This window comes from Oncorhynchus nerka, linkage group LG11 (genome assembly GCF_034236695.1).
Source record: "Oncorhynchus nerka isolate Pitt River linkage group LG11, Oner_Uvic_2.0, whole genome shotgun sequence".
NCBI classification, from domain to species: Eukaryota; Metazoa; Chordata; class Actinopteri; order Salmoniformes; family Salmonidae; genus Oncorhynchus; species Oncorhynchus nerka.
In genome coordinates, this window is record NC_088406.1 from 57,347,753 (window position 1) to 57,419,841 (window position 72,089).

Consider the following 72,089-nt stretch of genomic DNA (forward strand, 5'->3'; position numbering starts at 1 on the left):
GGTTCTGTATCCAAGGGACCTGAAAACATTCCATCCCATGGGAGACATAGACGTAGCGCTCAGAGAATGTAGTTGACATAAACACTAACCTGTTGGGTGTGCCAGTGGGGGTTCCTCATGAGTTTCAGGCCTTGGGTAGGAATGATGGACTCTGGCACTTACTACCTACTATGGGTCCAGCCATGGTGGATGCTAGACAGACTGCATGGATTAATTATATCTACTATAATCAACAGCGGTTTGTGAATTACTCCGTGATGCACTCACTGGTATGTCTGAACAGCTTGAGGCCACATTTGGGGTTTCCAGACAGAATAGACTTGCCTTGGATATGCTTCTTGCCAGTCAGGGGACGTTTGCAAGATGTTCGGTAAACAATGTTGCACGTATATTCCTAATAATACCAGTCCAGATGATATCTAGGGCGGGCTTGATGCACTATCTGATAAGATGAGGTCCACGGGGGGGGGGGGGAGGAGTCTGTTCTCTTGGCCTGGTTTGGTAAGTACACTGATATGATGGTTACTGGATTTCTGACCCTAATTCTTGTATTATTTGTTATTGATGTGATGTGCTGCTTGCATCATACCGTGTTCTAAGAAATATGTTACAGATATGGCGAAGGCTTCAGGCATGTTGCCTTTGCTTGATGCTCCAGTTGGAGATGCCGATACGGAAGCATGCTTTCAGGAGAGGATGGGACTGACTGAGGATGACCCATGGTATGCTGTGGGTGAGGTAGTAGAATAATTTTACACCACCACAGTTCCTTGTTATAAAATTTTATGATAGGTTTTCTTTCCAGTATGTTTGTTCTCCCTGTTGTAAAGGTTTAGAGTCCCTGGGTGGCAAGGAGCCCACCTGATACAGGATAGAAGTAGCTGAGAGGACCAGATGGTTTCTAATAATTCTTTCCTCTGTTTTCCATGACCAAAGTTTTATCCTACATCTTACATGTCAATAACAATAAAGTTTTATCCTGTTTTTGATAAGTGACACCCTTGTGGGTGTCAAAAGGGGGAAACGCATATAACAATAGACATATATCACTTGTTATTAATAATAAACTTTTTATTATTTTCATGAAATGCTATGACTGCTGAAATAAAGGATAATGAGTGTCAAAGGGGGACTTAAATTTCACACCTTTGGGGTTATTTTACATTATAGCCATTACCATATATATTATCTGCTGTTGCCTTGGGTGGATGTGTGTATGTGTTATGTTCTCTAGCTGATTTGAAACATTGTTGAAAGTATCAGGGCCATGGAACTTTCTCATGCTGGGAAAATACAGAAGGGAGGGCACATTCAGAGCGTGGGGTTGCGAGAACAAGCAGTCTTTTGTTAGATAACAGGAGCCAGGTGCGAGATAACGGTATGGAGCATGAGACCCATCTTTTAGTTTTTGCAGCCATTTTAGTGTTGTGCGGCTGCGGTTGCATTCCATGTATCCGGTTCCTTACTGCTAGAGTTATCTCCAGAGCTATTGACCCTTCTTCCCTTCCCAGATGTATCCTCTGCTTGCTAATGACCTGCCAGAGTTTGAGGATGAGGTGGAGAATACCCTTTAGAGAGTGTCACATCTCTTTGGAGATGTGAAGAGAGGGTATCACAACTTTTTCCTGCTGGAAAAGGTTGGCTTATGTGGACAAACATTTTACTTATAGCTTAGAGCTGTTGTTCTCCGCAATTGTTAAATGAGGGTTGTAAGTTCCTAGGTGGCTGGTAGCCAACTTAGTACATAGTGGGATTGAGTGGAGAACTTGGTGGTAATACATATACATCCATTTCTTTTTAATGTTGTGCCTTTTTATAGCCCCTTTGGGAAAAGTTTTCTTTTGTATCAGAATCTAGTTAGGTTGTGTCATGTCTCTGGGGAGACGTGAAGAGAGGGATTTGTAGAGGACTGCTAATTCCTATGTAGGTGACATTACATTACTGCTAATTCCTATGTAGGTGACATTACACTACTATAGCTGAGACACATAGTAAAACAGGTTGGGCCCCATACAGGATATCTCTCACACACACACACTCACTGTAATCATCCAGAACACTGTCACAACAGGATACTCCTAGCCACAGGTGCTAGCCGGCAGTTCGGCCACAACTCCCCTGAAGATAGGGACGCATACGCTCTTACACACTGACCCCAGAAGACAGGGACGACGCACATACAGTACACACATAGCTGCCGAGGACACCCAGATAAGACACCCACAGATTGGCAGAAAGCCTAGACTTAGAGACAAACTAACACACACACATAATCTCCCTCCCAGCCGAACATTGTGTGACTGAAGATAGCGCACACACCAGATCTCCTTTTCAGCTGAACGGGGTGTGACGACCAAGAACAGGCATGGCAGGATTCTACGATGACGGACAGACAACAGAGCCAATGCCGGATGACTTACACCCCAGCCTGATCCAATCCGAAGATCCGATCTCCTAGATATCAACCCACTTTCTGTTCTGTATATGAAGCTTGTACCCATTGTTAGCTAGTGTCTTTTTTGCTAGTCTCTGATGAGCTAACAGAGGGGCCCGTATATACGCTGTACCAGATATCTCCACTTTGAAATAAACCTGTCGCTTGTCGTACAATCTACCACCTTGTCTGCATCGATCCTTGACCGACTCACCCTTTATCATATCCCATTATCAACACACGTCAATCTGATTCAAAATCCACGTTGTTGCGCCTCGAATGGTACCCCGCTTTCGTCTCATTCTTTCTGCTTCATACCGACGTTCCTCCTCAGCCATTTCAGCCACTTCTTCGTCGCAGCTCATATCCCGGGTTTCGGCACCAAATTTTAGATTTGATAACTTCTTAGTAATGACTCGGGACGTCGGTTTTGATACGAAAGCTTATTTTAGTAAGAATACTTGTTTACGTTACATTTAACAACAATTGTTTTGGTACAGAGCAATGCAGGTAAGATGCTGTCGGAAAGTCAGCTACAATCACTAGCACCTGCACATAATTGGCGAGTTATCACTCATACCTCTTGCAAGGCATTCTGGGACTTGCAGTCAAAAAGCGTAATTCAACACAACTCAATACAATTACATATGCAAATAAATCTAAAGAAATATCTTTATAGATACAGCTCAAAGAATAAACTTAAACATTAACTCAAACACATTAAAGTTACAACAAAAAGAAGCTTAAGATTTCACGACTCATTGATGATGAGCACTGTAGGACAGAAAAATAGTGACCAAAGTGATGGTGAGAGCTTCCAAAGAGCTATCTTTTATCAGGTGCTTGACAGTCTCACAGCTGAGCTGCAAAGGCATTTTTTTCAAAGAATAATTGCGGGGTCCAGTCTCTCAACACAAAGAGTACAACATTCTTGAATGAAGCGCCTCTGTTTGCCTTTGCCCAGACCTTCGAGTCAGATTTAGAGGACCTCAAATATGAGGTTCATCAAACCAAGCAGCTTCTTGATAGGAGAGAGATAAGTGGAAGGGACAGACCGTCTACTCTCCCTGACTTTGTTGTGTTTCTAGAACCTTGTAAAGAGGACTTCCATGAGCTATTTCGACTTTGTAAGATTTCTGTTGTTTACACCAGTCAGCAATGCTTCTTGCGAGAGAAAGTTCTCAGCTCTAAAACTGATTAAAACCCACCTTAGGACAACGATGGTTGATGACAGGTTAAGTCACCAGGGAATCCTCAGTGTTGAGTCAAGGAGGGCACGCTCCCTCAACATGGAGGAGTTTGTGAAACATTTTGCGAGTTCTCACTAGAACCACAGAATTATGCTGTTTTAAATCTACCTAGGATAATTTGGCACTTAGGCGGTCCCTCTGGTCATGATTAAAACCTGCACTGTGTACTAACTAGTACACTGACATTCTAAAATGATAAATCCACAGATTTAATTTGGTCTTGATTAGGCCAATTCCAAAACTTTTCTTTGTTATTAGTTAACATAATATATATGAGCGTAAATATGATACAGTAAGTTTGTAATAGTAATTTTCAAGCCCATTTCTGCTTCATGCCTGGTATGTCAAATTGCAGTGTGTTTTTTTGTCAATATAATTTTTTGTAAATAAACTATGCAATTTATGTAACACACAAATGCTATCTTATCTACTTGGTGCTTGAGCTTTATTTTCTGGATGTTCAACACTTAGAAGACCCAGATTATATATTCATGAAAACAGAGTGACCCTGTGTGTGTGTGTGTGTGTGTGTGTGTGTGTGTGTGTGTGTGTGTGTGTGTGTGTGTGTGTGTGTGTGTGTGTGTGTGTGTGTGTGCGAGAGAGAAAGAAATTGAGCTGCAGTTCCGAGCTAGAGACACTGACTATTCATAGTATGATTAGGAATTCTAGTGAAGTAACCCTTTTGGACCACACTATCTGCCACATTGAAAAACTCTGGATTAAGTGAATGATCAATTCTATCTCTAATCACCAATCATAGGATTCATTCATGCTCCTTAGATGCCAGGTTAGAGTTGCATACATTTTCTGTCATGGTCTATGTCTAACAGATGTAAATCATACTCTCCTTGCGTTGTGTTTTGTCCAAATAAATCACCCCAGCCAGTGGTCCCAGTTAAGCATTATTTATTTATGTTGTTAAATATGAAACAGCACGTTAGTTGTGCAGGGCTTAACAATGTTGATGGCTGTCGATGGTAAAAGCCCTTGCATCACATTTTCATACTGGGGAGACTGACGTTCGCGATCTCCCCCTATCTGCATGCGGGGCCAATCACAACACGCCTTATTGTCATCATTTATACCTCGATCTCGCAGCTAGCTAGCTGCTATCCGTGTAACTATCGGCTTACGTCGATCCCGTAGCAAACATAAATTATTCCGGAGCTAGCCAGTTGAAGAGTTCCATTAGCCACTCCTGGGCTACAATCACCTATCCAGACCCGTTTTACTGCCAACGCGGAGCCCCACCGGGCCTTCACAACTGGACTACCAACGTTATCTGCCCGAGGGAGTTATCCAGCTGGCTCCTTCGTCGCGACGTTACCTGAACGCTCATCTGCGGCCCGCTAATCGTTAGCTGTCTTATCGGCTGCTATCTGAATAGATCTATAGGACAATTTTTTTCTTTTTTCTTGGGCCTCTATAACTATATCCATTTTTTTTGCGAATTGCATTGATCCCCTCTACCACACGGAACCCCAATAATTCTACTGACAGAAACGCACGAGGTGGCTAAAAACAGACCCCCATCCTATGCTAGCTTGCTACCGATGGCCCGGCTAGCTGTCTGAATCGCTGTGACCCCAACCAACCTCACTACTCACAGGACACTTTTGATCACTCGACTAAGCATGCCTCTCCTTAATAATGTCAATATGCCTTGTCCATTGCTGTTCTGGTTAGTGTTTATTGGCTTATTTCACTGTAGAGCCTCTAGTCCTGCTCACTATACCTTATCCAACCTATTAGTTCCACCACCCACACATGCGATGACATCTTCTGGTTTCAATTATGTTTCTAGAGACAATATCTCTTTCATCATCACTCAATACCTAGGTTTACCTCCACTGTATTCACATCCTACCATACCTTTGTCTGTACATTATACCTTGAAGCTATTTCATCACCCCCAGAAACCTCCTTTTACTCTCTGTTCCAGACGTTCTAGACGACACATTTTTCATTGCTTTTAGCAGTACCCTTATCCTACTCCTCCTCTTTTCCTCTGGTGATGTAGAGGTGAATCCAGGCCCTGCAGTGCCTAGCTCCACTCCTATTCCCCAGGCGCTCTCTTTTGATGACTTCTGTAACCGTAATAGCCTTGGTATCATGCATGTTAACCTCTCTGAACCATCCATCCCAGATCCGGTGTAATTGTCATCAGCAACGCGGAATAGCATAGCGCCACTGTCAAATAATATTACTAGAAAATATTAATATTCATGAAATCACAAGTGCAATATTGAAAAACACATCTTAGTCTTTTGTTAATCCACCTGTCGTCTCAGATTTTAAATGATGCTTTACAGCGAAAGCAATACAAGCATTTCTGTAAGTTTATCGATCGCTTGACAAAACAATAAGTACACTTTAGCATCAGGTAACTTGGTCACGAAAATCAGAAAAGCAATCAAATTAATCGTTTACCTTTGATGATCTTCGGATGTTTTCAATCACGAGACTCCCAGTTAGACAACAAATGTTCCTTTTGTCCCATAAAGATATTTTTTATATCCAAATACCTCAGTTAGTTTGGTGAGTTATGCCAAGGAATCCACCGGAAAGAGCGGTCACGACAACACAGACAAAAATTCCAAATAATATCCATAATGTCCACAGAAACATGTCAAACGTTTTTTATAATCAATCCTCAGGGTGTTTTTCAAATATCTATTCGATAATATATCAACCAGGACAGTTGGCTTTTCACTAGGACCGGAAGTAACAATGGCGCACAACTCCCTCTGAGAGTGATCACCATAGCATCACCCACCTGTAGCACGCGCTCCAGCAGGTATATCTCTCTGGTCACCCCCAAAACCAATTCTTTCTTTGGCCGCCTCTCCTTCCAGTTCTCTGCTGCCAATGACTGGAACGAACTACAAAAATCTCTGAAACTGGAAACACTTATCTCCCTCACTAGCTTTAAGCACCAGCTGTCAGAGCAGCTCACAGATTACTGCACCTGTACATAGCCCATCTATAATTTAGCCCAAACAACTACCTCTTTCCCTACTGTATTTATTTTATTTATTTATTTATTTTGCTCCTTTGCACCCCATTATTTTTATTTCTACTTTGCACATTCTTCCAAATCAACCATTCCAGTGTTTTACTTGCTATATTGTATTTACTTTGCCACAATGGCCTTTTTTTGCCTTTACCTCCCTTATCTCACCTCATTTGCTCACATCGTATATAGACTTTTTTCTACTGTATTATTGACTGTATGTTTGGTTTACTCCATGTGTAACTCTGTGTTGTTGTATGTGTCGAACTGCTTTGCTTTATCTTGGCCCGATCGCAATTGTAAATGAGAACTTGTTCTCAACTTGCCTACCTGGTTAAATAAAGGTGAAATAAATAAAATCAGAGTTGAACCAACCAATAAGAATGCTTTAAATATACCTTTCTTTAGAGGCAAGTGGAAACATAACCAACATTTGGACCACCAAAGTAGCCTTGGACACCCCCTGGCCACCCCATGTATAAAACTCTAGTTCCGCCACTATTAAGTAGTACTTGAAATTATTTTTACTTGAGTACTTTACACAACTGTTTGTATGAAGGTTCCCCAACCACCACAAATATTTTCAGTTTTTGGGATATTTTTATTTTCAACATGCGCAGTAGGTGGCGGCATGCACATTCGAACGCCATTATTATACCAGAGAAGAAGAAGGAAACGACTGGTGTGTGGACTTCAATACCGGACGTGTCGTATCTTAAACAATCGGAAGTGCCGCTAGTTAACACAACCAAGCGCGATTTTTTAATTATTGTTTTTTAAATCAGGCCCCGGGAGTTTTATTATTTTTTTTCCCTGTTAGCTAACGTTAGTACTGTACCAAAGAGCATCAATATACTGACTAGATGTTGATAGCCTCCTGGTAACGTTAGCTAGAAGCTACCACTGAAGGATAGCTTGGCACAGTAGTTAGCTATCCACTACCTTTTCGCGCCCGGGAGTTTTCCAATTGTAGCGGGTACGTACACAGCCACTCTCAACCGATAGGTAGGGTGGGATTGTGTGTTTGTTAGCCTAACCAGAGTCATACTAAACTAATGTCGCTTGTTAGCTAGCTGAGTTTGTTTTACCGTTATGCGTCACTATAATCTACATATAATCTTGATTTGAAAATGTCTCACTTGTTGGTCTCCCATATATTGCTAGCTGTGGTCATAACTTTATACAGCCAAATCTTAGGGTTTGTCACTTTCCTGTTGCTGGACTACCGACGTTGCCACAACAAATAAACGGCATCAGAATTGCCTAGTTAACGTTAGTTGACTAACATTACCTCTGTGTTATTTGCTCACTAAGTTGGTTAATGTTTTGGTTTATTTTGTTGCTAATTAACTAGGGAATTAAATATGAACTTTTTTTAGAACAATCAAATGTACTGCAACAGTTAACGTTGGTAAGTTTGCTAGCTAAGTAACGTTAGCTGACGAACGAGTACACTGCGAAAGTTATTATTTGTGAACATAAGTAACTAGCTCAACTGTAACTAGCTCATGTGGTTGGTGATTGTACAGAAACTCTGACTGATTCAGTATTTTCTACACTGACTGTGTTTACTCTGTTCAGGGATGGCATCAACCAGGTGTGAAGAACTACTAAGTGACAAAGAACCTTTGCATATATCAGCCCCCACCTCTCCTCCCCCCATTTCTATCCTCACTGCTTCCCTTTCTAAACAAGCCTCCCCCTCTCTGATCTGCTCCTGGCCTTCCTCGCACCGTTCCCCGTGGGATGAGTCTTGTGAGGTCACAGCCCACCTCTACTCCTCGCTGCAACTCACCCGAGATCTCCAGGCCAAAGGTCAACCATCACCAGGCCACACTCACAGGTAACCCTGGCCCTGTCCAGAAACAATCCCTATGCTCCCAGAAACAACCTCACCCCCCTCTTGCCCAGAAATAAGACTGGGTTTTCAACATGCAAATAGACAGACTGGTTGATGGACAGTGTCATGTCTCACTCTAACTATCTCTGTGTGTCTCCAGACAGGTGTCATTTCAGTTTTCTTCTCCTCAGCTGGGGGGGGAGGAAGGGGGTATGGCTAGATCCCCCCTGAACCTTCACACCCCCTCCCCCGGGGGGAGACAGGAGGAGGAGGGAGAGGAAGAAAGGGTGTTGGTAGAGGAGATGGGTGATAATCTCAACACCAGTGTGGACTACAGCAGCAGACACACTGTAACTAACCCCTTACATCCGACACGTGTTTGTTGTATGTGTGCGATTGTGTGTGTGACTTCATGTTGGTGTGTTGGTTGCAGAATGGCAGGAGACATATCCAGGACATGGAGAATGTCAGAGCTCACCTTCAAACCATGCTGAGAAGCACACCCACATTGGAGACAGAGGGTGAGACCCTGGAGACTCTCCTTCTATCCCAAACCAACCCATAGCCTGTACCCCCCCCACACCCATAGGCACAGATCATAGAGGAATGGATGGATGTCCACAATATGTAAAAATATATTTTAAAAAATCCACCTGACTTGTCAGAGGGCATGATGGAGGTGAAACTAGGGTGGGGCGATATTATGATGGAATTATCTATTGACGATGATTGACAGCCATCGTCTATGGCGACGACATGTGATCGACGATGGTTTAGCGTATTTGAACTTGACTGGTGCCGTGGAGTAAAAAGTATCGCAGGACAAGTGACATTCTAATTTGCCTATTCCTATTTGCTATAGCCCAGTGGTCACTAACTTTTTCAAGCCTAAGATCACATGCCAAGTCCAAATGTAAACCAAGATCTACCTCTTGCAAAAAAAATTACGGAAAACAAGGCCACAGTGGAGTTCCACTTTGACGTTCTTTATTTTGTTACCTGTCAGTCACAAGCAAAGTATTCATTTAATTATGTAAATAGTATAATCAGAAGTGCAACTGTCATTGATAAGTCATAATACATTTTTCAATATTTCCACAGGCCTATTACTCATTAACCATTCATATACAGTTGAAGTCGGAAGTTTACATGCATTTGGTTATTAAAACTTGTTTTTCAACCACTCCACAAATTTTTTGTTAAACTATAGTTTTGGCAAGTCGGTTGGGACATCTGCTTTGTGCATGACACAAGTAATTTTTCCATCTTTACAGAAAGATTATTTCACTTATAATTCACTGTATCACAATTCCAGTGGGTCAGAATTTATATACACTAAGTTGACTGTGCCTTCAAACAGCTTGTAAAATTCCAGAAAATTATTTCATGGCTTTAGAAGCTTCTGATAGGCTAAAACACACACATTGAACAGAATTTATCTATTTGAAAAAAAAAAAGGTAATTCCGAGTGAAAAAACTATGAATGATCTGATCAGACATTTAAAACTCAGATGTTCAGTTAAATTCAATTGCAATCTTAAATTTGACTTCAATAAACAAGTCAAGATAGAGCAGAGAAACATCTTGATTCAAAGCAACAATGTCAGTGTCTTGGTCTCAGTGTGAAGGAAGAAGACTCCCAGCCAGGCCTCTGGACTAAAGTAGGCCTACCAAAGTTCTGTGACTTTGACAACCTTGGCTAGCTTTCTATTTGACTAGAAAGCTAGAAACCTATAACTGAACCACTGTATCAGCAAAACATTTACATAATGTACTGACAAATCATATAAAAAAATAGATTGCGCTGCTGTGATCATCTGCCTGTATTCTTCCTCTGATCGCAGGCCTCCTGGTTGTCTGACCCACCTTTTGGATTATTGCCTAGGGAATGTATCTATTTTGGATGTCCCTCGCCATATCTCCCTCTGGAATACCTACCGGGTTTCCCTCTGACTCTCCTGCGGCCCGGAGTAGCTCCTGCCGCTACCTGTTTTTTCTCTGGCTAGGGCCTCTCCACCGAAGCTCTTCCCGACCTAGCCTCCACTCTTTTGCCATCGCATGGACCCCTGCCGTCAATCTCATTAGGTTTCCGCTCTCTTTCTTTTGCTCTGCTGGCGAGGATTGTATTTCACGTGTTTTTGACTGTGGGTTCTAGTGCTAGCTGGTTTAGAGTAGGCTAGTTGGGCTCTGGCTTGCTGCTTTGCTAACCGTGGGGGTTTCTGTGTGGATTCATCTGTAATTTTATTTGATCTAAATTGCTGTCATGCACCTGCCCACGGGCTCCTCTCTGTTCCTCCTGTTTGCTCTCTGCCCTGGAATAGTATGGATTCCCACTCCCTGTTTTAATCCCGACCAAATACTACCCCCCCCTGATTTTCGTCACATGAATAATAACTATCGGCTCCGGCTCTCCTATGATGTCCTTATCCCGCCCACTCATCGGGCATCCTACGTAGACGCTGCTACCTGCATCATAGCTCACGTCGCAACTGGTCTGTCAACTATACTACTGGTAGCAACATTAACTCTATCTCGTCTCACTCACGCCCTACTTCCAATCCATCTTGTACAGTAAACCATGACTGCCTACGTCCCCTTCAATCTACTGTAGCACTATCCATAAACTCACCTCTGTTTCACAATTCTAACTTTGCTCGCCTCAACACTCGATCAATGAACAAAGCCCCCTTGCTCCATGAACTAATATCTGACAACAAGCTAGACTTCCTCCTCCTAACTGAAACTTGGCAACAACCCAGTGATTTATTTTCTCTTAACCATGCTACTCCTGATGGTTATGGCTACCTGTGTCACCCCCACTCCACCAGCCGTGGTGGCGCCCTTGCTCTACTGTATACTGTAACTGTAAATTCACTCCCTCCTCTCTACATTTTCCTCTTCTGTCTCTGCTGCTAAAGCCACTTTCTACCACTCTAAAGTCCAAGCATCTGCCTCTAACCCTAGGAAGCTCTTTGCCACCTTCTCCTCCCTCCTGAATCCTCCTCCCCCTCCTCCCTCTCTGCAGATGACTTCGTCAACCATTTTGAAAAGAAGGTCGACGACATCCGATCCTCGTTTGCTAAGTCAAACGACACCGCTGGTTCTGCTCACACTGCCCTACCCTGTGCTCTGACCTCTTTCTCCCCTCTCTCTCCAGATGAAATCTCGCGTCTTGTGACGGCCGGCCGCCCAACAACCTGCCTGCTTGACCCTATTCCCTCCTCTCTTCTCCAGACCATTTCCGGAGACCTTCTCCCTTACCTCACCTCGCTCATCAACTCATCCCTGACCGCTGGCTACGTCCCTTCTGTCTTCAAGAGAGCGAGAGTTGCACCCCTTCTGAAAAAACCTACACTCGATCCCTCCGATGTCAACAACTACAGACCAGTATCCCTTCTTTCTTTTCTCTCCAAAACTCTTGAACGTGCCGTCCTTGGCCAGCTCTCCCGCTATCTCTCTCAGAATGACCTTCTTGATCCAAATCAGTCAGGTTTCAAGACTAGTCATTCAACTGAGACTGCTCTTCTCTGTATCACGGAGGCCCTCCGCACTGCTAAAGCTAACTCTCTCTCCTCTGCTCTCATCCTTCTAGACCTATCGGCTGCCTTCGATACTGTGAACCATCAGATCCTCCTCTCCACCCTCTCCGAGTTGGGCATCTCCGGCGCGGCCCACGCTTGGATTGCGTCCTACCTGACAGGTCGCTCCTACCAGGTGGCGTGGCGAGAATCTGTCTCCTCACCACGCGCTCTCACCACTGGCGTCCCCCAGGGCTCTGTTCTAGGCCCTCTCCTATTCTCGCTATACACCAAGTCACTTGGCTCTGTCATAACCTCACATGGTCTCTCCTATCATTGCTATGCAGACGACACACAATTAATCTTCTCCTTTCCCCCTTCTGATGACCAGGTGGCGAATCGCATCTCTGCATGTCTGGCAGACATATCAGTGTGGATGACGGATCACCACCTCAAGCTGAACCTCGGCAAGACGGAGCTGCTCTTCCTCCCGGGAAGGACTGCCCATTCCATGATCTCGCCATCACGGTTGACAACTCCATTGTGTCCTCCTCCCAGAGCGCTAAGAACCTTGGCGTGATCCTGGACAACACCCTGTCGTTCTCAACTAACATCAAGGCGGTGGCCCGTTCTTGTAGGTTCATGCTCTACAACATCCGCAGAGTACGACCCTGCCTCACACAGGAAGCAGCGCAGGTCCTAATCCAGGCACTTGTCATCTCCCGTCTGGATTACTGCAACTCGCTGTTGGCTGGGCTCCCTGCCTGTGCCATTAAACCCCTACAACTCATCCAGAACGCCGCAGCCCGTCTGGTGTTCAACCTTCCCAAGTTCTCTCACGTCACCCCGCTCCTCCGCTCTCTCCACTGGCTTCCAGTTGAAGCTCGCATCCGCTACAAGACCATGGTGCTTGCCTACGGAGCTGTGAGGGGAACGGCACCTCAGTACCTCCAGGCTCTGATCAGGCCCTACACCCAAACAAGGGCACTGCGTTCATCCACCTCTGGCCTGCTCGCCTCCCTACCACTGAGGAAGTACAGTTCCCGCGCAGCCCAGTCAAAACTGTTCGCTGCTCTGGCCCCCCAATGGTGGAACAAACTCCCTCACGACGCCAGGACAGCGGAGTCAATCACCACCTTCCGGAGACACCTGAAACCCCACCTCTTTCAGGAATACCTAGGATAGGATAAAGTAATCCTTCTCACCCCCTTAAAAGATTTAGATGCACTATTGTAAAGTGGCTGTTCCACTGGATGTCTTAAGGTGAACGCACCAATTTGTAAGTCGCTCTGGATAAGAGCGTCTGCTAAATGACTTAAATGTAAAAATGTAAATGTAAATCAAAATAGCTGAACTCTGTCCCTACTATCTCATTTGAATACATTGCTTACAAATCATCCTGCTCTATTACCACTATCCTTGTGTACTGTCTTCCTAAAGCTAATGAATCATTCCTTTCTGGACTACTCACAATTACTGTCCCACTCTTCCCCTGCTTGGAGATGATGAATATTGACATGGACTCATCAAACTCAAAACCTGCCTCTTTCATTGCTGTTCTGGACTGTTAATATTACCCAACTTGTCAGTTTTCCCACTCACATCAAGGGACATATACCAGATCTCATCTGCTCTGTTGGCCTCAACTTAACTAATATTTCCCTTTCTCTGTTCCCACTATCTGACCACAAGATACTTAATTTCTCCCCTCATACTCACCCCACAACACTGACAAATGCCTTATCTCCTTCCATAACATCAAAGCTGTTGGCCTCCTCCAACTCTGATGCCAATTGCGCTGCCCTGCCCCTTGACCACACCCCCCAACACACCTGGTGAACTAGCTGCTCAATTCAAACACTGCTCTGTCTCCCTCAACTCTCTGGACCCAATCCAAACTAAACCTGTTTCCTTCTCCTCCCCCTGGTTTACCCCTGAGCTCTGCGCCCTGAAGCAAGCTGGCTGCCAACTGGAGCGCCTGAGCTGGAAGTCTGGGCTCACTGCCCACGCTGAGGCCTACAAACTACCTCTCCACCAACAGATGCTGCCAGGTCTGCCTACTTCTCAAACATCATTCAATAAGAACTCCCAGACTGTTCTCGACTGTCAGCAAACCACTTCAGCCCATGATGACACCTTCTCTACTTCCTCCACTGAACTCTGCAACTCCTTCCTTCAGTTTTTCAAGGACAAGTTCACCCAAATAAACTCATCACTGACTGATAATTCTCCCTCAGCCGCACCTTCCCCTGTTAACCTCCCAACCGTCACCCCTGAAACCCGTCTCAGAATTCGCCCCATCTCAAAACTCATGTCATCCAAGACTACAACTTGCTCCCTGGATCCTCTCCACTTTTCTCATCAAAGTCTGCTCGCTGTCCATATATCGTACACATCTCTAATCTCTCCCTTGCCCACGGAACTGTCCCCTCCAACTGCAAAACAGCTGCTATCACCACCATCTTAAAAATGCCAGGGCTAGACCCTACCTTCCTCAATAACTTCCACCCCATTACCAACCTTCCCTTCCTTGCCAAGACTCTGGAACGGACTGTTGCCTCTTAATTACAAACTCACCTGCTAATCATCAACCTATTCCGAGCCCTCCCATTCTGGTTTCCACTCCCTCCACAGTACTGAAACTACAATCCTCAAAGTTGTCAATGACCACCTCTGCTGATGCCCTCAACATCGACCTGAGTGCGGTTTTTGACACAATGAGCCATCAAATCCTCCTCACTGGGCTTGAGTTGCATTTTATTTTGCGCTATAGCACAACTGTAGTTTTAGCACACTTTTTAGGGGGTGATCGCATCGTATATAACAATGTTTTATGGGAAAATAATCACACGATAGGACAGAGGTTGACATCACCCAACCCTAGGTGGAACCACCACCATATTGCTTACACCTATCCAATCCTCTTAGATCTGTGCCTAGGGGGTAGGGGGCTGGGATTCAGGGAATGGATTACACACACTGAAGAAAAAGGAGACAGACAGACACGCCACTCTCACAAACACACACAAACTTTGCCAATATGGTATTTCCTCTATTGTCCTGCAGGAGGCAGCAGTGTTACAGAGAGTCCCAACCAGTCATTTAACAGTGACAGCACCTCACAGCTACTCGGGTAACACTATACACCTTCTCTATTTTAGTTTTTTGATATATTTTTGTGTTCTCTATAATAGCTATGTAGTCGGTACGTATTTGACTAAATGTAAAACAAATTGCACTTTTCTTATTCTCTTCTCCAGTGGTGGGGTAGGAGGTTTAGAGGAGTTGTTCCCGCGTTATTCTTCTCGTCTGCGCTCTGATGGTGTCTTCTCCTCCCCGGAAGCCACTCTCCTTAGGGAGAGCCTAGACAGGGAGAGGACCAGCCGCAAGGTAAACACACGAACACTGATCCTGATATGATCTTTGGCCCCAATACCTTCCAATTCCTGAGGATCAGCCCTGCTTTAGCCTGCTACAGCCTGGTCAGTGTCTAACCCCTCTCTATGTGCCAGTATGAGTGGCAGATGTGTGTGTGTGAGGGGCAGGTGCTGCCTGGTGTGTAACTGCGTCTGTAGTAGGGTTGTCACGGTACCACTATCCCAATATTGGTTTCGGGACAACCCTAGTCAGGAGCAGTGTGACGTGCAGGGGCTGCAGGTTTGTGACGTTAAGTGTGTCTCTAGCAGTGTGAGCGGCACGTCCTGGTTTTGCAGAGTAAGGCTCTGGAGCTTCAGCAAAGATTGGCTCTCGCTTTGTCAGCTGACCGGAAGAAGGACGTCATGATCGAGCAGCTGGATAAGGTGTGGACACACCTTACACTCATATACACTCTTGCTCTCTCTCTGTTTCTCTCTCTCTAGCTCTCTCCCACACACATGCACATCTTTAGGATCTACAGTACCTGTCAAAAGTTTGGACACACGTACTCTTTCAAGAATTTTTCTTTATTTTTCTTTATTTGTACTATTTGTGCTACTGTACTACTGTACTACTGTGAAATAACACATGGAATCATGTAGTAACCAAAATAGTGTTAAACAAATCAAAATATATTTGAGATTTTCGGTTCTTCAAAATACCCACCCTTTGCCTTGATGACAACTTTGCACACTCTTGGCATTCTCTCAACCAGCTTCAACTGAAATGTTTTTCCAACAGTCTTGAAGGAGTTCCCACATATGCTGAGCACTTGTTGGCTGCTTTTCCTTCACTCTGCGCTCCAACTCATCCCAAATAATTTCAATTGGGTTGAGGTCGGGTGATTGTGAAGGCCAGGTCGTCTGATGCAGCACTCCATCACTCTCCTTCTTGGTCAAATAGCGCTTACAACAGCCTGGAGGTGTGTTTTGGGTCATTGTCCTGTTGACCAACAAATGGTAGTCCCACTAAGTGCACACCAGATGGGATGGTGTATCGCTGTGGTAGCCATGCTGGTTAAGTTTGCCTAAATAAATATAATAAATCACAGACAGTGTCACCAGAAAAGTACCATCACACCACCTCCATGCTTCACGTAAGAACCACACATGCAAAGATCATCTGTCCACTTACTCTGCATCTCACAAAGACATGGCAGTTGGAACCAGAAATCTACTAATTAGACTCATCAGACCAAAGGACAGATTTTCACCCGTTAAATATCCATTGATTCTCGCAGTCTTCTCTGAACAGTCGATGTTGAGATGTGTCTGTTACTTGAACTCTGTGACGGGCTGCAATCTGAGGTGCAGTTAACTCTAATGAACTTATCCTCTGCAGCAGAGGTAACTCTGGGTCTAACTCTGGGTCTTCCTTTCCTGTGGTGGTCTTCATGAGAGCCAGTTTAATCCTAGCGCTTGATGGTTTTTGCGTCTGCACTTGAATAAACTTTAAAAGTTACTGACATTTTCCGTTTTGACTGACCTTCATGTTTTAAAGTAATGATGGACTGTCGTTTCTCTTTGCTGATTTTAGCTGTTCTTGCCATAATATGGACTTGGTCTTTTACCAAATAGGGCTATCTTCTGTATACCACCCCTCCCTTGTCACAACACAACTGATGGCTCAAATGCATTAAGGAAAGAAATTCCACAAATGAACTTTTAACATATTTTGATTTGTTTAACACTTTTCTGGTTGCTACGTGATTCCATGTGTGTTATTTAATAATTTTGATGTCTTCACTATTCTTCAATGTAGAAAATAGTACAAATAAAGAAATACCCTTGAATGAGAGACATAGGTACAAAAACATGCTTACGCACACATTGATGTTGTATGGTGGTATTGAAAATGTTCTGTTGTGGATATGCTTGTTTTATCTTTAGCTCATTCAGTACAAACATAGTTCACTGTTTTATATTTTGCTTTATATGTAATGTGGGTGCTTTGGTGTGTTTGGACCTCAGGAAGAATAGGCAGCAGTTAATGGGGATCCCCAATAAATACGAATGAGTAGGTGTGTCCAAACTTTTCACTCATACTGTATATGGTGAAAATATCAGAGGCCAAGGTGGAGCTGTCACCATATATTACTAATAACCTGTGTGTGTCTATCTATCAGACCCTGGCTAAGGTGGTTGAAGGCTGGAGGAAACATGAGCAGGAGAAGAGTGAGGGAATGAAGAGACTACAGCAAGAGAAGGAGCTGGCGGAGAGACGACATACAAAGCAGCAAGAGGTAGCACACAAACAGTACAGTGCCTTGCGAAAGTATTTGGCCCCCTTGAACTTTACGACCTTTTGCCACATTTCAGTCTTCAAACATAAAGATATAAAACTGTATTTTTTTGTGAAGAATCAACAACAAGTGGGGCACAATCATGAAGTGGAACGACATTTATTGGATATTTCAAACTTTTTTAACAAATCAAAAACTGAAAAATTGGGCGTGCAAAATTATTCAGCCCCCTTAAGTTAATACTTTGTAGCGCCACCTTTTGCTGCGATTACAGCTGTAAGTCGCTTGGGGTATGTCTCTATCAGTTTTGCACATCGAGAGACTGACATTTTTTCCCATTCCTCCTTGCAAAACAGCTCGAGCTCAGTGAGGTTGGATGGAGAGCATTTGTGAACAGCAGTTTTCAGTTCTTTCCACAGATTCTCGATTGGATTCAGGTCTGGACTTTGACTTGGCCATTCTAACACCTGGATATGTTTATTTTTGAACCATTCCATTGTAGATTATGTTTTGGATCATTGTCTTGTTGGAAGATAAATCTCCGTCCCAGTCTCAGGTCTTTTGCAGACTCCATCAGGTTTTCTTCCAGAATGGTCCTGTATTTGGCTCCATCCATCTTCCCATCAATTTTAACCATCTTCCCTGTCCCTGCTGAAGAAAAGCAGGCCCAAACCATGATGCTGCCACCACCATGTTTGACAGTGGGGATGGTGTGTTCAGGGTGATGAGCTGTGTTGCTTTTACGGCATTGTTGCCAAAAAGTTCAATTTTGGTTTCATCTGACCAGAGCACCTTCTTCCACATGTTTGGTGTGTCTCCCAGATGGCTTGTGGCAAACTTTAAACGACACTTTTTATGGATATCTTTAAGAAATGGCTTTCTTCTTGCCACTCTTCCATAAAGGCCAGATTTGTGCAATATATGACTGATTGTTGTCCTATGGACAGAGTCTCCCACCTCAGCTGTAGATCTCTGCAGTTCATCCAGAGTGATCATGGGCCTCTTGGCTGCATCTCTGATCAGTCTTCTCCTTGTATGAGCTGAAAGTTTAGAGGGACGGCCAGGTCTTGGTAGATTTGCAGTGGTCTGATACTCCTTCCATTTCAATATTATCGCTTGCACAGTGCTCCTTGGGATGTTTAAAGCTTGGGAAATATTTTTTGTATCCAAATCCGGCTTTAAACTTCTTCACAACAGTATCTCGGACCTGCCTGGTGTGTTCCTTGTTCTTCATGATGCTCTCTGCGCTTTTAACGGACCTCTGAGACTATCACAGTGCAGGTGCATTTATACGGAGACTTGATTACACACAGGTGGATTGTATTTGTCATCATTAGTCATTTAGGTCAACATTGGATCATTCAGAGATCCTCACTGAACTTCTGGAGAGAGTTTGCTGCACTGAAAGTAAAGGGGCTGAATAATTTTGCACGCCCAATTTTTCTGTTTTTGATTTGTTAAAAAAGTTTGAAATATCCAATAAATGTCGTTCCACTTCATGATTGTGTCCCACTTGTTGTTGATTCTTCACAAAAAAATACAGTTTTATATCTTTATGTTTGAAGCCTGAAATGTGGAAAAAGGTCGCAAAGTTCAAGGGGGCCGAATACTTTCGCAAGGCACTGTATGTGCTTACAAAGATTTAACATGTTGCTGCCTTGCATCCATAGCTCTGTTTGAATTTGACAGTGGTTACATTTCCACACCACCATCCCACATCTTTATACCAAACCAAGTGGCGCGACTGTCATTGGCTGTTGTTATCACATATACATAGGATTCACAAATGTCACTACGAGTGTGTGCGTGCATGTGTGTTTTCCAGACCCTTGGTCAATTAGAGCAGTCTCTGGCTCAGGTTGCCGAGGCCCTGGAGCAAGAGCAGAAACACACTGAGGAACTACAGAGAACCAACAGACAGCTGGTGAGTAACTCACACACACAGTCACATTCTCTCGAACTATCATTTACACCTATGTGTGTGTGTGTGTGTGTGTAGGAGCTGCGGCTGGTGGAGTTGGAAGGGTCTCTGTGTGATTGTAGGCGTGAGTCTGAGCTCTTGTGTGTGGAGCGAGACGGGCTGCATCTACATGCCCAGGAAGCCCAGACTGCTCTGACCTGCCTCCAGGAGCAAACAGCCAATGAGAGAAGATCGCTGGAGGACCAGACAGTCCAGCTAGCCAATCAACTACAAGAGGAGAGGGTGGGTTTGTCTCTCCTGTCCAACATTTTGGAATGTCCGTTTAAATCATTCAACTGAAATTGTTACTAAGTAACATGTTTGCCGCAAACGGAAGCCTTGAAAGCAGCTCTTATTTAGCAACTAACAGCAGTCTCTAACTAGCATTTCCATTTATTAAGTGTTTTTTAAAATTGTGCATGAAGTGTACCTAATGGAATCAATGTCCTTTAAATAACTCAAAGCATCTTGAATTGGAGTTCATTCTAAATTGACACCATCCTGTGTGTGTATGTGCATGTGTTTGATTGTAGGAGTGCAAGCAGCGAGAGGAGCAGCATTTGTTGGAGATAAGACAGGTGTTGGAGGAGGTAAGGGGAGAGTTGGCCAAAGTGAGGGGGAGACTGATACAGCTGGAGGAGGAGAAACTGGAGGCGCGGAGAGAGTGGGACACGGAGCGCATGGACTGGGCTCTGGAACAGGTACATATCTATTTGTCTGTTTACAAGATCTTATGACTGGGGGCTGTTTACAAATTTGGGGGTCTGGGGGTTTGTTTACAAAATTTGTGTGTGTGTGTGTGTGTGTGTGTGTGTGTGTGTGTGTGTGTGTGTGTGTGTGTGTGTGTGTGTGTGTAGGCCCGATTTGAAGCCCAGCATTCTCAGTTGGAAGTAAAGCTGAAACAGGAGACTGAGAGACTGTCAGCTTCACAGCAGGAACACATTGCCCTGAAAGAACAGCACAGGTAAACACAAACGCCACTAGGGGGTGATAAAGTCCTAGACCACAGTTATTTTACCCACAAGCAAGCATACAAGGCCCTCTCTCGTCTGCCATTTGGCAAATCAGATCATGACTCTGTACTCTTGCTAACTGTTTACAAGCAGAAACTAAAACAGGAAGTACCCGTGACTTGCTCCATTGATAAATAGTCACCAGAAACAGAGATTAGGACTGCTTTGCTAACGCTGATTGGAATATGTTTTGAGACTGTGCCGATAACATTGACAAGCTAACCACCTCTGTTACAGGCTTTATTAGAAAATGCATCAGCGACGACGTCCCCACGGTGAGGGTTCGCTGCTTCCCCAATCAAAAACCTTGGATTAACACCAATGTTGGTGCTAAACTAAAGAACTGGGCTACCACACACAGCTATCATAGACGACCCTAAGGCTACGGCCATAGACAGGAATAAGTACAAGAAGTCCTGCTATGACCTCTGCAGAGTCATCAAACGAGCAGGACAATATAGGAACAAAGTGGAATCATATTACACAGCCTCCGACGTCCACCACATGTGGCAGGGGCTACAGTCCATTATGGATTACGAAGGAAGACCCAACCGTGATCTGCCCAACGATGCCTCTTTACCAGACTAACTCAATGCATTTTATGCATGCTTTGTGCTGGGTGTGAGGGCCTTCCCCGACCAAGAGGATTGGGTGATCTCGCTCTCCGAGGACCACATGAAAGGTCTTCAATCAGGGCAACACCCACAATTCCGTGGGGCCCGACGGTATTCCAGGGTGTGTTCTCAGAGCATGCGCAGGACAGTTGGCAGGCATTTTCACGGTCATTTTCAACCTCCTTGTCCCAGTCTGTAATCCCCACATGTTTTAATATGACCACCATCATGTAGCACTCACTTCTGTAATCATGAAGTGCTTTGAGAGGCTGGTTATGGCACACATTAACTCCACCATCCCAGACACCCTAGACCCACTCCAATTTGCATACCGCTCCAACAGATCCATAGATGACTCAATCACTCTACACACTGCCCTCACCCACCTAGATAAGTGGAATACCTATGTGAGAATGCTGTTCATTCTCACATAGGGCGACGCACAATTGGCCCGGCGTTGTACCAACGCCTGTGTAGGCCGTCATTGTAAATAAGCTCACCAAGCTTAGGACTCTGGGTCTGAACACCTCCCTCAGGAACTGGATCCTAGACTTCCTGACGGGCCAACCCGTGGTGGTGAGGGTAGGCTACATCACCTCCGCCATGCAGACACTCAAAAAAGAGCTCCCTCCTGTACTCCCACGCACGACTCTAACACCATCATCAACTTTGCTGACAACACGACGGTGGTAGACCTAATCACCGTCAACAACAAGTCAGCCTACAGGGAGGAGGTCAGTGACCTGGCAGTGTGGTGCCAGAGCAACAACCTCTCCCTTTAACGTCAGTAAGACCAAGGAGCTGATCGTGGACTACAGGAAACGTAGTAGTCCACATTGACAGTGGAGCAGGTCGAGAACTTCAAGTTCCTCGTTGTCCCCCTCAGGAGTTTGAAAGAGTTGTCATGGGCCCTCAAATCCTCAAAAAGTTCTATAGCTGTACCATTGAGAGCATCTTGACTGGCTGTATCACTGCTTGGTATGGCAACAGCACCGCCCTCGATCACGTGGCGCTACAGAGGGTTGTGCGAACAGCCCAGTACATCACTGGGGCCGAGCTCCCTGCCATCCAGGACATCTATATCAGTCAGTGTGGAAGGAAGGCCCGGAAAATTGCTAAAGACTCTGCTTCTGCATAGCTAGCTGTACCGGTGCAACAAGTCTGACACCAACAGATTCTTGAACAGCTTCTATCCCTAAGCAATAACACTTATAAATGGCTAACAAAATAGCTACATGGACTATGTGAATTAACTTTGTTTTTGCACTGTCTGTGCGCACTCACAGGGCCCTACATACTCACTCCATCATCTGTTCACTCACACATATAATGCACATACATTAATAGTGTCTACACACACGCACACCCACTCACATACAAGCTGCTGCTACTCTGTTGTCTTATATCCTGTTTCCTAGTCACCTTACCCCTATACATATCTACCTCCATCACTCCAATATCCCTGCACATTGTAAATATGCTTTTGGAACTGACCCTGTATATAGTACGCTTATTTACTTACTTATTGTGTTCTCCATACTTCTTCTTTCTCGTGTGTTGTTGATAGTATTTCATTGTTATTGATTGTTGGGTTTTGAGTTTGCAAGAAAGGCATTTCACTGTACTTGTGCATGTCACATTGAAACTTGAACCCACACACTTCCACAGTGTTTGACGTGTGTTTTCAGGAATCAGCTGCTGGATCTGAGTGCTCGCCATGAGAGTGAACTTTCCTCCCAGTTACAGCAACACCAGCAGCACACACTGGCACTCACCCAGGACTACCAGATCAGGTAACACACACACACACACACGGAAAGTTTATCACACCAGGTTGTTTTTTGCACTCGTAGTGGTTTCTGCCCATTTTGTGTGTGTGTGTGTCTCTCTCTCTCAGGCTGGCCCACTCCAAGCAGCAGTCTGTTTTGTTGGAGGAGAGCAGGAGGAGGCTCGAAGGGCAGAGAGAGGAGCTTGTGAGCAGACTGCAGAGTTTACTACGCTCCCATTGGACAGAAGCACTGAGACTGCTCAGCACACAGGTACGTATACTCACACTCAAACAGTGTTTCTATACTGATCATTTCTGTCACCTCCTGTTAACAGAGATACTGACTTGCACTTTTGCTTTCTGCCTCTGCAAATGTTGGTTCTGTGTAGCATGCCAAAAACTATACTTATGGGACTCTTGAATTAGGCTTGTGGTGTAGTTGATTTGCTATCATCCGTTTTTTCAATGGTCAAGGCCTTCTGAGCCAGCCAGCAGAGGTACCTGTGTGTGTTTGTTTTGCAGGCAGAAGGGTCTTCTCTTCCTTCGCTGTGGGACGAGCCCAAAGACTGGATGAACCAACATCTACTACAGGAACCATCATCTAGTTCACACAGTACAGTACAGTACAGAGCTGCAGCTGACACGCACATGGTGCAGAGAGAGCAGGAGGGGGAGGAAGTTGCTCGCTTGGCACAAAGTAATCAATAGGAACATTTTATGTTTTAAACCGCTCTGCTTAAACTCACTGATTAGACCTTATGTTTTAAACCACTCTGCTTAAACTCACTGATTGGACCACTCAATCCTGAAAGTGCTAGCTTCTCAAACCTTCAAACGGTGCCAGAGATCAAGCACTGATTCTCTATTCCCAAGAATGTCTATCTGAGACTATATTCAAATCAAACATTAACTTTCAAGGTAAATGGAGGCAAATCCACAAGCCCCCATTGCCATCTTTTTTGTCAGTCACTTTTATTTAGCCATTTCTAAGCTCCAAAATAATTTTGCAAATGTGCTCATGTAACATCAATATGGTTTGCACCGGCCCAAAAGTGTGTATAATGATTGCACTGTAGAGTCCTGCAGTGTCTTTGTTGAGAGAAGTGCTTTCTCTATTGTTATTGTTATTATATTTTTGTTAGTGTAGTTATTATATTTGTTTCACCAGACGCTCAAGCAGTGGTCCTCCAACTCTCCAGAGAGAGAGGTGAATTAAGTGGAGAGGGTGAAGCAAGAGCGATAAAAGAGGGAAGAGAGAGAAGTTGGGAGAGAGGGGCAGGAAGAGAAGAGAGTGGAAACCTCAGCGTGCTGAACCACACTCTCTCCTTCAACCTTCTGGAGCCACAACTAGACACCACCAACATGACAGGTACCCACACACGTCCAGCTAGAAACCACCAACATGACGGTAAGGGCTGGGAATTGCTAGGGACCTCACGATAGGATATGTGCTGTGATTTTTATTGCGATTCGTTGTTCCAATCTTATTGCTCATCATATGTCTGCTGCTCAGGGGCAAAAGAGAGAAAACAAGTTTTGATCAGTCATCGAAATAAAAGTGCTGAAAACAAATTGTCTCCCTATTTAAAAAGATGGAGAGCAGGCTATGAAGGAAAAATACTGGAGTTTTGGTGCAAGTACAGCCAACTAGCGCAAAAAATAATATTGCGATTTATAGTCCATACAATACGATATATTGTCAAAAATAGTATCCTTTTATTTTAACTATCACCCCCCCCCCGATCGGTTACACACATGTTCGCAGGCACAAACACACACTTGCACGTTTTGTTCTTCTATCCTCGGGACATAAAATGAATTTATATTCAAAATCCTATTTACCCTAACCTGTAACCCACACACTAAACCTCTTACCCCTAACCCTCATTGTAATCCTAACCCTAAACCTAACCACTGAGTTTAAAATAGCATTTGTCCTCATGGGGACGTGGGAAATGTCCCCACGAGGGAGAATTTTCCATGCAGGAACCTTTGGGTATTTTCGGTCCCTACACGGATATAAGAACCAACCACACACACACAGCCAGAAACGACCAACCTGACAAGAACTCAGGTGTGTATGTATATTGTGTCGGTATCACAGGAGGTTGGTGGCACCTTAATTGGGAAGGACGGGCTCGTGGTAATATATATAGGTATTATAGGTATTCAACACATTCAACACATCAAACACATTATTTCCACGTGTTTGATGCCATTCCATTTGCTCCGTTCCAGCCTTTATTATGAGCCGTCTTTCCCCTCAGCAGCCTCCACTGGTATGTGGTTGGTTCTTGCACTCACACATTCGGGTGTGTGTGACATGACTGTGCAGTAGCCTAATTGTCATATCACCTCTAATCTGTTAATGTCGGAATTGGATTTATGCAGTCTCCCTGAATCCTGCCACCAGAGCCCAAAATCTATACAGTAATGCCAACACACTCTTACACACACTAATACAAACTTAACACACACTATCACAATTTTGTCTGCCCACGTCCTTCTGCTACCAGAGCCAAATATACACTTACACACAATGACACACACTAACACAATTGTATCTTCTGCAACCTGAGCTAAATATACGATAATGCTGCCCTGGGTGTGACCAGGGTGAAATCAAATGTAATTAGCCACATGCTCCGAATACAAAAGGTGTAGACCTTACAGTGAAATGCTTACTTACGAGCCCCTAACAAACAATGCAGTTAAAAAAAATATGAATAAGAAAAAAAGTAACAAGTAATTAAAGAGCAGCAGTAAAATAACAATAGACTATACTAGACTATACAGGGGGGTACCGGTACAGAGTCAATGTGCGGGGGTACCGGTGTCGATGTAATTGAGGTAAAATGTACATGTAGGTAGAGTTATTATAGTGACTATGCATAGATAATAACAGAGAGAAGCAGCAGCGTTTCAGTGGGGGGGAGGCAATGCAAGTAGTCTGGGTAGCCATTTGATTAGGTGTTCAGGAGTCTTATGGCTTGGGGGTAGAAGCTGTTTAGAAGCCTCTTGGACCTAGACTTGGCACTCCGGTACCGCTTGCCATGCGGTAGCAGAGAGAACCGTGTAGGACTAGGGTGGCTGGAGTCATTGACAATTTTTAGGGCCTTCCTCTGACACCGGCTGGTGTAGAGGTCCTGGATGACAGGAAGCTTGTCTCCAGTGATGTACTGGGCCATTAGCACTACCCTCTGTAGTGCCTTGCGGTCGGAGGCCGAGCAGTTGCCATACCAGGCAGTGACGCAACCAGTCAGGATACTCTCGATGGTGCAGCTGTAGAACTCTTTGAGGATCTGAGGACCTATGCCAAATCTTTTCAGTCGCCTGAGGGTGAATAGGTTTTGTCGTGCCCTATTCATGACTGTCTTGGTGTTGTTGGACCATGTTAGCCTGGCTGTGCAGTCATGAGTGAACAGGGAGTACGGGAGGGGACTGAGCACGCACCCTGAGGGGCCCCTGTGTTGAGGATCTGCATGGCGGATTTGTTATTAACTACTCTTACCACCGTCAGGAAGTCCAGGATCCAGATGCAGAGGGAGGTGTTTAGTCTTAGGGTTCTTAGCTTATTGATGAGCTTTGAGGGCACCATGGTTTTGAACACTGAGCTGTAGTCAATGAATAGCATTGGGAATGGGCAGTGTGGAGTGCAATAGAGTGCATCTTTTGGGGTGGTATGGAAATTGGAGTGGGTCTAGGGGTTCTTGCATAATGATGTTGTTTTCGAAGCACTTCATGGCACATGAGTGCTACGGGTCGGTAGTCATTTAGGCAGGTTACCTTAGTGTTTTTGGGCACAGGCACTATGGTGGTCTGCTTAAACTTCTTAGAGCTACCCCCCTACTTTTTTCAATTTCTGCCTGAAGACATACCCAAATCTAACTGACTGTAGCTCAGGCACAGAACCAAGGATATGCATATTCTTGGTACCATTTGAAAGAAAACACTCTGAAGTTTGTAAATGTGAATTGAATGTAGGAGAATATAACACAATAGATCTTGTTTAGATAATTCATTGGGAAAAAACATACGTTTTTCTTTTTATTGTTGTATCATCTTTAATTGAATCCGTTAGCGGGATTAAATTCGACAACATACGGTGATCGCTACATAAATAGTAATATTAAACATTCATGAAAATACAAGTGTCTCACATGGTCGAAAGCCTAGAATCTTGCTAATCCAACTGCGTTGTCAGATTTAAAAAATGATTTATTGCGAAAGAATACGCTGCGATTATCTGAGCACAGACCCCCATATCAAACTACTTATTCAACCAGCACTTGCGTAACAAAATCGCATTGCATTGAAATAAATCGTTTACCTTTGAAGATCTTGCTCTGGTTGCAATCCCAAGGCTCGTTGTTACACAATGAATGGTCTTTTGTTCGGTTAAATCCATTTTTTATAGCCTAACACGAAACATTTTATGAACGCTTATCTCGTTGAATTTCGTGTCATTCAATTTTCTACGTAACATCCAACGTAAAATAGACTTTCCCTGACTTTATCCAGTCATGTTTGGTTTCCTTGCAATCAACTGTTTGTTTGTAACACAACCAAACTTGATGGGTCATTTTGCGGGACGTATTGACCCGGAAAAAACGATTGGAAGACAACAAGTGACGAGCCCATTGTACACCAATTATATGACCACTGTCTCGTTCATTGACTGTATTTTAACCCAATGACCACTGATCGTCTTGAAATCTAGCTGGGTAGATAGCCAATGAGCAGAGGTAAACGGCAATATCCCATGGTTCTTTGTTTTAAGACAAACCTTTCCATTGAACGCTGGCGTAAGGACCGTTCTTTCGCCATTGCCAATTCAACCGTGAAGGAGCGACGCTTATTACTCACAGCAGTATTTCGGTGACTTGCAGACTGACTGACTGCCATTAGGTACCGAGATAAGATCCTCAGACATTACATCAAAGTTGGATCAGCCTGTAGTGTGGTTTTCCACTTTAATTTTGAGTGTGACTCCAAATCCAGACCTCCATGGGTTGATAAATTTGATTTCCATTGATCATTTTTGTGTGATTTTGTTGTCAGCACATTCAACTATGTAATGAAAAAGGTATTCATTAAGAATATTTAATTCATTCAGATCTAGGATGTGTTATTTTAGTGTTCCCTTTATTTTTTTGAGCAGTGTATATACAGTGTATCACACAAAAATTATCAATGGAAATCAAATTTATCAACCCATGGAGGTCTGGATTTGGAGTCACACTCAAAATTAAAGTGGAAAACCACACTACAGGCTGATCCAACTTTGATATAATGTCCTTAAAACAAGTCCAAATGAGGCTCAGTAGTGTGTGTGGCCTCCACGTGCCTGTATGGCCTCCCTACAACGCCTGGGCATGCTCCTGATGAGGTGGCGGATGGTCTCCTGAGGGATCTCCTCCCAGACCTGGACTAAAGCATCCGCCAACTCCTGGACAGTCTGTGGTGCAACGTGGCATTGGTGGATGGAGCGAGACATGATGTCCCAGATGTGCTCAATTGGATTCAGGTCTGGGGAACGGGCGGGCCAGTCCATAGCATCAATGCCTTCCTCTTGCAGGAACTGCTGACACACTCCAGCCACATGAGGTCTAGCATTGTCTTGCATTAGGAGGAACCCATGGCCAACTGCACCAGCATATGGTCTCACAAGGGGTCTGAGGATCTCATCTCGGTACCTCATGGCAGTCAGGCTGCCTCTGGCGAGTACATGGAGGCCCCCCAAAGAAATGCCACCCCACTCCATGACTGACCCACCGCCAAACCGGTCATGCTGGAGGATGTTGCAGGCAGCAGAACGTTCTCCACGGCGTCTCCAGACTCTGTCACGTGCTCAGTGTGAACCTGCTTTCATCTGTGAAGAGCACAGGGCGCCAGTGGCGAATTTGCCAATCCTTGGTGTTCTCTGGCAAATGCCAAACGTCCTGCACGGTGTTGGGCTGTAAGCACAACCCCCACCTGTGGACGTCGGGCCCTCATACCACCCTCATGGAGTCTGTTTCTGACCGTTTGAGCAGACACATGCATATTTGTGGCCTGCTGGAGGTCATTTTGCAGGGCTCTGGCAGTGCTCCTCCTTGCACAAAGGCGGAGGTAGCGGTCCTGCTGCTGGGTTGTTGCCCTCTTACGGCCTCCTCCACGTCTCCTGATGTACTGGCCTGTCTCCTGGTAGCGCCTCCATGCTCTGGACACTACGCTGACAGACACAGCAAACCTTCTTGCCACAGCTCGCATTGATGTCCCATCCTGGATGAGCTGCACTACCTGAGCCACTTGTGTGGGTTGAAGACTCCGTCTCATGCTACCACTAGAGTGAAAGCACCGCCAGCATTCAAAAGTGACCAAAACATCAGTCAGGAAGCATAGGAACTGAGAAGTGATTTGCACAACAGCATGTGAAATTTATTGTCAATCAGTGTTGCTTCCTATGTGGACAGTTTGATTTCACAGAAGTGTGATTGACTTGGAGTTACATTGTGTTGTTTAAGTGTTCCCTTTATTTTTTTGAGCAGTGTATAAACCGCTGAATCTGTGCGTTTACCAAACAATGCTGTTCGTAATATGCGTAGCTCCTTCCGGTATAAAACTTCAATAGCGATTGACTCTCTTTACGCCGGAGTTTACTACATGGGTTGGTCTTCCAACACATGACCATTGCATATTGCCGTTTACCTCCGCTCATTGGCTATCTACCCAGCTAGATTTCAAGACGATCAGTGGTCATTGGGTTAAAATACAGTCAATCAACGAAACAGTGGTCATATCATTGGTGCACAGTGATGTCATTACTTGTTGTCTTCAAATCGGTTTCTTTCAGTCAATACGTCCCGCGAAATGGCCCATCAGGTTTGGTTGTGTTACAAACAAACTGTGGTTGTGTTACAAACAAACCAGTTGATTGCAATGAAACCAAACATGACTGGAAAAGTCACGTTTTGTGTGGGTATTTACCCTGGAATGTGTCGTCGAAAATGGAATGAGACTGAATTCACGACACAAGCGGTTCACAAAATGTTTCGTGTTAGGCTATAAAAACGGATTTTATCAAACAAAAGATCATTCATTGTGTAACAATGAGCATTGGGATTGCAAACAGACGAAGATCGTGAAAGGTAAACGATTAATTTTAATGCAGTTTGTGATTTTGTTACGCCTGTGCTGGTTGAAATATATTTTTTTTTATGGGGCTCTATCCTCAGATAATCGCATCGTATTCTTTCGCAGTAAATCCTTTTTTAAACCTGACAATGCAGTTGGATTAGCAAGATTCTAGGCTTTCGATACATGTGAGACACTTGTATTTTCATGAATGTTTAATATGACTATTTATGTAGCGATCACCGTATGTTGTGGAATTTCAGCCCGCTACCGGGTTCCGTGTGCAGGGAGGTTAAAACATGTTGGTATTAAAGACTTGGACAGGGAGTGGTTGTAAATGTCAGTGAAGACACTTGCCAGTTGGTCAGCGCATGCCTCCAGTACACGTACTGATAATCCGTCTGGCCCTGTGACCTTGTGAATGATGACCTGTTTAAAGGTCTTATATCGGCTGCAGAGAGCGTGATCACACAGTCTTCCGGAACAGCTGATGCTCTCATGCATGTGAGAGCATAGAAGTAGTTTATCTCGTCTGATAGGTTTGTGTCACTGAGCAACTCTTGGCTGTGCTTCCCTTTTGTAGTCTAATGCCACATCCGACGAGCGTCATAGCCGGTGTAGTATGATTCGATCTTAGTCTTGTATTGACGGTTCGTCGGAGGGCATAGCGGGATTCGTTATAAGCTTCCGGGTTAGAGTCCCGCGCCTTGAAAGCGGCAGCTCTAGCCTTTAGCTCTGTGGATGTTGCCTGTAATCCATGGCTTCTGGTTGGGGTATGTACAGTGGGGCAAAAAATGATTTAGTCAGCCACCAATTGTGCAAGTTCTCCCACTTAAAAAGATGAGAGAGGCCTGTAATTTTCATCATAGGTACACTTCAACTATTTTTTATGAATTTATTGGAGGCTGACAAAATACTTTTTTTGCCCCACTGTATGTACGGTCACTGTGGGGACGACGTCATCGATGCACTTATTGATGAAGCCAATGACTGATGTGGTTTACTCCTCAATGCCATCAGAGGAATCCTGGAACATATTCCAGTCTGTGCTAGCAAAACAGTCCTGTAGCTTAGCATCTGCCTCATCTGACCACTTTTTTATTGATCTAGTCATTGGTGCTTCCTGCTTTAATTTTTGCTTGTAAGCCGGAATCAGGAGGATTGAATTATGATCAGATTTGCCAAATGGTAGGAGAGCTTTGTATGCGTCTCTGTGTGGAGTAAAGGTTGTCCAGAGTTTTATTTTCCCCTCTGGTTGCACATTTAACATGCTGATATAAATTTGGTTAAACTGATTTAAGTTTCCCTGCATTAAAGTCCCCTGCTACTTGGAGCGCCACCTCTGGGTGAGCGTGTTTGCTTATGGCGGAATATAGCTCATTCAATGCTGTCTTGGTGCCAGCCTCTGACTGTGGTGGTATGTAAACAGCTATGAAAAATGCAGATAAAATCTCTAGGTAGGTAGTGTGGTCTACAGTTTATCATGAGAGATTCTACCTCAGGCGAGTAATAGCTCGAGACTTCCTTAGATATCGTGCACCAGTTGTTATTTACAAAAATTCATAGTCCGCCGCCCCTTGTCTTACCAGATGCCGCTGTTCTATCCTGCCGGTGCTGCGTATAACCTCCCAGCTGTATGTTGATAGTGTCTTCATTCAGCCACGTCGCTGTGAAGCATTAAGATATTACAGTTTTTAATGTCCCTTTGGTAGTTTAATCTTCCGCGTAGGTCATCTATTTTTATTGTCCAAAGATTGCAAGTTTGCTAGCAGAATGGAAGGAAGTGTTTTTTTTGTTGTTGATCACATACGAATTCTCAGAAGGCAGCCCGCACTCCGGCCCCTTTTTCTTACAAATGCAAATAAATGAACAAAAAAAGCACAATCGTACACATCCTAGGTTAATCTCTCTACACAACTAAATATACTCTACGCTTGTGTCTACATTGCCACTTTTCTGTGTGTTTGTGTCGCAGGACTTGAGGAGCTGTGTGACAGAGGGGGAGATCTGAGGGGATGTGTGGCGGAGGAAGAGGAGCATAAGGGAGAAAGACAGAGAGCTGAGAGTGGAGAGAGGCAACAGTGGGCGGAGAGGGGTCCCAGCCTCACCTCTGTCCCCAGCCCTAGCTTTGACCCCAGAAGGAGGAGTGAACTACAGTACTATGTCGCCATGGTGAGTACCTCTCTCTTGCTATCTGTGACACACACAAACTCACACACACTCTGTCTGTGTTCTCTTTACTTTCACTTACACACAGTTCTCTAAAACTATGAACTAGGTTTGAATATTTCCCTGTTATTTTACAAAAGTTCCATCCCGAGAATTAGTCACTTTTCTCCCTGTATTTTCTGCCAAAACTGTAAGTGTATTTCTAAAGCATATGCAGTGCATTCGGAAAGTATTCAGACCCCTTGACTTTTTCCACATTTTGTTACGTTACAGCCTTATTTTAAAGTTGATAAATAGTTTTTATCCCTCATCAATCTACACACAATCTACCCATAATGACAAAGAAAAAACAGGTTTACATTTTTTCTTGCAAATTTATACAAAAAAGCATAGGAAATATCACGTTTACATAAGTATTCAGACACATTACTCTGTACTTTGTTGAAGCACCTCTTGCAGCGATTACAAGCTTTGCACACCTGTATTTGGGGAGTTTCTCCCATTCTTCTCTGCAGATCTTCAAGTTCTGTCAGGTTGGATGGGGAGCGTTACTGCACAGCTATTTTCGGGTCTCTCCAGAGATATTCGATCGGGTTCAAGTCCGGGCTCTGGCTGGGCCACTCAAGGACATTCAGAGACTTATCCCGAAGCCACTCCTGCTTTATCTTGGCTGTGTGCTTATGGTCGTTGTCCTGTTGGAAGGGGAACCTTCGTCCCAGTGTGAGGTCCCGAGCACTCTGAAGCTGATTTTCATCAATGATATCTCTGTACTTTGCTCTGTTCATCTTTCACTTGATCCTGACTTAGTCTTCTGGTCCCTGCCACTAAAAAACATCCCCACAGCCTGATGCTGCCACCTTCTGGAAGGTTCTCCACAGATGAACTCTGTCAGAGTGACCATCAGGTTGTTGGTCACCTCCCTGTCCAAGGCCATTCTCCCCCAATTGCTCAGTTTGGCCAGGCAGCCAGCTTTAGGAAGAGTCTTGGTGGTGCCAAACTTCTTCTATTTAAGAATGATGGAGGCCACTGTGTTCTTGGGGACCTTCAATGCTGCAGAAATGTGGCTTGACCTCATGGCTTGGTTTTGGCTCTGAAATGCACTGTCAACTGTGGGACCTTACATGTACAAGTTTTACATAAACTGGTTTTACTGTTTAATTTTTTAAAATAAATTTGCAAATATTTCTAGACTTGTTTTCACTTTGTCAGTATGGGGTGTTTATTTGTTATTTAATCCATTTTAAAATAAGGCTGTAATGTAGCAAAATGTGGAAAAAGTCAAGGGGTTTGAATACTTAACGGATGGACTGTAAATGTCTGGATTTGATTAGCGCTTTGATTTAAGCCTGATGCTGATCCATACTTTAACCTGTTAAACTCTGGTGGAATTTTCTAAACAACGCCTAATATTGTATAAGACCCTCAAAGTACATTTTTGTTTTTAAAACTGTCTTACAAACCCATGCTTAGTACTGTTAGAAAGGTAATAACTGTGTTTCCGACACCTTTATCTGAATCCCAATGTGACGACGACAGAGCCCAAGATGCAGCAAAACAAATAAAAACATACATTTACAGTTTTTTTTTTGTAGGGGGTGCCAAAGAGATTTAAACGTCTAGGTTTGAGATATAATATGTCACCAACTACTGTTCCACAATATATATATTTTTATTTCTCTTTCTCAGATCTTAACTAATGGTGGCACTCTAAACATGCAAATTCCCATTGAGTAACAGCCGGGCTTGTGCAACATTCCATACCTTTTACAGGAATAAAATATACTGAACAACAATATAAATGCGACATGCAACAATTTAAAAAATGTACTGAGTTACAGTTCATATAAGGAAATCAGTCAATTGAAATACATTTTTCAGGCCCTAATCTATGGATTTCACATGACTGGGAATATAGATATGCATCTGTTGGTCACGGATGCGGCAGGGTAGCCTAGTGGTTGGGGCGGCAGGGTAGCCTAGTGGTTAGAACGTTGGACCCCCGAGCTGACAAGGTACAAATATGTCGTTCTGCCCCTGAACAGGCAGTTCTGTTCCTAGGCCGTCATTGAAAATAAGAATTTGTTCTTAACTGACTTGCCTAGTTAAATAAAGGTACAATAAAATACCTTTAAGCTCTCTAGGGTAGGGGGCAGCATTTGGAATTTTGGATGAAAAGCATGCCCAAATTAAACGGCCTGCTACTCGGGCCCAGAAGATATGATACGCATATAACTGGTATAACTGATTTGGATAGAAAACACTCTAAAGTTTCCAAAACTGTTAAAATAGTGTATGTGAGTATAATAGAACTGATTTAGCAGGCAAAAACCTGAGAAAAATCCATTCAGGAAGTAGTTTTGTCCGGTTGAAATATTATAGATCATTTAGGCTAAAAAACAACCTGACGATTGAATATAAACATTGTTTGACATGTTTCTATGAACTTCACGGATACAATTTGGATTTTTTGTCTGATTTGTTTTAACTGAGTTTGAGCCTGTGGATTACTGAAGAAAACGCGCTAACAAAATGGAGGTTTTTGGATATAGAGAGACTTCATCGAACAAAAGGAAGATAAGGGATTAATTGTATCTCTATTTCTGAGTTTTGTAACGCTTCTGCTTGGCTGGTTACTGTTTGTAATAATTTGTCAACTGGGCTATGTTCTGGGCTAGGTATGTTCTGGGCTAGGTATGCTTTCGCCAAAAAGCATTTTATAAATATGACACTGGTTGGTTTAACAAGAAGGTAATCTTTAAACCTATGTAAAATATGTTTTGTTTTCTGAATTTTTATAATGAGCATTTCTGTAATTGAATTTGGCGCTCTGCAACCTCACTGGATGTTGGCCAGATGGGACGCTAGCGTCCCACATACCCTAGAGAGGTTAAAAAAGGTCAATATCTGGTGTGACCACCATTTACCTCATGACACATCTCCTTCATGTAGAGTTGGTCAGGCTGTTGATTGTGGAATGTTGTCCCACTCCTCTTCAATGGCTTTGCTGGATATTGGCGGGAACTGGAACATGCTGTGTTACACGTCTATCTAGAGCATCCCGAACATACATGCTCAATGGGTGACATGTCTGGTGAGTATGCAGGCCATGGAAGAACTGGGACATTTTCGGCTTCCAGGAACAGAGCCTTGTGACATGGGGCCGTGCATTATCATGCTGAAATATGAGGCGATGGCTAAATGGTATGACAATGGACCTGAGGATCTCATCACGGTATCTCTATGCATTCAAATTGCCATCGATAAAATGCAGTTGCGTCCATTGTCCGTAGCTTATGCCTGCCCATACCAGAACCCACCACCACCCCACCATCTGTTCACAACATTGACATCAGCAAACCGCTTGCCCACACGATGCTGTCTGCCATCTGCCCGGTAAAGTTGAAACTGGGATTCATCTGTGAAGAGCATACATCTCGAATCAAATGTATTTATTAAGCCCTTTACATCAGCTGATATCGCAGTGCTGTACAGATACCCAGACTAAAACCACAAACAGCAAGTAATGCAGGTGTAGAAGCACGGTGGCTAGGAAAAACTCCCTAGAAAGGCCAGAACCTAGGAAGAAACCTAGAGAGAAACCAGGCTATGAGGGGTGGCCAGTCCTCTTCTGGCTGTGCTGGGTGGAGATTATAACAGAACATGGCCAAGATATTCAAATGTTCATAGATGACCAACAGGGTCAAATAATAATAATCACAGTGGTTGTCAAGGGTGCAACAGGTCAGCACCTCAGGAGTAAATGTCAGTTGGCTTTTCGTAGCCGATCACATTCAGAGTATCTCTACCGCTACTCTGCTGTCTCTAGAGAGTTGAAAACAGCAGGTCTGGGACAGGTAGCACATCCGGTGAACAGGTCAGGCAGGCAGGCGTGCTGTGGCCCCATCTGATGATAACCCCACCTGCTTTGCCAAAGCACAGCCCCCACACCACTAGAGGGATATCTTCAACCACCAACTTACCATCCTGAGACAAGTCCGAGTATAGCCCACAAAGATCTCGCCACGGCACGACCCAAGGGGGGGGCGCCAACCCAGACAGGAAGATCACGTTGATTTCTCACATGTGCCAAATACAACCTTACAGTGAAATGCTTACGTATAGGCTCTAACCAACAGTGTAATTTCAACCCCCCCCAAAAATGAGGTATTAGGTGAACAATAGGTAAGTAAAGGCTATAACAGTAGGGAGGCACCGGTTAGTCGGGCTGATTGAGGTAGTATGTACATGTAGATATGATTTAAAGTGACTATGCATATATGATAAACAGAGTAGCAGTAGCTTAAAAGAGGGTTTGGCGGGTGGCGGGACACAATGGCGGTAGCCCGGGTTAGCCAATGTGCGGGGGCACTGATTAGTTGGGCTAATGGAGGTAGTATGTACATGAATGTATAGTGTACTCCATGTTCACCCACGACGGCGTGGCTACGCACGCCTCCAACTCAATCATCAAGTTTGCGGACGACACAACAGTGGTAGGCTTGATTACCAACAACGACGAGACTGCCAACCGGGAGGAGGTGAGGGCCCTCGGAGTGTGGTGTCAGGAAAATAACCTCACACTCAACGTCAACAAAACTAAGGAGATGATTGTGGACTTCAGGAAACAGCAGAGGGAACACCCCCCTATCCACATTGATGGAACAGTAGTGGAGAGGGTAGTAAGTTTTAAGTTCCTCGGCGTACACATCACAGACAAACTGAATTGGTCCACCCACACAGACAGCATCGTGAAGAAGGCGCAGCAGCGCCTCTTCAACCTCAGGAGGCTGAAGAAATTCGGCTTGTCACCAAAAGCACTCACAAACTTCTACAGATGCACAATCGAGAGCATCCTGCCGGGCTGTATCACCGCCTGGTACGGCAACTGCTCCGCCCACAACCGTAAGGCTCTCCAGAGGGTAGTGAGGTCTGCACAACGCATCACCGGGGGCAAACTACCTGCCCTCCAGGACACCTACACCACCCGATGTCACAGGAAGGCCATAAAGATCATCAAGGACAACAACCACCCGAGCCACTGCCTGTTCACCCCGCTATCATCCAGAAGGCGAGGTCAGTACAGGTGCATCAAAGCTGGGACCGAGAGACTGAAAAACAGCTTCTATCTCAAGGCCATCAGACCGTTAAACAGCCACCACTAACATTGAGTGGCTGCTGCCAACACACTGACTCAACTCCAGCCACTTTAATAATGGGAATTCAATTCAAATCAAATCAAATGTATTTATATAGCCCTTCGTACATCAGCTGATATCTCAATGTGCTGTACAGAAACCCAGCCTAAAACCCCAAACAGCAAGCAATGCAGGTGTAGAAGCACGGTGGCTAGGAAAAACTCCCTAGAAAGGCCAAAACCTAGGAAGAAACCTAGAGAGGAACCAGGCTATGTGGGGTGGCCAGTCCTCTTCTGGCTGTGCCGGGTGGAGATTATAACAGAACATGGCCAAGATGTTCAAATGTTCATAAATGACCAGCATGGTCGAATAATAATAAGGCAGAACAGTTGAAACTGGAGCAGCAACACGGCCAGGTGGACTGGGGACAGCAAGGAGTCATCATGTCAGGTAGTCCTGGGGCTTGGTCCTAGGGCTCAGGTCCTCCGAGAGAGAGAAAGAAAGAGAGAGAGAAGGAGAGAATTAGAGAACACACACTTAGATTCACACAGGACACCGAATAGGACAGGAGAAGTACTCCAGATATAACAAACTGACCCTAGCCCCCCGACACAAACTACTTCAGCATAAATACTGGAGGCTGAGACAGGAGGGGTCAGGAGACACTGTGGCCCCATCCGAGGACACCCCCGGACAGGGCCAAACAGGAAGGATATAACCCCACCCACTTTGCCAAAGCACAGCCCCCACACCACTAGAGGGATAACTTCAACCACCAACTTACCATCCTGAGACAAGGCTGAGTATAGCCCATAAAGATCTCCGCCATGGCACAACCCAAAGGGGGGCGCCAACCCAGACAGGATGACCACATCAGTGAATCAACCCACTCAGGTGACGCACCCCTCCTAGGGACGGCATGAGAGAGCCCCAGTAAGCCAGTGACTCAGCCCCTGTAATAGGGTTAGAGGCAGAGAATCCCAGTGGAAAGAGGGGAACCGGCCAGGCAGAGACAGCAAGGGCGGTTCGTTGCTCCAGAGCCTTTCCGTTCACCTTCCCACTCCTGCGCCAGACTACACTCAATCATATGACCCACTGAAGAGATGAGTCTTCAGTAAAGACTTAAAGTTTGAGACCGAGTTTGCGTCTCTGACATGGGTAGGCAGACCATTCCATAAAAATGGAGCTCTATAGGAGAAAGCCCTGCCTCCAGCTGTTTGCTTAGAAATTCTAGGGACAGTTAGGAGGCCTGCGTCTTGTGACCGTTGCGTACGTGTAGGTATGTACGGCAGGACCAAATCAGAGAGATAGGTAGGAGCAAGCCCATGTAATGCTTTGTAGGTTAGCAGTAAAACCTTGAAATCAGCCCTTGCTTTGACAGGAAGCCAGTGTAGAGAGGCTAGCACTGGAGTAATATGATCAAATTTTTGGGTTCTAGTCAGGATTCTAGCAGCCGTATTTAGCACCAACTGAAGTTTATTTAGTGCTTTATCCGGGTAGCCGGAAAGTAGAGCATTGCAGTAGTCTAACCTAGAAGTGACCAAAGCTTGGATTAATTTTTCTGCATCATTTTTGGACAGAAAGTTTCTGATTTTTGCAATGTTACGTAGATGGAAAAAAGCTGTCCTTGAAATGGTCTTGATATGTTCTTCAAAAGAGAGATCAGGGTCCAGAGTAACGCCAAGGTCCTTCACAGTTTTATTTGAGACGACTGTACAACCATTAAGATGAATTGTCAGATTCAACAGAAGATCTCTTTGTTTCTTGGGACCTATAGAACAAGCATCTCTGTTTTGTCCGAGTTTAAAAGTAGAAAGTTTGCAGCCATCCACTTCCTTATGTCTGAAACACATGCTTCTAGCAAGGGCAATTTTGGGGCTTCACCATGTTTCATTGAAATGTACAGCTGTGTGTCATCCGCATAGCAGTGAAAGTTAACATTATGTTGAATTGATGTAAAATATATCACTAGCCACTTTAAACAATGCTACTTAATATAATGTTTACATACCCTACATTATTTATCTCATATGTATATGTATATACTGTACTCTATATCATCTACTGCATCTTTATGTAATACATGTATCACTAGCAACTTTGAACTATGCCACTTTGTTTACATACTCATCTCATATGTATATACTGTACTCGATACCAACTACTGCATCTTGCCTATGCCGCTCTGTACCATCACTCATTCATATATCTTTATGTACATATTCTTTATCCCTTTACACTTGTGTGTGTATAAGGTAGTAGTTTTGGAATTGTTAGCTAGAGTACTCGTTGGTTATTACTGCATTGTCGGAACTAGAGGCACAAGCATTTCGCTACACTCGCATTAACATCTGCTAACCATGTGTATGTGACAAATAAAATTTGATTTGATTTAAAGTGACTATGCATACAGTGGGGCAAAAAAGTATTTAGTCAGCCACCAATTGTGCAAGTTCTCCCACTTAAAAAGATGAGAGGCCTGTAATTTTCATCATAGGTACACTTCAACTATGACAGACAAAATGAGAGAGATAAAATTCCAGAAAATCACGTTGTAGGATTTTTTATGAATTTATTTGCAAATTATGGTGGAAAATAAGTATTTGGTCACCTACAAACAAGCAAGATTTCTGGCTCTCACAGACCTGTAACTTCTTCTTTAAGAGGCTCCTCTGTCCTCCACTCACTACCTGTATTAATGACACCTGTTTGAACTTGTTATCAGTATAAAAGACACCTGTCCACAACCTCAAACTGTCACACTCCAAACTCCACTATGGCCAAGACCAAAGAGCTGTCAAAGGACACCAGAAACAAAATTGTAGACCTGCACCAGGCAGGGAAGACTGAATCTGCAATAGGTAAGCAGCTTGGTTTGAAGAAATCAACTGTGGGAGCAATTATTAGGAAATGGAAGACATACAAGACCACTGATAATCTCCCTCGATCTGGGGCTCCACGCAAGATCTCACCCCGTGGGGTCAAAATGATCACAAGAACGATGAGCAAAAATCCCAGAACCACACGGGGGGACCTAGTGAATGACCTGCAGAGAGCTGGGACCAAAGTAACAAAGCCTACCATCAGTAACACACTACGCCGCCAGGGACTCAAATCCTGCAGTGCCAGACGTGTCCCCCTGCTTAAGCCAGTACATGTCCAGGCCCGTCTGAAGTTTGCTAGAGAGCATTTGGATGATCCAGAAGAAGATTGGGAGAATGTCATATGGTCAGATGAAACCAAAATATAACTTTTTGGTAAAAACTCAACTCGTCGTGTTTGGGGGACAAAGAATGCTGACTTGCATCCAAAGAACACCATACCTACTGTGAAGCATGGGGGTGGAAACATCATGCTTTGGGGCTGTTTTTCTGCAAAGGGACCAGGACGACTGATCCGTGTAAAGGAAAGAATGAATGGGGCCATGTATCGTGAGATTTTGAGTGAAAGCCTCCCTTCATCAGCAAGGGCATTGAAGATGAAACGTGGCTGGGTCTTTCAGCATGACAATGATCCCAAACACAACGCTGGGCAACGAAGGAGTGGCTTCGTAAGAAGCATTTCAAGGTCCTGGAGTGGCCTAGCCAGTCTCCAAATCTCAACCCCATAGAAAATCTTTGGAGGGAGTTGAAAGTCTGTGTTGCCCAGCAACAGCCCCAAAACATCACTGCTCTAGATGAGATCTGCATGGAGGAATGGGCCAAAATACCAGCAACAGTGTGTGAAAACCTTGTGAAGACTTACAGAAAATGTTTGACCTCTGTCATTGCCAACAAAGGGTATATAATAAAGTATTGAGATAAACTTTTGTTATTGACCAAATACTTATTTTCCACCATAATTTGCAAATAAATTCATTAAAAATCCTCAATGCAAATAGTCCTGATTACCTGTTCAGGAGTCTTATGGCTTGGGGGTGAAAATTGTTGATATGCCTTTTTGTCCTAGACTTGGCTCTCCGGTACCGCTTGCCATGCGGTAGTAGAGAGAACAGTCTATGACTGGGGTGGCTGGGACAATTTTTAGGGCCTTCCTCTGACACTGCCTGGTGTAGAGGTCCGGGAATGCAGGTACGCACTACCTGTAGTGCCTTGCGGTCGGAGGCCGAGCAGTTGCCGTACCAGGCAGTTATCGATGTTGCAGCTGTAGAACCTTTTGAGGATCTGAGGACCCAAGCCAAATCTTTTTAGTTTCCTGAGGGGGAATTGGCTTTGTCGTGCCCTCTTCACGACTGTCTTGGTGTGTTTGGACCATTCTAGTTTGTTGTTGATGTGGACACCAAGGAATTTGAAGCTCTCAACCTGCTCCACTACTGCCCCGTCGATGAGAATGGGGACGTGCTCGGTGCTCCTTTTCCTGTAGTCCACAATCAACTCCTTAGTCTTGGTTACGTTGAGGGATAGGTTGTTATTCTGGCACCACCCAGCCAGGTCTCTGACCTAGTCCCTATAGGCTGTCACGTCGTTGTTGGTGATCAGGCCTACCACTGTTGTGTCGTCCTCAAACTTAATGATGGTGTTGGAGTCGTGCCTGGCCATGCAGTCGTGGGTGAACAGGGAGTACAGGAGGGGACTGAGAACGCACCCCTGAAGATGCTCTCGGAGGATCAGCGTGGCAGATGTGTTGCTACCTACCCTCACCACCTGGGGGTGGCCCGTCAGGAAGTCCAGGATCCAGTTGCAGAGGGAGGTGTTTAGTCCCAGGGTCCTTACCTTATTGATGAGCTTTGAGGGTACAATGGTGTTGAACGCTGAGCTGTAGTCAGTGAATAGCATTCTCATGTAGGTGTTCCTTAGTTGTGAATGTTGACCTGTTTAACGGTCTTACACACGTCTGCTACGGAGAGCGTGATCACACAGTCGTCTGGAACAGCTGATCCTCTCATGCATGCCTCAGTGTTGCTTGCCTCGAAGCGAGCATAGAAGTGATTTAGCTCACCTGGTAGGCTTGTGTCACTTGGCAGCTTGTGGCTGTGCTTGCTTCCCTTTTCTGTAGTTTGCAAGCCCTGCCACATAAGACGAGCGTCGGAGCCGGTGTAGTACGATTCAATACGATCTTAGCCCTGTATTGACGCTTTGCCTGTTTGATGATTCGTCGGAGTGGCCATTGAAGGTATGCATTTGCCCACTGAAGTCGGTTAAGATGCCGAAATGCAGTCCGGTCAAGATCCTGGTGAGGACGACGAGCACGCAGATTAGCTTCCCTGAGAAAGTTTCTGATGGTCAGTGCAGAAATTCTTCAGTTGTTCAAACCCAGTTTCATCAGCTGTCCGGGTGTCTGATCTCAGAGGAGATCCTGGGCTGTCGTGGTTACATTTGGTTAGCCAAAGTCTCTAAAACGATGTTAGAGGCGGCTTATGTTAGATAAATAACAATACATTCTCTGGTAACAGCTCTGCTGGACATTCCTGCAGTCAGCATGCCAATTGCACACTCCATCAAAAACTTGATACATCTGTGCCATTGTGTTATGTGACAAAACTGCTCATTTTAAAGTGGCATTTTATTGTCCCCAGTTCAAAGTGCACCTATGTTATGATCATGCTGTTTAATCAGCTTCTTGATATGCCACACGTCAGGTGTATGCATTATCTTGGCAAAGGATAAATGCTCACTAATGTAAACAAATTTGTACACACAATTTGAGAGAAATAAGCTTTTTGTACATATGAACAATTTCCATGAAACACAGGACCAACACTTTACATGTTGCGTTTATATTTTTTTTAGTGTACACATGAGGAGAAAGCTGATTCAGCTAAAAGCTGAAATAAAATATCTCAAATTGTTCATTTGTACAAAAAGCAAATTGTGTATACAAATGTGTTTACATAGTGAGCATTTCTCCTTTGCTGTTAATATATCCTCTGTCTGATTCCCAGTTCTTTCACTAGATGGCATGCCGTCTTTGGCCACTTGAAACCAGTTGCGTCTGGTTTGGGTACTGGGTCACTGCGCAAAATGGCTAAATTAATTTTCAAGCCTTTGCATAGTTTTAATTTTAAATAAAACGTCAAACTTTTTTTCCCCATTCACCTTTCCTATTGTAAATAATGAGCTAGCTAAACGGCGCATATGAAGGATGCATAGATGGTAATGTGGCTGGGGAAGGAAATGCATTGCTTAACAATGACCATCAGGGTGTACCCTTTCAATGATTACTATTAAATTTGAGTTACATTTTTAACTATTATAGTCTATTTTTTTATCTTTAGAATTACTAGTCTGACGCATATACCTTATACCTTATTTCCCCTAATGTGCGACGTGCGTAAACTATACAAGTAACTCAAAAATTATACTTACAATTTGCTGCACGCACAAAACAAATATTTAGCTAACAAAGGCTCTGTTTTTACCAAGCAAATGCTTGATTTTGTAAGAAGCTAACCATTTAGCTAGATAGCTTACTAGTTACTAAATTAGCAATCCAAATGCATTTAGCACATTTTAGACAGGTAACTTAATAGTTATAAGATATTGTGCTGGCAAACATTTAGTTGTGAATTCCATACTGTAATTAGATCACCTGGCGCATGTTGCACAACAGTGAGTGACTCCCAAGTCTCCATTCCCTCATCGTTGTGCGCTTGTAAACAAACATCAAGCTTACGGAACGGGGACTACCGCAAGCTTCATAATAATGTGACGGGTGAAATGAAGAACACAATGATCTTTATCTCCTAACATATTCCACAAGTTGACTGAAGATATTTAATTAAAAAGTAGCTACAAATATTACATAGTTTTGACGCTTTTGAAAAACCATTCCGAGGCTTTTTCCAAATACCCCGGCCCATGCTTAGCTGCTGTATTTAATATTAAGCAAACAAGAGCTCGTATTCCTCTTCAAATAGTCTTAGTTTAAACCTGTTATGGCTAGGCAATCCTGCGCGCAGGGAATTCAAAAATATTATTTTGAAATATTTAACTTTCACACTAACAAGTCCAATACAGCAAATGAAAGATAAACATCTTGTTCATCTACCCATCATGTCCGATTTGTAAAATGTTTTACAGCGAAAACACAACATATATTTGTTAGACCACCACCACCAAAAAAAAAAAAACACAGCCATTTTTCCCAGCCAGAGATATTCACAAAAGCAGGATTAGAGATAAAATGAATCACTAACCTTTTGAAAATCTTCATCAGATGACACTCATATGACATGTTACACAATACATTTATGTTTTGTTCGATAATATATGCATATTTATATCCACAAATCTCAGTTTACATTGACGCCATGTTCAGAAATGCCTCCAAAGTATCTGGAGGAATTATAGAAAGCTACGCCAGATAACAGAAATACTCATCATAAACTTTGACTAAAGATACATGTTCTACATATAATTAAAGATACACTGGTTCTTAATGCAACCGCTGTGTCAGATTTTTTTTAAACGTTACGAAAAAAGCCCACCGTGCAATAATCTGAGACAGCGCTCAGACGTAAATATATTTCTCCGCCATTTTGGATTCAACAGAAATACGAAATTACATCATAAATATTCCCTTACCTTTGATGATCTTTCATCAGAATACAGTGCAAGGAGTCCTAGTTCCACAATAAATCGTTGTTTTGTTCCATAATGCCCAATACTAGTGTCCAATTAGCTGCGTTTGCTAGCACTTTCAGCTCACGTGCCCAAAAGCTGATGCTGGTCCAGGAGAACTCGGACGAAAACTTCAGAAAGATATATTCCAGGTCGAATAAACTGGTCAAACTAAGCAGAGAATCAATCTTCAGGGTGTTATTTTCATAAATATCCAATAACGTTCCAACCGGATCATACGTTTTCATCTGCAGCCAAATGGAACGACGGTGACACCCACAGACAAATGTGCCACAGGGAAATTGCATTCTGCTAAGACATTGACTATTTCCCCTCCCATTCGGTCAAAGTTCACACCAGAGGCTCCACGTTCTACTGAATGAGGACATATAGTGGAAGGCGTAGGAAGTGCTACCAGATCCATATCTTATTTGGAAGGTAAGGGGCGATGACGTCAAATTTGACCCACATTCAGAATTTCACTTCTTGTTTAGAAGATTGCCTGCCCTATGAGTTCTGTTATACTCACAGACACAATTCAAACAGTTTTAGAAACTTCAGAGTGTTTTCTATCCAATAGTAATAATAATATGCATATATTAGCAATCTAGGACAGAGTAGGATGCAGTTCACTATGGGCACGCAATTCATCCAAAGTGAAAATACTGCCCCCTATTCCCAACAAGATAAGAAATTCAACAACAAAATTCCCTTCAAGTTATTCTACGGAACTCCAAGAGCTAAGCAGCGTTTTTTAAGGAGAAAGGTCAGTGGAGAGCAGGTGCAAAAGACAAGATGCTTTAAGTTAGAAGCTTATGTATAACACATTCATTAGCTAAATATAAGGCTAATACTGCATTGAATGTATCACCTAAAAGAGGTAGGCTAGGACATATATATACAGTACCAGTCAAAAGTTTGTGCCCACCTACTCATTCAAGGGTGTTTCTTTATTTTTACTATTTTCTACATTGTAGAATAGTAGTGAAGACATCAACACTTTGAAATAACACATATAGAATCATGTATTAACCAAAAAGTGTTAAACAAATCCAAATATATTTCAGATTCTTCAAAGTAGCTTTGCACACTCTTGGCATTCTCTCAATCAGCTTCATGAGGAATGCTTTTCCAACCGTCTTGAAGGAGTTCCCACATATGCTGAGCATTTGTTGGCTGCTTTCCCTTCCATCTGCTGTCCAACTCACCCCACACCATCTCATTTGGGTTTAGGTCGGGTGATTTGCGGAGGCCAGGTCATCTGATGCAGCACTCAATCACCCTCCTTCTTGTTCAAATAGCCCTTACACAGCCTGGAGGTGTGTTTTGGGTCATTGTCCTGTTGAAAAACAAATGATAGTCCCACTAAGTGCAAACCAGATGGGATGGTGTGTTGCTGCAGAATGCTGTGGTAGCCATACTGGTTAAGTGTGCCTTGAATTCTAAATAAATCGGCGTCATCAGCAAAGCACCATCACACCTTCTCTTCCATTATTCACGGTGGGAACCACACATGAGAATATCCATTCACCTAGTAGTGGTTTCTTAGCAGCAATTCGACTATGAAGGCCTGATTCATGCAGTCTCCTCTGAACAGTTGATGTTGAGATGTGTGTATTTCTGCACTTATTTGGGCTGCAATTTCTGAGGCTGGTAACTAATGAACTTGAAGAAACTTTCAAAGTTCTCAATTTTCAGTATTGACTGACCTTCATGTCTTAAAGTAATGATAGACTGTCGTAATGATGGACCTTGTCACAACACACAAAATATATATATAATTGACCCATGGTCACACTAGAGTTCTTCTGTGGAGATGGGAGAACCTTCTAGAAGGACAACCAACTCTGTAGCACACCACCAATCAGGCCTTTATGGTAGAGTGGCTAGACTGAAGCCACTCTTCAGTAAAAGGCACATGACAGCCCTCTTGGAGTTTGCCAAAAGGCACCTAAAGACTTTGACCATGAAAAACAAGATTCTCTGGTCTGATGAAACCAAGATTAAACTCTTTGGCCTGAATACCTAAGCACACAGCCAAGACAATGTGGGAGTCGCTTCGGGACAAGTCTCAATATCCTTGAGTGGACCCGCCAGAGCCCGTACTTGAACCCAATTGAACGTCTCTGGAGAGACCTGAAAAAAGTTGTGCAACCTGACAGAGCTTGAGAGGATCTGCAGAGGATAATGGGAGAAACTCCCCAAATACAGGTGTGCCAAGCTTGTAGCGTCATACCCAAGAAAACTCGAGGCTGTAATAACTGCCAAAGGTGCACTGAGTAAAGGGTCTGAATACATATGTAAATTAGATTTCCATATTATTTTTTATACATTTGCAAACATTTCTAAAAACCTGTTTTTACTTTTGGGTATATTGTGTTGAGTGAAAAAATGATTTAATCAATTTCATAATAAAGCTGTAACGTAACAAAATGTGGAAAAAGTCAAGGATAAAGTCAAGAATAATTTCCGAATGCACTGTATCTTGATTAGATAAGTATTCAACCCCCTGAGTCCATACATATTGATACAACTGTAGCTGATATGGTGAGATGTCTGTCCATAATAAAGTGCTGTTCTACCTTCTTAACAGCACTATCAACAAGGCAGGTCCTACAAGCTCTAGTTTTGTCACACCTGGACTACTGTTCAGTCAATTGGTCAGGTGCCATCAAGAGGGACTAAGGAAAATTGCAATTATCTCAGAACAGGGCAGCACAGCTGGCCCTTGGATGTGCACCGCAAACATTAATCATATCTATCCTGGCTCAAAATAGAGATATTGACTTCACAAATTGTATTTGTGAGAGGTATTGACATGTTGAAAGCACCGAGTTGTCTGTTTAAACGACTAACACAGCTCAGGCACCCATGCATACCCCACAAGACAAGATTTCACAGTCCCTAAGTCCAGAACAGACTTTAGGAGGGGCACAGTTCTACATAGAGCCATGACTACATGGAACTCTATTCTACGTCAGGTAACTGATGCAAGCACAAATATAGGCACAGACACATGCATAGACACACGATAACATACATGGATTTTGTGTTGTAGATATGTGGTAGTGGAGTATGGGCCTGAGGGCACATTTTTTTTTTGCAGTTTTACTTTAGTGCCTTGTTGCAAACAGGATGCATGTTCTGGAATATTGTTATTCTGTACAATTCTGTCAATTGGGTTAGTATTGTGGAGTAACTAATATGTTGATCCATCCTCAGTTTTCTCCTGTCACAGCCATTAAACTCTAACTGTTTTAAAGTCACCATTGGCCTCATGGTAAAATCCCTGAGTGGTTTCCTTTCTCTCCGGCAAGGGAGTTGGGAAGGACGCCTGTATCTTTGTAGTGTTGGGAAACTGCCCTGGTCTTTGTAGTTGAATCTGTGTTTGAAATTCACTGATCAACTGAGGGATCTTACAGATAATTGTATGTTTATGGTACAGAGATGAGGTAGTCATTAAAAAATCATACTAAACACTATTTTTGCACACAGAGTGAGTCCATGCAACTTATTATGTGACTTGTTAAGCTTATTTATCGGCTTTTCACAGTTATTTATTCGTAGAAAGCGAGTGGGTTTGGGTGTTAAATCTTAGTAAGTCTCGGTAACCCGGTTCCCACTTTTTAACCCTGCTATGAACTGTCTATTAAGGAAAACCAATGAGACCCCTCTCTCCATCTGTCTTTCTATCAGTTGTTAGATCGTTCTCCAGGAGAGCCCGTGGAGAGTCCAGCTCAGGACAACACAGGTAACCTTGGGAACTAGTATTCTAATATTACAAGGTATATTTATCTCAAGGGTGGTGAAGCATAATGTGTGTTTTATTTACCTGGAGGGTGTGTGTGTGTGTGTGTTTAGGTCTGGGGTCATCGTGGGACAGTGTGAAGATTCAGCTTCACGCCCCTCTGGAAACTCCCTCCTCCCCTGGAGCCAAAACCAGACACCCCACATGCAATTCAACTAACACAGGTGTGCTGCATACACACAAATATACAAACACAAAAATAGCCTGGGAATATATATATATAATTTCAGTTTATAAACCCACCTCCACCCCTGTGTGTTTGCAGGTCAGGTGTCAGCCCAGCTCAGGTCTCTCCTGGCGCAGTTCCCCTCCCAGCCTGACAGGGCGGCGCGCTCTCTGCAGTTGCTCTCTAAGCTGACCCATGGGTAAACCACAGACACACACCCCTTATGAACCTACCTTTCCACAACAAAACATTTAACAAGCTGTATTTCAGAATGTTATTGGAGCTCTGAGCATTCAGACTGCGGTTTATTGTGGCTGTATATTGTGTGTGTATTAAGGTTTGTGTTTCTGATAGAGGAATTCTAAATTCCTTTAAATGTTTTAATTGCCAAAACCAATTAGCACTCATTTCTAATTCATTTAATGAGTTGTAAGTTCATTAATTATGCATGAAGTAGATCGAGACCAGTCTTAAAAGCCAGGTTAAAGAGCGTTTAATTCCAGAGAGTACTGACCCAAAATACAAAGAACATTACATTTTAAAGAAAGTGAACATAAAATGACGTCATCAGTTTCACACCCTCTCCCAGCCTTACAATGGCTTAGTATCCAGTCCTGGAGATAGTTTCACTCCCCTCATAAATCTACATTCCAACCTGTCTAAAGGATAAACTCCTCTCCCCTAATGGAATCCAACCAAAACATTCTCATCAGTTTGAAAAACGATCTTATCCCTTTCCCAGGAGACACAGACACAATTCATTTCTGCTTACATTTTCAGTAACAGTACAATTAAGAACCCATACTTTTCAAATCATAACATAAGTATTAGCATAGAAGGGTTCTAATCATTAATGTATACATAATTGATCATCTAAACTATATTTTCCTCTAACAGTTTCATATTGTCTATTTTTTAATTTACCTTAATTGAATCAAGGAGTCACCATTGTGACCAGTGTCTCTTTGGAGGGAGACCTGTATATACCTTACCAGTCAAAAGTTTTAGAACACCTACTCATTCAAGGGTTTTTCTTTATTTTTACTATTTTCTACATTGTAGAATAATAGTGAAGACATCAAAACTATGAAATAACACATATGTAGTAACCATAAAAGTGTGAAAGAAATCCAAATATATTTTATATTTGAGATTCTTCAAATAGCCACCCGTCCATATTATTGCAAGAACAGCTCAAATAAGCAAAGAGAAACAACAGTCCATTACTTTAAGACATGAAGATCAGTCAATACGGAACATTTCAAGAACTTTGAAAGTTTCTTGAAGTGCAGTCGCAAATACCATCAAGCTCTATGATGAAACTGGCTCTCATGAGGACCGCCACAGGAGTGGAAGACCCAGAGTTACCTGTGCTGGAGAGGATACGTTCATTAGAGTTACTGGCCACAGAAATTGCAGCCCAAATAAATGCATCACAGAGTTCAAGTAACAGGCACATCTCAACATACACTGTTCAGAGGAGACTGCATGAATCAGGCCTTCATGGTCGAATTTCTGCAAATAAACCACTACTAAAGGACGAAGAAGAGACTTGCTTGGGCCAAGAAACAAGAGCAATGGACAATAGACCGGTGGAAATTTGTCCTTTGGTCAGGTGTCCAAATTGGAGATTTTTGTGAGATGCAGTGTGGGTGAACGGATGATCTCTGCATGTGTATTTCCCACCGTAACGCGTGGTGGTGTTATGGTGTGGGGTTGTTTTGCTGGTGATACTGTCTGTGATTTATTTAGAATTCACGGCACACTTAACCAGCATGGCTACCACAGCATTATGCAAACCATCTGGTTTTGGGCTTAGTGGGACTATGATTTGTTTTTCAACAGGACAATGACCCGAAACACACCTCCAGGCTGTGTAAGGGCTATTTTACAAAAGAGGAGAGTGGTGGAGTGTTGCATCAGATGACCTTGATTTGTTTAACACTTTTGATTCCATGTGTCATTTCATAGTTTTGATGTCTTCACTATTATTCTACAATGTAGAAAATAATTAAAATAAAGAAAACCGCAAGAATGAGTAGGTTCTAAAACTTTTGACCAGTATTGTCCAATTTCATGAAATACATAAAAAGTAAAATACAATATCAAACAAATAAAATACAGCACACTACCTATTGAACAGAGAAACACAAATGTACACAATATTTACAAAACAAAGTGAACACATTCTTCATTTATAAAAGTCCTCTGTCCGGTCTGTATAGGTCTGATGGTGAGTGTGAGGAGAAGCCGAGCCGCCTGAAGAAGAGCGAACCACTCCTCCGGAACTCTGGAGTGTCCCGGGTAACTAGTCAGGGGTCCGGGGTGAGGGGTCAGATGCCGGGTATGGGGGGCAGAAGGGGGTGGCAGGGAAGGGGGGGAGTGTGGAGATGATGTTTTTGTTAAAAAGCTGTTTGAATGTTTTACCACATCACATATGTTTGTGACTGTTATTAAAATCTACTTTTTCTATTCATGAGGTTCTGTGTGTATTCTAAACAACTTTTTAATAATATCTTTTAAAAATGTAACCTCTAGAGGAACGATATCCTTTCCTCGAGATGATTGCGCTAATGTAGGCTAATGTGATTAGCATGAGGTTGTAGGAAACAAAAATAAATCCCAGGACATAGACATAACTGATATGAGCAGATAGATTAACAAGAATTTAAGCTAACTGCACTGTCCAATTTACAGTCGCTATTACAGTGAAAGAATACCATGCTATTGTTTGAGGAGAGTGCACAATTATGAACTTGAAAATGTATGAATAAACCAATTAGGCACATTTGGGCAGTCTTGATACAACATTTTGAATAGATATGCAATAGTTCATTGGATCAGTCTAAAACGTTGCCATACACTCCTGGCATCTAGTTGCCATAGTCTATATTGCACCTGGGCTTGAATAATCCCTTATGGCCTTTCTCTTGCATTTCAAAGATAATGGTACAAGTATTATTTTTTAAACATGTTTTTTCTTTGTATTGTCTTTTACCAGATCTAATGTGTTGTATTCTCTCCTACTTTAATTTGACATTTCCACAAACTTCAAAGTGTTTCCTTTCAAATGGTATCAAGAATATTTATTGCCTTGCTTCAGGTCCTGAGCACAGGCAGTTAGATTTGGGTATGTCATTTTAGGCGAAAATTGAAAAAAGGGGCGGATCCTTAAGAGTTAACCTTTATATAACTAGGCAAATCAGTTAAGGACAAATTATTATTTTACAATGATGGCCTACCCTGGCCAAATCCTCCCCTAACCAGGACGACAATTGTGTGCCGCCTTATGGGTCTCCGGATCATGGCCGGTTGTGATACAGCCTGGGATCGAACCAGGGTCTGTAGTGATGCCTCTAGCACTGAGATGCCATGCCTTAGACCACTGCGCAACTCTGAAGCCCAAGTGAGAATAGAAATATGATCTCCCTCGTCCCTCTTACTCACATTAGGGAGTGTGTGAGGCCACTTGGAAACGAGTACGGTCTAGTTTAGATCTAGTTTAGATCACTTAAATGTTTGACAATCTCCACTCACCACTCACTCACTGATCCTCTGACACTTATCCTCTGATCCCACAACATAGGAAAAATAAGGTAGAGAAGCCACCTCTTTCTGTCCCTCTCATTCTGATGATCATAGAGATTGGGCTGTTGTCTGATGTATTTATTATGGATCCCCATTAGCCAAAGCAGCAGCTACTCTTCCTGGTGTCCAGCAAAATTAAGACAGTTTATACAATTTGAAAACATTACAATCGTTTCAGATTTCACAGCACACTGTGTGCCATCAGGCCCCGACTCCATCACTATCACATATCTACAGCTAATGGATATCCGTCAAAAATACAAAACCTTGCATAACACGTTTGTTTAACAGGTACGGTAGGCTGCTTAGACTGACCCCTGTAATCTTAGAATGCATGTTGACTACCCTAGCTGCAGTTTAGTTCATATCATAGAAAACATTAAGATGGACTCAACTTGTTTGCCATATATTAAAGATACAAATTGGCTGAAAATAATTGGCATAAATAGAAAAATATACCAGTTACATTTGAGGACAAAAAGGTTGAGGATTTTCAATGTTCTGTGTTCTGTGTTTCAATGTTCTGACACATGGTTTATTAACTTTTTAAAGTTTTAAAAGTTTTTCAATTTAAATTATTATAAATTCTTGCCACCAACAGAATGCTATATACAGTGGGGATAACAAGTATTTGATACTCGATTTTGCAGGTTTTCCTACTTACAAAGCATGTGGAGGTCTGTAATTTTTTATCATAGGTACACTTCAACTGTGAGAGACGGAATCTAGAACAAAAATCCAGAAAATCACATTGTATGAATTTTAAGTAATTAATTTGCATTTTATTGCATGGCATAAGTATTTAATACATCAGAAAAGCAGAACTTAATATTTGGTACAGGAACCTTTGTTTGCAATTACAGAGATCATACGTTTCCTGTAGTTCTTGACCAGGTTTGCACACACTGCAGCAGTGATTTTGGCCCACTCCTCCATACAGACCTTCTCCAGATCCTTCAGGTTTCGGGGTTGTCGCTGGGCAATACGGACTTTCAGCTCCCTCCAAAGATTTTCTATTGGGTTCAGGTCTGGAGACTGGCTAGGCCACTCTAGGACCTTGAGATGCTTCTCATGGAGCCATTCCTTAGTTGCCCTGGCTGTGTGTTTCAGGTTGTTGTCATGCTGGAAGACCCAGCCACGACCCATCTTCAATGCTCTTACTGAGGGAAGGAGGTTGTTGGCCAAGATCTCACGATACATGGCCCCATCCATCCTCCCCTCAATACGGTGCAGTCGTCCTGTCCCCTTTGCAGAAAAGCATCCCCAAATAATGATGTTTCCACCTCCATGCATCACGGTTGGGATGGTGTTCTTGGGGTTGTACTCATCCTTCTTCCTCCAAACACGGCGAGTGGAGTTTAGACCAAAAAGCTCTATTTTTGTCTCATCAGACCACATGACCTTCTCCCATTCCTCCTCTGGGCTGATCCCTCACCTTCCTCATGATCATTGATGCCCCACGAGGTGAGATCTTGCATGGAGCCCCAGACCGAAGGTGATTGACCGTCATCTTGAACTTCTTCCATTTTCTAATAATTGCGCCAACAGTTGTTGCCTTCTCACCAAGCTGCTTGCCTATTGTCCTGTAGCCCATCCCAGCCTTGTGCAGGTCTACAATTTTATCCCTGATGTCCTTACACAGCTCTCTGGTCTTGGCCATTGTGGAGAGGTTGGAGTCTGTTTGATTGAGTGTGTGGACAGGTGTCTTTTATACAGGTAACGAGTTCAAACCGGTGCAGTTAATACAGGTGATGAGTGGAGAACAGGGGGGATTCTTAAAGAAAAACAAACAGGTCTGTGAGAGCCGGAATTCTTACATTTACATTACATTACATTTAAGTCATTTAGCAGACGCTCTTATCCAGAGCGACTTACAAATTGGTGCATTCACCTTATGACCTCCAGTGGAACAGTAGTGCATCTAAATCTTTTCAGGGGGAGGGGGGGTGAGAGGGATTACTTTATCCTATCCTAGGTATTCCTTAAAGAGGTGGGGTTTCAGGTGTCTCCGGAAGGTGGTGATTGACTCCGCTGTCCTGGCGTCGTGAGGGAGTTTGTTCCACCATTGGGGGCCAGAGCAGCGAACAGTTTTGACTGGGCTGAGCGGGAACTGTACTTCCTCAGTGGTAGGGAGGCGAGCAGGCCAGAGGTGGATGAACGCAGTGCCCTTGTTTGGGTGTAGGGCCTGATCAGAGCCTGGAGGTACTGAGGTGCCGTTCCCCTCACAGCTCCGTAGGCAAGCACCATGGTCTTGTAGCGGATGCGAGCTTCAACTGGAAGCCAGTGGAGGGAGCGGAGGAGCGGGGTGACGTTCTTACTGGTTGGTAGGTGATCAAATACTTATGTCATGCAATAAAATGCAAATGAATTACTTAAAAATCATACAATGTGATTTTCTGGATTTTTGTTTTACATTCTGTCTCTCGCAGTTGAAGTGTACCTATGATAAAAAATCCAGACCTCTACATGCTTTGTAAGTAGGAAACACTGCCGATTTTGCAGCCTATCAAATACTTGTTCTCCCCACTGTAATACTTGTTCTCCCCACCAGTGATATTTTCCTGCAAAGAGACGGAATCACTTAATCATTTATTCTGGTAATTCCCCTATGTAGCTTGTTTCTGATCACAAGTTCAGGAATAGTTAGAAAATCACAACATTCCCTTAAAATGAACCTTACAAATAGCAGTGGTGGGCAATTTGGAAAGCCAATTCGGTCAATAATAATACCCGTAGGAAATGTTTTCGTGCAATTAGAATGGTTCAAAATGTATGTAAAACATTTACAGCACAATTAAAAAGTATATGGCACATGGAAACCAACCGAGGGTGGTCTATGGTGATAGGTGGGACTAAAGTGCTTATGTTAGGTAATATATTATTGTAATGTGATTGCTGTATATAAAAGTACCATGTTTGTCAAAATTATATGTAAAATGTACAGTACCAGTCAAGTTTGGACACCTACTCATTCAAGTGTTTTTCTTTATTTTTTTACTATTTTCTATATTGAAGAATAATAGTCAAGGCATCAAAACTATGAAATAAAACATACGGAATCATGTAGTAACCAAAAACGTGTTAAACAAATCTTCAAAGTAGCCACCCTTTGCCTTGATGACAGCTTTGCACACAATTGGCATTCTCTCAACCAGCTTCATGAGGTAGTCACCTGGAATGCATTTCAATAACAGGTGTGCCTTGTTAAAAGTTCATTTGTGGAATTTCTTTCCTTAATGGGTTTGAGCCAATCAGTTGTGTGCCTCGCTTCCAGACCCTAGTCAGGACAGCCCAGGGGAGCCTTCACTAGCCTGCTCCAGGGCCAGATGTTATGGGGTAATTCCCACATTTGAGGATCTTATCAGCTGCTAATGATGAGTTACTCTGGAATTCCACTGAAGTAGTTAACTTTTATTAAAACTTCTACATCATTTGAGGTAGTCCGAATGACAAAATAAAATAGTGGTTTAATGGAGCAAAAAGAGCGTGGCTCACAGTTCAGCTTCAACCCCGTCACAATTGCATCAAAACCGAATGTTACCTTACTACGTTACCCATAATGCACTTCAGTGTTTTAAAGCTATAACCCTACTTTACCAACACTACCCCCACTCTGGATGGTGATTAGATCTAACACCACTCCAACACTCATACGAAGGCACAATACCCAATGGTTTTCATTTCAGTTACATGGACATTAGATATGTTACCCCTTTGGGTTCTTGAAAGTTAACATTTTCTCTTCTTCTTTTCAGTCCACAAAGACCTCTGAACTTGTCCTGTTCAGTAATAACTCCACTTGAAGGAGCAAGTAGTCCATTTTCCCTAATTTCCCGAAAGCACATGGAGCGGTGGGTAGCACCATACAAGGGCTGTTGGTTTAAGAGGAGGATACCTAGAGAAAAGGAAGGCAAGTCAGTGGTTCCAGTACCTAGCAGTACATTATGTTGTTCCAGTATCTCTTCTGAAAAAGTAAGAAGGTTAACACTGTTCTATTTCAAGAATGTTACTTTCCGTTTACAGAAATACCTGGCTTTCTTCCCATACAAAATTATAGGAAGAAAGTTCCCAAAACATAAATGGCCCACGTGTCAATGCATAGAATATAAAACTGTCCAATTTACAACTACTTCAGTGTGTTTTGTTCTTTTAAATTTTTTAACACACATATATTTATATATTATATATGGAATTCCAGTCTGATTCATATATATATTTTAGCAAAAACAGCTAATTGTTTACGTCCCAGAACAGTTTGTTTGTAACAGTTCAGTTCAACATCAACACCCAATCACCTAACCAGTTCGGTGGCCTTTTGTTCCTCTTTGGCCACCCTGTGGGAGTCTGACCAAAGCAGGGTGAGTAACAGTCCATCCTTGGTCTTGTTGCATTATGCTACCCCCACTAGACTGAACTCCATTTGTTGTCGCAGACTCACTCACAAAATAAGTGGTATCAGAAGCAAGCTCTGCGTCCTTCTCACTACCTTTGTCACTTTTGTTCATCCATGATCAGGTTGGGTAGATCCAGATCAGAATCGTCGAGGCCTGCATCCAAATCAGGCTACAAGATCTCTGCAGGTTGCCATGCTTCGGCGTGTGTGAACACCCAGCTGTTGTCTAGAGTCATCCCGGGGTTGTACGGCTTGAGTTTGTATGACGTAAAGACCCTCATAGGATGGTAGGGGCTTCATAACTTTGTCCCGCACCCACTTTATACAATTAATTAAGTACCATACTGTGTCACCAACGTTGTTGTGTGTTGTTGTGCAACATTCTTGTCATACTGCTTTTTGGCATGCTCCACAGACTGACCCAGCTCTTCCCTTGCATTCTGGTGAGCAAGTTCCAATCTGTCTTGTAGCTGTGCCACATACTGTGGAGGGGTCTTGGTGTGCTCATGATCGGGTGGCAAGCCAGCCACCAGGTCGATGGGTTCTGTTACTTCACTTCCAAGGAGCGTCATGTTCGGAGTGAACCCTGTTGAGCTGTGCTTTGTTGCTCTATAGACCATCACGGAGAATGGAATCATGAGGTCCCGGTCCCAATGACAACGTTCTGTGGTGGTGGCTAAGATATTCTGTAGAGTGGCATTAAATCTTTCGACTTGCCTTTCTGATTGTGGTCTGATTCCTATTCCACACATTCTTTGGAAGACTTCAGACTCGAAGTTGGAGCCTTGATCGCTGTGGAGTGTCTGTGGGGCTCCGTAGCGACACCACCATTCAGCTGTCAGAACTTCAGCCACTGTCACAGCTTGATCGTAGGCTTCCACCCACTTTGAAATAGTCTTGAACCACCAATATGCAGCGATTGTAGCATTCTGTCTCATTCATGGGGCCCATGAGATCAATGGCGATCCTCTCCATGGGTACTCCCATGCAGACAGTGCCCATGGGTGCTTGGGGCTTCCTCGGAGGTCTGGCTTTAGCTGCACAGCTGGTACATGTACGAGACCATAGTGTGACATCCTCTCTCATTCGGTACCAGTAGTATCTTGTCTGCAGCCGGGCAAGTATGCGTTCCACGCCAAAGTGACCGGCTACCTGGCCGTAATGCATCTGCTTCATGATGTCCGACCAGAACACAAGAGGTCTGAGTATCTGTGGGTAAAACACTGTACCTTCGGTACAGTAGAAGTGTCGTAAGAGAATGCCGTCTTTGACATACAGTCTCTTCCACTGGCTCCAATAGGACTTAGTCGCTGGCACGAAAGGCGACACATCTCCCCATGATGGGCGGTCCTTCCTCGAGCCATCTCTTGACGGGGCCTATATCAGAGTCAGCCATCTGAGCTTGACATAATTCCTCAGTAGTCCATCCATGGAACAGAACAGTGTCACTTGCTTCAGTGAGGCAAATCCGATGTGTCATCTTCACTCTCCTGAACACCTGACTCCACGTCAAAGGCAGCTCCAGGGAGTGTAGGCTGGGGTCTTCCCTTACCCCCCTGAACAGAGCTCCGTAGAAGTAGCTTCCACAGCATAATCTGCTATGCTGGAGCCGAAGTCACAGTGCACTTCCTGGTTCCTGAAACAGTCATTGTTCTGGGTAGCGTCCTGTATAGTGCAGGGGCAAGTCTGGCGGCAGGGCCTCCTGGACAGGACGTCAGCATTTTCGTGGTGGCGTCCTAGACGATGCATGACCGTGAAGCAAGACCAAGCTTCTCGAGCCACCCCGCCAGTTGACCTTCTGGTTCCTTCATCCTTATGAACCACCGAAAGCTGCTGTGGTCGGTGTGCACGATGAAGGGTCTTCTGAGCAGGTATTGACGACCGCCGGCTCCCATACGCTAGTACGCGTTCCTCACTGTCCTGCATTTGGGACAAGACGGCTCCAATACCGAAGTTGCTGGCGTCTGTATAAAGTTTGAGGTCGCCGCTGTTAAGTGGATAGCCCAAATTGGGCGTGGTGGTGAGTAGCTTCTTTAATTCTTTGAACGCCTCTGGGCACTCTCGCGTCCACTGGAAACGAGCATGTCTCTTTGTAAGCTCATGAAGGGGCTTGTCTACAGCAGCAAAGTTTTTGACAAATTGTCGGCAGTACGAGGCCAGGCTACGAACTGACGGACTACTGAAACACAGGTAGGCTGGGGGCGTTCTTGGACTTTCAGATTTTTCTGGTGATCTGTGGCGATGCCATGTTCAGAAACTTTGTGTCCAAGGTAGGTAACCTGTCGGAACCCACTTGGAGGGTTTCAATTTCAGGTTGGCTTGGCGTCACCGATCAACCACTTGTGCCAGGCATTGGAGCATTTCCGGGACATTCCTTCCCAGGATGATGATGTCATCAACATATACGAGGCAGGTCTCCCATTTCATTCTAGCCAGGACGCCCTCCAATTAGATGTTGAAACGTCGCTGGTGCGTTGCAGAGCCCAAAAGGCATCACATTCCACTCAGAGGCCCTTCCTGCTGCAGAAAGCGGCCGCCTTACGGGCCCTGGGGGTAAGCTCTACCTGCCAATAGCCTGACGCTAGGTCCAATGTGCTAAACCATTTGGCCATTGACAGGGTATCGAGGATACGAGGAAGAGGATATACATCCTTAACAGTACGCTCATTTAGAGCCCTGTAAGTCCACACATAGACGGTATGTCTGGTCCTTTTGTGGCTTGGAGAGGCTACTCCAGTTTCAAGACTTTGCTGGATCTACTGGTCAGTTACTGCATCACAGGGGCCCCAGGAAATGTCTAAATGTCATGCTGTACAAGACTAGTGCAACCAATATCAGTGGGAAGAAGAAGAAATCCCCGTAGGTACTAAGGAGTTGAGCCAGCCCACAACTTTGTCTGCACTTAGAGCAGTAGAGTTTTCTCTTTACACCGACTGTAAGTGATCAGGAACTGCTGGGGAGACGAGACTAGTTTGTGGTGGCATGGAAGAAATATCAGTGGGTTGAACAACATCTGCTGCCTGGAGGAATCCGGCAGAGATGGTCGCCTCGCTTCGCGTTCTTAGGAAACGATGCAGTATTTTGTTTTTTTATGTATTATTTCTTACACTGTTACCCCAGGAAATCTTAAGTCTTATTACATACAGCCGGGAAGAACTATTGGATATAACAGCAATGTCAACTTACCAACATTACGACCGGGAATACGACTTTCCCGAAGCAGATCCTCTGTTTGGACCACCACCCAGAACAATGGATCGGATCCCAGTAGGCGACCCAAAACAAAGGCGCCGCAAAAGGGGCAGACGGAGCGTGGTCTTCTCATATGCCTTATGATTAACGAGTCGTGGTGTTATCATAACAACATACAGGAACTCAAGTCATTTTGTTCACCTGACCTAGAATTCCTTACAATCAAATGCCGGCCGCATTATCTACCAAGAGAATTATCGTTGATCATAATCACAGCCATGTATATCCCCCCCCAAGCAGCCCCCTCGACGGCCCTGAAAGAACTTCATTGGACTCTATGTAAACTGGAAACCACATATCCTGAGGCTGCATTTATTGTAGCTGGGGATTTTAACAAAGCTAATCTGAAAACAAAGCTCCCTAAATTTTATCAGCATATCAAATGCGCGACCCGGGCTGGCAGCATTTCTGGATCATTGTTACTCTAACTTCCACGATGCATACAAAGCCCTCCCTCGCCCTCCTTTCGGCAAATCTGACCACGACTCCATTTTGTTGCTCCCAGCCTATAGACAGAAACTAAAACGGGAAACTCACGTGCTCAGGTCTGTTCAACACTGGTCCGACCAATCTGATTCCACGCTTCAAGATTGTTTCGATCACGTGGACTGGGATATGTTCCGGATAGCCGCTGATTTGGTGAGCGAGTTTATTTTGATGGCAGCATTAGCACAGAACTGAAAGCGCGAACCCAATGCTTTTAATCATGGCAAGGCGACCGAAAACAACAAAACCGAATACAAAGAGTGTAGCGATTCCCTCCGCAAGGCAATCAGACAAGCTAAGCGTCAGTATAGAGACAAAGTAGAGTCGTAATTCAACGGCTCAGACACAAGACATATGTTGCAGGGTCTACAGTCAATCACGGATTGCAAAAAGAAAACCAGTCCCGTTGCGGACACCGACGTCATGCTCCCAGACAAAGGAAACAACTTCTTTGCTCGCTTTGAGGACAATACAGTGCCACTGGCACGGCCCGCTTCCAAAACCTGTGGGCTCTCCTTCACTGCAGCCAACGTGAGTAAAACATTTAAACGTGTTAACCCTCGCAGGGCCGCCGGCCCAGACGGCATCCATAGCTGCGTCCTCAGAGCATGCGCAGACCCAGCTGGCTGGTGTGTTTACGGACATATTCAATCAATCCGTATCCCAGTCTGCTGTTCCCACATGCTTCAAGAAGGCTAAGGTAACTGAGCTAAATGACTATCGCCCCGTAGCACTCACTTCCATCATCATGAAGTGCTTTGAGAGGATCATATCACCTCCACCCTACCTGACACCCTATACCAGTCCTTCTCAAATAGTGGGGCGCGCCCCCCTGGGGGGGCTCGGAGCCATGCCAGGGGGGGGCGCCTGTGATCCCAGGGAACATGCTTTTTTTTGCCGCACTGAGTAGGGTTTTTTGCACCGAATAAGAACACACAGCAGGAGATATGAAGTGCAGATAACAAACCCTTAAGAGACACCATGGAAAAATATTTAACAGGGATGAAAAGAAAGGCGGAGGGAGACGGAGATAATGAGACAAGCGTAAGTCTCCCGAAAGCTAAGACGAGGAAATATGACGAAGCGTATGTAGCACTTGGCTTCACTGTGACTACGGTGGGAGACGAGGAAGACCGGTATGTTAACTGTGTCTAAAAATGTTGACAGCGGACAGCATTGAAGCCAAATAAATTAAGGCGTCACTTAAAGACATTACACCCCAATCACGCTGATAAGCCGCTTGAGTTTTTTCAGCGAAAACGTGCCGAATATTGCCAACAATCGTCCCGCTTTGTGAACGCAACTTCAGTAAACCAGCCAGCACAGTTAGCATCATATAAGGTGGCGTACCAAATTTATCAGTGCAAAAAAAAAACACTCCATAGCAGAGGAGCTTATACTGCCTTACAGCATTAGACATGGTCTCTGTCATGCTGGATGACGCAAGTGCTGCAAAAATAAAAAACTATCCCTCTGTCGCCAGATGTATAAATGACATTGCTAACGATCTTAAAGAACAGCTGGTAGATTAACTCAAAGACAAATGTTTTGCCTTACAGTTCGATGCTGAGTGGACACACTGTGTCATACACAGAGAAGCACTGGCATCAAGGCACCTTTCTTCTGAATTAAGTGAGGTTATGATTGACATTGTAGGTGTAGTCAATTTTATAAAGATCAAACCACTAAAATAAAAACAAGAGTCTTCTCTGCTCTCTGTGAGGAGATGGGAGCTGAACATCAAGCTGTGCTGTTTCACAGTGAAGCAAGGTGGCTGTCACAAGCAAAAGTCTTGTCTCGAGTTTTTGAGCTCAGAGAGCAGATAATGTTTTCGGAGCAGGAGCACGACCTTGCAGAAAAATTTAGTGATGAGAACTTTCTGGCAAAACTGGCCTACCTATGTGACATATTTGGAAAGCTAAATTAACTAAATCTCCAGCTTCAAGGGAAAGATAAACACCTCGCTCAGGTCACAGACAAGATCAGCTCTTTCACTCGAAAGCTTGCAATGTGGGGCAGGCGACTTGATGAAGGAAATACTGATTCATTCGAGAACCTGCATGAATTTGTTGACACTACTGACTATGATGCCACCTCAGTGATTCCATATATTAAGGAGCATCACTGATGGGATTCTTTAAAAAGTACTTCAAATCAAATCAAATTTATTTATATAGCCCTTCGTACATCAGCTGATATCTCAAAGTGCTGTACAGAAACCCAGCCTAAAACCCCAAACAGCAAACAATGCAGGTGTAAAAGCACGGTGGCTAGGAAAAACTCCCTAGAAAGGCCAAAACCTAGGAAGAAACCTAGAGAGGAACCAGGCTATGTGGGGTGGCCAGTCCTCTTCTGGCTGTGCCGGGTAGAGATTATAACAGAACATGACCAAGATGTTCAAATGTTCATAAATGACCAGCATGGTCGAATAATAATAAGGCAGAACAGTTGAAACTGGAGCAGCAGCACAGTCAGGTGGACTGGGGACAGCAAGGAGTCATCATGTCAGGTAGTCCTGGGGCACGGTCCTAGGGCTCAGGTCCTCCGAGAGAGAGAAAGAAAGAGAGAATTAGAGAGAGCATATGTGGGGTGGCCAGTCCTCTTCTGGCTGTGCCGGGTGGAGATTATAACAGAACGTGGCCAAGATGTTCAAATGTTCATAAATGACCAGCATGGTTGAATAATAGTAAGGCAGAACAGTTGAAACTGGAGCAGCAGCATGGCCAGGTGGACTGGGGACTGCAAGGAGTCATCATGTCAGGTAGTCCTGGGACATGGTCCTAGGGCCCAGGCCAGTTGAAACTGGAGCAGCAGCATGGCCAGGTGGACTGGGGACAGCAAGGAGTCATCATGTCAGGTAGTCCTGGGGCTTGGTCCTAGGGCTCAGGTCCTCCGAGAGAGAGAAAGAAAGAGAGAAGGAGAGAATTAGAGAACGCACACTTAGATTCACACAGGACACCGAATAGGACAGGAGAAGTACTCCAGATATAACAAACTGACCCTAGCCCCCCGACACATAAACTAATGCAGCATAAATACTGGAGGCTGAGACAGGAGGGGTCAGGAGACACTGTGGCCCCATCCGAGGACACCCCGGACAGGGCCAAACAGGAAGGATATAACCCCACCCACTTTGCCAAAGCACAGCCCCCACACCACTAGAGGGATATCTTCAACCACCAACTTACCATCCTGAGACAAGGCCGAGTATAGCCCACAAAGATCTCCGCCACGGCACAACCCAAGGGGGGCGCCAACCCAGACAGGCCGACCACAACAGTGAATCAACCCACCCAGGTGACGCACCCCCCCAGGGACGGCATGAGAGAGCCCCAGTAAGCCAGTGACTCAGCCCCGTAACAGGGTAGAGGCAGAGAATCCCAGTGGAAAGAGGGGAATCGGCCAGGCAGAGACAGCAAGGGCGGTTCGTTGCTCCAGAGCCTTTCCGTTCACCTTCCCACTCCTGGGCCAGACTACACTCAATCATATGACCCACTGAAGAGATGAGTCTTCAGTAAAGACTTAAAGTTTGAGACCGAGTTTGCGTCTCTGACATGGGTAGGCAGACCGTTCCATAAAAATGGAGCTCTATAGGAGAAAGCCCTGCCTCCAGCTGTTTGCTTAGAAATTCTAGGGACAATTAGGAGGCCTGCGTCTTGTGACCGTAGCGTACGTGTAGGTATGTACGGCAGGACCAAATCAGAGAGATAGGTAGGAGCAAGCCCATGTAATGCTTTGTAGGTTAGCAGTAAAACCTTGAAATCAGCCCTTGCTTTGACAGGAAGCCAGTGTAGAGAGGCTAGCACTGGAGTAATATGATCAAATTTTTTGGTTCTAGTCAGGATTCTAGCAGCCGTATTCAGCACTAACTGAAGTTTATTTAGTGCTTTATCCGGGTAGCCGGAAAATAGAGCATTGCAGTAGTCTAACCTAGACTAAATTAATCCAAACGCATGGATTAAATTTTCTGCATCATTTTTGGACAGAAAGTTTCTGATTTTTGCAATGTTACGTAGATGGAAAAAAGCTGTCCTCGAAATGGTCTTGATATGTTCTTCAAAAGAGAGATCAGGGTCCAGAGTAACGCCGAGGTCCTTCACAGTTTTATTTGAGACGACTGTACACCCATTAAGATTAATTGTCAGATTCAACAGAAGATCTCTTTGTTTCTTGGGACCTAGAACAAGCATCTCTGTTTTGTCTGAGTTTAATAGTAGAAAGTTTGCAGCCATCCACTTCCTTATGTCTGAAACACATGCTTCTAGCGAGGGCAATTTTGGGGCTTCACCATGTTTCATTGAAATGTACAGCTGTGTGTCATCCGCATAGCAGTGAAAGTTAACATTATGTTTTCGAATAACATCCCCAAGAGGTAAAATATATAGTGAAAACAATAGTGGTCCTAAAACAGAACCTTGAGGAACACCGAAATTTACAGTTGATTTGTCAGAGGACAAACCATTCACAGAGACAAACTGATATCTTTCCGACAGATAAGATCTAAACCAGGCCAGAACATGTCCGTGTAGACCAATTTGGGTTTCCAATCTCTCCAAAAGAATGTGGTGATCGATGGTATCAAAAGCAGCACTAAGGTCTAGGAGCACGAGGACAGATGCAGAGCCTCGGTCCGTTGCCATTAAAATGTCATTTACCACCTTCACAAGTGCCGTCTCAGTGCTATGATGGGGTCTAAAACCAGACTGAAGCATTTCGTATACATTGTTTGTCTTCAGGAAGGCAGTGAGTTGCTGCGCAACAGCCTTCTCTAAAATTTTTGAGAGGAATGGAAGATTCGATATAGGCCGATAGTTTTTTATATTTTCTGGGTCAAGGTTTGGCTTTTTCAAGAGAGGCTTTATTACTGCCACTTTTAGTGAGTTTGGTACACATCCAGTGGATAGAGAGCCGTTTATTATGTTCAACATAGGAGGGCCAAGCACAGGAAGCAGCTCTTTCAGTAGTTTAGTTGGAATAGGGTCCAGTATGCAGCTTGAAGGTTTAGAGGCCATGATTATTTTCATCATTGTGTCAAGAGATATAGTACTAAAAGACTTGAGCGTCTCTCTTGATCCTAGGTCCTGGCAGAGTTGTGCAGACTCAGGACAACTGAGGTTTGGAGGAATACGCAGGTTTAAAGAGGAGTCCGTAATTTGCTTTCTAATAATCATAATCTTTTCCTCAAAGAAGTTCATGAATTTATCACTGCTAAAGTGAAAGTCATCCTCTCTTGGGGAATGCTGCTTTTTAGTTAGCTTTGCGACAGTATCAAAAAGGAATTTCGGATTGTTCTTATTTTCCTCAATTAAGTTGGAAAAATAGGATGATCGAGCAGCAGTAAGGGCTCTTCGGTACTGCACGGTACCGTCCTTCCAAGCTAGTCGGAAGACTTCCAGTTTGGTGTGGCGCCATTTCCGTTCCAATTTTCTGAAGCTTGCTTCAGAGCTCGGGTATTTTCTGTGTACCAGGGAGCTAGTTTCTTATGAGACATTTTTTTAGTTTTTAGGGGTGCAACTGCATCTAGGGTATTGCGCAAGGTTAAATTGAGATACTCAGTTAGGTGGTTAACGGATTTTTGTCCTCTGGCGTCCTTGGGTAGGCAGAGGGAGTCTGGAAGGGCATCAAGGAATCTTTGTGTTGTCTGTGAATTTATAGCACGACTTTTGATGTTCCTTGGTTGGGGTCTGAGCAGATTATTTGTTGCAATTGCAAACGTAATAAAATGGTGGTCCGATAGTCCAGGATTATGAGGAAAAACATTAAGATCCACAACATTTATTCCATGGGACAAAACTAGGTCCAGCGTATGACTGTGACAGTGAGTGGGTCCAGAGACATGTTGGACAAAACCCACTGAGTCGATGATGGCTCCGAAAGCCTTTTGGAGTGGGTCTGTGGACTTTTCCATGTGAATATTAAAGTCACCAAAGATTAGAATATTATCTGCAATGACTACAAGGTCCGATAGGAATTCAGGGAACTCAGTGAGAAATGCTGTATATGGCCCAGGAGGCCTGTAAACAGTAGCTATAAAAAGTGATTGAGTAGGCTGCATAGATTTCATGACTAGAAGCTCAAAAGACGAAAACGTAATTTTTTTTTTTTGTAAATTGAAATTTGCTATCGTAAATGTTAGCAACACCTCCGCCTTTGCGGGATGCACGGGGATATGGTCACTAGTGTAGCCAGGAGGTGAGGCCTCATTTAACACAGTAAATTCATCAGGCTTAAGCCATGTTTCAGTCAGGCCAATCACATCAAGATTATGATCAGTGATTAGTTCATTGACTATAATTGCCTTTGAAGTAAGGGATCTAACATTAAGTAGCCCTATTTTGAGAAGTGAGGTATCATGATCTCTTTCAGTAATGACAGGAATGGAGGTGGTCTTTATCCTAGTGAGATTGCTAAGGCGAACACCGCCATGTTTAGTTTTGCCCAACCTAGGTCGAGGCACAGACACGGTCTCAATGGTGATAGCTGAGCTGACTACACTGACTATGCTAGTGGCAGACTCCACTATGCTGGCAGGCTGGCTAATAGCCTGCTGCCCGGCCTGCACCCTATTTCATTGTGGAGCTAGAGGAGTTAGAGCCCTGTCTATGTTGGTAGATAAGATGAGAGCACCCCTCCAGCTAGGATGGAGTCCGTCACTCCTCAGCAGGTCAGGCTTGGTCCTGTTTGTGGGTGAGTCCCAGAAAGAGGGCCAATTATCTACAAATTCTATCTTTTGGGAGGGGCAGAAAACAGTTTTCAACCAGCGATTGAGTTGTGAGACTCTGCTGTAGAGCTCATCACTCCCCCTAACTGGGAGGGGGCCAGAGACAATTACTCGATGCCGACACATCTTTCTAGCTGATATGCACGCAGAAGCTATGTTGCGCTTGGTGATCTCTGACTGTTTCATCCTAACATCGTTGGTGCCGACGTGGATAACAATATCTCTATACTCTCTACACTCGCCAGTTTTAGCTTTAGCCAGCACCATCTTTAGATTAGCCTTAACGTCGGTAGCCCTGCCCCCGGGTAAACAGTGTATGATCGCTGGATGATTCGCTTTAAGTCTAATACTGCGGGTAATGGAGTCGCCAATGACTAGAGTTTTCAATTTGTCAGAGCTAATGGTGGGAAGCTTCGGCGTCTCAGACCCCGTAACGGGAGGAGTAGAGACCAGAGAAGACTCGGCCTCTGACACCGACCCGCTGCTTAATGGGGAAAACCGGTTGAAAGTTTCTGTCGGCTGAATGAGCGACACCGGTTGAGCGTTCCTACAGCATTTCCTTCCAGAAACCGTGAGAAAATTGTCCGGCTGCGGGGACTGTGCCAGGGGATTTATACTACTATCTGTACTTACTGGTGGCACAGACGCTGTTTCATCCTTTCCTACACTAAAATTACTTCCCTGAAAACAGTTCCCAATATGACTGGGTGAGAGATCCTTTCAATGCACCAGCTCCAACTGGTTTCAGCTCTGCAGAGGAGGACCAGTTCATTGATATGACGTCTGACACCACATTGAGACTGAGGTTCACATCACAGACACTGAGTGAATTCTGGCTGAGTGTAGAGAGGCAGTTTCCACTCCTAGGGCAGAGAGCCATGGGCATTCTTCTTCCTTTTGCAACATCTTATCTTTGTGAGACTGGCTTCTCTGCTGTTTCTGCACTGAAGACCAAGTACAGGTCCCAGCTAACGTTGAGCAGGAGCTGAGAGTTGCAGTATCATGCTTCAAACCCCGCTTCGAAAAGCTGTGCTCTGCAAAACTTGCTCATTGTAGCCATAAAATCAGCACAAATTGTTTTATTCATTTTTGTTTTATAGGTCAGTGTTTCATATATTGTGCTCCTGAGTTAATGTTGCTGATCAATTTGAATGTATTATTATTTATTGATTATATTTCTTTCTTATTTTTTCTTTTTTTTCAGGTGAATTGATGCACTTTGTCTTTTCTGTTACAGACTAAAAAACAATGTTAATAAAGTTATTCTTTGTTGTAAGTTGATCTATATTTCTTTCTTTATTGTTTTTTTGTTTTCTTTAATGTTAATAAGGATACAATGTTATGCAGAGGTGTACTTTTAACAATTTTATAGACAAATTATACTATTTACAGTCGTGGCGGAGAGTTGGGGGGCGCGAAATGTTTTCATTTTTTTCTCTTTGATATTCCGGAAGAATGTAAATAACTCACCGATGCAGTCAGGATAAATCCCGGATTAATCCCCAATGTTACCTTTCCTGGCTGTCCTCCAGATTGTAGTCGGGGCGGCTCAGAGGAGCCTTCACTTGCTAGCTCCATGGCCAGAGCAACTTACGGATGTTCTGGGGTAATTCCCACATTTGGGGATCTTATCCACTGCTAATGACGAGTTAGTCTGGAATTTCACTGAAGGAGTTAACTTTTATTACAAATTGTACATCATTATGGTGTTCCGAATGACAAAATAAAATAGAGAGCTAAAAAGAGCGTGGCTCACAGTTCAGCTACAGTCACACACAATTGCATCAAAACCAAAAGTTACCTTATTATGTTACACAAAATGCACTTCAGTGTTTTAAAGCTATTCCCCTATTTTACCAACACAAGGTAGGGTTGGTATACAGAATATAGCCCTATTTGGTAAAAGACCAAGTTCATATTATGGCAAGAACAGCTCAAATAAGCAAAGAGAAATGACAGTCCATCATTACTTTACGACATGAAGGTCAGTCAATCCGTAAAATGTCAAGAACTTTGAACATTTCTTCAAGTGCAGTCGCAAAAACCATCAAGCACTATGATTATACTGGCTCTCATGAGGACCGCCACAGGAATGGAAGACCCAGAGTTACCTCAGCTGCAGAGGTTAAGTTCATTAGAGTTACCAGCCTCAGAAATTGCAGCCCAAATAAATGCTTCACAGAGTTCAAGTATCAGACACATCTCAACATACACTGTTCAGAGGAGACTGTGTGAATCAGGCCTTCATTGTCGAATTTCTGCAAAGAAACCACTACTAAAGGACACCAATAAGAAGAGACTTGCTTGGGCCAAGAAACAAGAGAAATGGACGTTAGACAGGTGGAAATGTGTCCTTTGGTCTGGAGTCCAAATTGGAGATTTTTGGTTTCACTCACCGTGTCTGGATGATCGGATGATCTCTGCTTGTGTATTTCCTACCATAATGCATGGAGGTGGTGGTGTTCTGGTGTGGGGTTGTTTTGCTGGTGACACTGTCTGTGATTTATTTAGAATTCAAGGCACACTTAAAACCAGCATGGCTTCCACAGCATTATGCAGCGATACCCCATCCCATCTGGTTTGGGCTTAGTGGAACTATCATTTGTTTTTCAACAGGACAATGACCCAAAATACACCCCCAGGCTGTGTAAGGGCTATTTTACAAAGAAGGGGAGTGGTGGAGTGCTGCATCAGATGACCTTGATTTGTTTAACACTTATTTGGTTTCTACATGTATCCATATGTGTCATTTCATAGTTTTGATGTCTTCACTATTATTCTACATTGTAGAAAATAGTAAAAAATAAAATAAAAACCTTGAATGAGTAGGTGTTCTAAAACTTTTGACCGGTACTGTCCAATTTCATGAAATACATTAAAAATAAATGAAAGTTGTACTCAATAATAAAGGATCTGTAAAATGTAGTCTGGGTGAACTTGTCCACCTCAAAAGAGCTCTATCCGTTCTCCCCAATTAAGGTGCCACCAACCTCCTGTAATTTGAGACACAGACCATTCAAATATCTCTTAAACAGATGCTTTTTTATGGGGATTTTTTTAATGCTAATTAGATTTCCGCAGGGGAGTGGACATTGACTCTAGGGGTATCAAGACCGTGATACAGTGTCTTGGGAAGTTTTCAGACCCCTTGACTTTTTCCACATTTTGTTAGGTTACAGACTTATTCTAAAATTGATTTAACCTTTATTTAACTTCTTGGTGACAGGGGGCATTTTCACGTCCAGATAAAATATATGCCCAAATTCAACTGCCTGCTACTCATCCCCAGAAGTTAAGATATGCATATTATTAGTAGATTTGGATCGAAAACACTGAAGTTTCTAAAGCTGTTTGAATCATGTCTGTGAGTATAACAGAACTTATTTTGCGAGGACAAACCATTCCGATTTTTTTTTTGAGGTCACTCTCTTTTCAATGACTTTTCATTTTGAATCCAGATTTCTAAGGGACCTTCTTGCAGTTCCTATCACTTCCACTGGATATCAACAGTTTTTAGAAATTGGTTGAGGTTATTCCTTTGTGTAATGAAGAAGTACGGCCATCTTGAACGAGGGTCACTTGAAGTGTACTGTTAGATAGAGGCGTGTGACCAGAAAGCATGCTTCAGTTTGTTTTCTTCCTGTATTGAACACAGATCATCCCGTCTTCAATTTGATTGATTATTTAGGTTTAAAAAAATACCTAAAGTTGTATTACAAAAGTAGTTTGAAATGTTTTGGCAAAGTTTACAGGTAACCTTTGAGATATTTTGTAGTCACGTTGAGCAAGTTGGAACCGGTGTTTTTCTGGATCAAACGTGCCAAATTAATGGACATTTTGGATATATATCGACAGAATTAATTGAACAAAAGGACCATTTGTGATGTTTATGTGACATATTGGAGTGCCAACAAAAGAAGCTCGGTTAAAGGTAAGGCATGAATTATAATTTATTTCTGCGTTTTGTGTCGCGTCTGCAGGGTTGAAAAATACTTTTCTCTCTTTGTTTACTATGGTGCTATCCTCAGATAATAGCATTGTTTGCTTTTGCCGAAAAGCCTTTTTGAAATCTGACAAGTTGGCTGGATTCACAACAAGTGTTAATTTGCTATCTTGCATGTGTGATTTAATGAAAGTTAGATTTTTATAGTAATTTATATGAATTTGGCGCTCTGCATTTTCCCTGGCTTTTGGCCATATCCCAGAGAGGTTAACTTGGCAAGTCAGTTAAGAACAAATTCTTAATTACAATGATTGTGTGGCTCCCTATGGGCCTCCCAATCACGACCGGATGTGATACAAACTGGATTTGAACCAGGTACTATAGTGACGCCTCTTGCACTGAGATTAATTATGTGCCTTAGATCGATGAGCCACTCGGGAGCAAAAACTGGTTTTCAGAAAATTTTGCAAATGAATAAAAATAAAATAAAAACGATCACATTTACATACAGTTGAAGTAGGAAGTTACATACACTTAGATTGGAGTCATTAAAACTAGTTTTTCAACCACTCCACACATTTCTTGTTGACAAACTATAGTTCTGGCAAGTCGGTTAGGACATCTACTTTGTGCATGACAATAGTAATTTTTACAACAATTGTTTACAGAAAGATTGTTTCACTT

The 72,089-nt window shown here is 43.7% G+C and overlaps 1 protein-coding gene and 1 long non-coding RNA gene across 6 annotated transcripts in view; both read left to right on the plus strand.

Moving 5' to 3' along the window:
• LOC135574008 (uncharacterized) overlaps window positions 1-2,615 on the plus strand; it is an 8,021-nt gene extending 5,406 nt beyond the window's left edge. The window contains exon 2 of the long non-coding RNA XR_010465119.1: window positions 1-2,615. This exon is cut by the window's left edge and continues 2,286 nt beyond it. This is a non-coding gene — a long non-coding RNA (uncharacterized LOC135574008).
• Window positions 2,616-7,399: 4,784 nt separating this feature from the next.
• Window positions 7,400-51,496, plus strand: cntrob (centrobin, centrosomal BRCA2 interacting protein). Of its 5 annotated transcripts, none has more exons than XM_029673370.2 (21): window positions 7,403-7,673; window positions 8,279-8,540; window positions 8,698-8,887; window positions 8,971-9,058; window positions 15,122-15,188; window positions 15,316-15,445; window positions 15,742-15,855; window positions 17,598-17,714; window positions 19,540-19,638; window positions 19,714-19,917; window positions 20,208-20,375; window positions 20,532-20,638; window positions 22,990-23,094; window positions 23,199-23,340; window positions 23,592-23,766; window positions 24,238-24,438; window positions 32,161-32,357; window positions 48,745-48,799; window positions 48,910-49,020; window positions 49,122-49,221; window positions 51,248-51,496. In XM_029673370.2, the coding sequence occupies exons 2-21, from the start codon at window positions 8,281-8,283 to the stop codon at window positions 51,414-51,416; spliced, it is 2,799 nt and encodes a 932-aa protein (XP_029529230.2). In that variant the 5' UTR covers window positions 7,403-7,673; window positions 8,279-8,280; the 3' UTR covers window positions 51,417-51,496. The 5 variants fall into 5 exon arrangements, with proteins under 5 accessions (XP_064880754.1, XP_029529233.2, XP_029529230.2 ...); XM_029673368.2 differs by having other exon boundaries at window positions 7,404-7,673; window positions 15,739-15,855; XM_029673373.2 differs by lacking the exons at window positions 48,910-49,020; window positions 49,122-49,221 and having other exon boundaries at window positions 7,402-7,673; window positions 15,739-15,855; window positions 51,248-51,367.
• The last annotated feature ends 20,593 nt before the right edge of the window (window positions 51,497-72,089 follow it).

Bases quoted from the DNA above. Each gene is read 5' to 3' on its own strand.
- cntrob (XM_029673368.2), top strand. From the start codon at position 8,281: ATGGCATCAACCAGGTGTGAAGAACTACTAAGTGACAAAGAACCTTTG. The intron at 15,446-15,738 runs GTAAACACACGA...GTGTGTCTCTAG, and splicing joins GGGAGAGGACCAGCCGCAAG to CAGTGTGAGCGGCACGTCCT. The intron at 48,800-48,909 runs GTAACCTTGGGA...GTGTGTGTTTAG, and splicing joins TCCAGCTCAGGACAACACAG to GTCTGGGGTCATCGTGGGAC.